At 36.2% G+C, this 72,089-nt stretch overlaps 3 protein-coding genes and 1 pseudogene across 3 annotated transcripts; 2 read left to right on the forward strand and 2 right to left on the reverse strand.

Annotated features, from left to right (window-relative positions):
• The first annotated feature begins 6,093 nt into the window (after nt 1-6,093).
• Nucleotides 6,094-6,666, forward strand: LOC145096168 (uncharacterized). The gene has a single exon (XM_079033933.1). It carries the CDS (start codon nt 6,094-6,096, stop codon nt 6,664-6,666), a length of 573 nt encoding a protein of 190 aa, XP_078890059.1.
• An 18,164-nt stretch (nt 6,667-24,830) lies between these two features.
• LOC145096169 (uncharacterized) lies at nt 24,831-27,131 on the reverse strand. The gene has a single exon (XM_079033935.1). It carries the CDS (start codon nt 27,129-27,131, stop codon nt 24,831-24,833), a length of 2,301 nt encoding a protein of 766 aa, XP_078890061.1.
• A 16,957-nt stretch (nt 27,132-44,088) lies between these two features.
• Nucleotides 44,089-45,739, forward strand: LOC145093868 (anthocyanidin 3-O-glucosyltransferase 2 pseudogene; annotated as a pseudogene).
• A 2,449-nt stretch (nt 45,740-48,188) lies between these two features.
• On the reverse strand, nt 48,189-49,605 carry LOC145096170 (uncharacterized). The gene is made up of 4 exons (XM_079033936.1): nt 49,466-49,605; nt 48,575-48,815; nt 48,371-48,502; nt 48,189-48,296 (listed from the first exon to the last, which is right to left on the reverse strand). The coding sequence occupies exons 1-4, from the start codon at nt 49,603-49,605 to the stop codon at nt 48,189-48,191; spliced, it is 621 nt and encodes a 206-aa protein (XP_078890062.1).
• Between the last annotated feature and the right edge of the window lie 22,484 nt (nt 49,606-72,089).

Consider the following 72,089-nt stretch of genomic DNA (forward strand, 5'->3'; position numbering starts at 1 on the left):
TATATCATGTATACATATATGGTCATAAATGTTCCATCAGTTAATTTAGTTCCGATACTCTTGGGTAGCAATGGTGTATAAACCTACTTGGACACTCATCAATTACATTCTAGTAAACTATTATAGGAATAGTTTAGAGTAAACAAAACATTTTCCCTACTACAAGAAATTACACCGGAGTCAGTTCATTCATGAGTCTAGACTACATGTTATATGAAAGAATACTCTTACATGAATACTTATACATGAATATTTTTACATAGACATTATATGGCAAATTACTATTACATGTTATATGTCTAGATACGGTTATATCGTTCGCCTTTCTATCTTTACCTTGTGATTCAATCACATCATCGACGAGATAGATTGGGACTTTATCTCCTAGTTCCACATGATACTTTGAGGGACTAACCATTCCGACAACCACTGTTAGCAACAGAGGTAAATGAACAATCTACGGATGTTTTAGGTTGATACCATTTCAGGTATACTTAAGGGACTACTACTAAGAGTTAAACAAGGAAAAACCGTCACATTTTCAAGAGATGCGTACTTTCAAAACAGTCAGGTCTAGGTAAAAGACTACTTTCAAAACATTCGAGTCTTGGTAGAAGACTACTTTTATACTAGTAGGAAATATGGGATTTTCTAGAGCTTTTCATACTTATACTAAATGTTTCATCGTTCATTCACCAGTCTTTCATATCAACTAATCAAAGCGATGACATTAAATACTTATGAACTCACCAGCTTAAATGCTGATCTACTCTTTCAAAATAACTTGTATTCTCAGGTTACAAATAGACAGGTGCCGATACAAGGTTTAGAGAAGACGAAGCAGTCAAGACTCGTCTTTTATTTTGATAAGTTATCATCATGTCTTGTACTATGAAAGAAAACACTTGTAACTAAAATTATACTATTAATGCAATGGATGATGTTGTTGCTTGTTTACTACTTTACATTTGTTGTGATGCATACATGACGTCCTCCGCCCCAGAACGTTTCCGCCGTTCTCGGTTTTGGGGTGTGACATCTAATAAGTGACTCGACGAGTCGGTGCTACAACTCATCGAGTAGGGACGTGATATGCCATGTGGATTAATGATCTACTTGATGATTTCGAGGAGCCGACTCGCCGAGTAGACGCTGTGAAGACAAACCCTAAATCCCCGTGTTTGGGGCCTATTTAGGTACACTTATAGCCTCATTTACGGCGCACCTTCACTGAGAGTAAAACCTAAACGTCCATTGAGCTTAGAGAGTATTTTGAGCTAACTTTGAATGTTTGGAGCATCTTGTGAAGAGAGGGGAAGAATTCCAAGCTAAGGGATGAGAAGGAGTTGCTATATCTGTGGTTATTTCACTTGAGAGCTTCTGCGAAAGGTATAAAGCTTGCACCTTTCTCATTTTTCTGAGTAGATCTCATGATTTTGGAATCAAGGGTGTAACATCCCGAAATATCAAGAGTAGAGTTGAAGGACTAAAAGTGTAAATTTTGAAGGGCAACTCGGCGAGTCCATGGATGGAATCAGCGAGTAGGGTCGCGACTTTGGCCGCGAGTCAAGTGGCCTACTCGGCGAGTCCAAAGATGGACTCGGCGAGTAGGTGCTGAGTGGAGAAAATCCTAAATCCGGGGAATGAGCCCTATTTAAAGAACATTATATCCTCTCCCCAGCCTCTTTGATTCCCCTTGAAGTCCAGAAACCCTAGAAAGCATGATTGAAGAAGATTAGAGTGTATTTGGAGCTTGGGGAGGTGTTTGTTGAAGAAATCTTGAAGGATAAGAGGCTTGGAGCAAGGGGCTTTGCTTGGATTCGAATTTCATTGCAGTTGGGGCGTCCATTGGAGGTAATATCTCGTTCTTGGTCTGATTGTGTGTGGTTTATTCATTTTGGGGTTTGTGGGAACTTGTCTATGGATGTAATTGGAAGTCTAGAGGTTAGATATGAGGTTGCTACCTCAGATCTGGAATGGAGAAGAATCAGAGAGCATGAAAGTCCCTGTGTTGGAGTGTTTAGTGAAGCTTGCATGTCCCAAACCCTAAACCAAAGTGAATAAGGCCTAGATCTCTTTGGATTCACGTAAAGTTTGCCACTTTACGTGATGGATGAGTTGTAGGAGGCTAGATCTATGTTTTGGATCAATTGCATGGTCTGGAATGCTTCTGTATGGATTCAGATCGGAGGTACTCGACGAGTCACATGGGTGAACTCGACGAGTTGTTTGAAGATGAGCTGGGACTCGGCGAGTTGGAAGAACAACTCGGCGAGTCGGATGAAGATGGCCTTGGACTCGGCGAGTTGTATGAACAACTCGACGAGTAGGTTGAAGATAGCCATAGACTCGGCGAGTCTGTTCTTGGACTCGGCGAGTCTTGTCGAAGAGTTCTGATATTCTCTGGTTGAGTCGAGAATCGGTGAGTCAAGGGATGACTCGGTGAGTTGTGTGCGAGAGGACTCAGAAGTTGTGGGACTCGGCGAGTCTCGGGGTGACTCGGCGAGTTAGGTCGCGGATTGAGTGAGCTCTGAGTATGGGAACTCGGCGAGTCATCGGGTTGACTCGGGGAGTAGGGTCAGTCAGGGGTTGACTTTGACCTTGTCTTTGACTAAGGGTTGACCAATGGTTTCCAGCGGTATTTTGGTAATTGTTTTTTATGGTTTTGAGTTCAGTGCATTGGTGGCTGTCCAGCGGTGGAGATCGTATCAGTGATCGGAGCAGCTTGAGTTACCTGTTCTGTCGGCAGTTTCGAGGTGAGTTATCCTCACTTTATCGATAGGGTTTATGGCACCAATGCCAACTATTTTATCAGATGGAAATCCGGGTAGTTGTCTATTGCTATGATATTACGGAATATGGGCCGGAAGGCGTTATATGTTGTGGGCCGGAAGGCATTACATGTTGTGGGCCGGAAGGCATTGCTATGTGGACCGGAAGGTCATGTCCTGGAAAGGCGTATGTGTGCATTTAGTATGTTGATTGATTCGTAGGGTGATGTTATGCTAGTGACCGGCTAGGCCGGTATCTTGATTAGAGTAATGCTATGTTATGTGATTTGTTGATCGATTGCTGATTGAGAACTGTTATATGATTATGTTTTATGTGCATGATTGCTAGGTCTGGGGTGTGACCCGGTATGCGGGGTCGTTCTATGTTCTGTTATGATATGTATGTTTTTTATGCTGTGGGCCGGAAGGCAATATGTTATGGGCCAGAAGGCATTGCCATTGGGCCGGAAGGCGATTTGTTTTAGACCGGAAGGTCGTGGCCTGGAAGGGCGTATATGTGGTTGGTATATTGGGGGTATCTCACTAAGCTTTCGGGCTTACAGTTGTGGTTTTATGTTTTTCAGGTTCTCATAAGTCTGTGGCAAGGCAAAGGCATGATCGTACCGTTCCTCGCGTTGGTGTTTTATGATATGAACCTGGGAAAATACTCTGTTAAATAATGTATTGAAAACCTTTTGTAAAGATTTTATGGAATCGAGATGTTTTTGAAAAATTTAAAATTGGTTGTATTTTTCGGGCGTTACAAAGGGCTTTTTCCATCTATTATGAGGACCTTAAGTGTTTTGAGTTCATATAGGTGTTTAGACTTTAGATCTGGACCATCTGAGGTCTCTAGAGTCCAAAAGTCCTTACTTTATTTAGCCATGACAATTCTCTTGAGTGAAAACCCTTATTAAAGTATGTTTTTGGCATTTCAAGCCCTAAGTTCCATGTATGGACGTAAAGCTTGTGACTTTACATGATAAACGAGCCTTAATAGTATAGATCTAGAGTTTAGGAAGGTTTTCTGCCTTGAAATCGTCTGAAAGAGAAGAGAGTCTGAATGGACTCGCCGAGATGAGGAGCCGACTCGACGAGTCGGTTAGGGTTTGTCCCAATAAGTTGGTTGTACTATAACTTGGCGAGTGGGGGTTAACTCGATGAGCTGAACCTTCACGAAGACTTCTAAGGGGCGACTGGACTCGACGAGTCACATGAGTGCACTCGGCGAGTCAGGTCAAACTCGGACTATTTACTTTAGTGTAATTGAGTACGAATAGAGTATTAATTAGAGATGGTTATGCTATGTTTTAGGCGAAGGCTAGTTCGATATTTCCAAGCAGGCGAGTCTTCTCACTATACTTACCATGAGTGGCAACTTTGTGTGACCGAGATGTGTTATGTGCTTACCTGTGTACCCTAATATTCTGCATTATGTATTTGTGATTTATGCCGAGTATTATTATTGTGAGCTTATTGAATTAGGATCGTAGGGTCCCACTAAGACATATTGATCGGAGGGTCTTATTGGGTTATAGCCTAAAGTGGCTAATGTGCTATGTATGGTATTTGGGGAACTAACTAAGCTTCGTGCTTACCGTGTTATGTGTTATGTGTTTCAGGTACTTCTCAGGATCGCGGGAAGGCGGCGGGCTTGATTGTACACACACTAGCGTTGGAGTCACGATTTGAGTGGATCCTGGATTTGATATATATATATATATATATATATATATATATATATATATATATATATATATATATATATATATATATATATATATATATATATATATATATATATATATAGTTTTGAATACATGTTTGATGATTTGATGTTTGTGCACTTTTGGAATTTTTGGAAATGAGATAAATGTGTTAAATTTGAAAAAAAAAAATTGGTTTTGAAGATTTACGTTGTTACGACACAAAGCCAAACTTGTCAAAAAGTCAACAGTCAAAGTTAATGTCAAAATTGATGACAACAGGTTTCCACGTTGTGGCCTTCCTTGGCAACATCCTAAATGCCAAAATGGTCGTTGATTCCCAGTTGCCACGTTGTGGCAACCTAAGGCCATGACCTGGGGACTAATCTGAACAGCTCAAATGTGATAACCCGAAATTTAGGTCTAAACTGTAGACAGTCAGTTCACCACGAACCTCTATGTAATCTAACCTATTGAGCTTTAATGCATATTTTTAATAATATATAATGTCATTACAAGTATTGTAAGATACCAAATGGTATCTTACTTCCAATTGTGGGAAATCTCAAACAAATCAAACAACTCAAATTCAAACCTTAGTTAATACGTTTGAAAACCTGAAAATTCGTATAAAGTAGTTGTGAACGAAACAAACATTATAGTCTCATAGTATATGTTCCCATGTTTCCAAAAATTTAAATAACGTCCAAAACAGAGTTCGTATGCAAAACACTATATACATGACCTTAATATTTTTTTTATTTCTTCTATATCTAAACGTGTAAATTAATGAAGATCCAAATTTTTATTACAAACTTTTAGGCAAGTTTGTTGACTTTTAATAGAATTGATTGTAATAAGAAATTTCTTTGTAGTGAGTTTAGGCTGTCTGGTATGGTCCAAGAAAGGATGTGTGGGGATGACGTGGACTCCCCTGGAGACGTATGAACACCAACCTAGGGGTGGGTGGTTTGCATGTGACGTGAGGCGGAAGACGGATGAAGACGGAGGCTTTGAGTGGTCAATTCAGTTTTGGACCGTTGCTTTGATTGTTTCGACCGTTTTTCAATTGAAAAAAATCTTTTTATTATTGATTCAAATTCTCTCTATATATACAGTCATTTTACACATAATTTCCACTAAAACACACCAATATTATTTCAAAACAAACACACACATTCAACCAAACAATGGATAATTTTCCACCTCTTATTTCTTCGTCATCCGATGATAACGATTCTCATGAGGATTTGATTTTCTATACGCTGTTGTCCGTGGCATGAGACATGGTACGTGTGAGGGGTGCAAGTTCAAACGTCGAGAAGAAGCATAGAAAATGGATCGACCGAAATCGAGAGGCGACACATGAACTTTTGGTACATGATTATTTTGTTGTTGATAGTTTATATGATCTATCTAAATTCGAAGAACGTTTTCATATTAGTAGAAATTTATTTTTATGTATAGTTAGAGATTGGACATGTAATTATGAATTTTTCCAATTACGACGGGATGCTAGAGGTAAACGCGGTTTTACTAGAATACAAAAATGTACGACCGCTCTTAGACAATTGGCATACGGCATCGCCGCAGACACATCAGATGAGTATCTAAAAATGTCTGAAAGGACAGGTCGAGAGTGTACATATCTATTTTGTGAGTATGTTATAGAGTTTTATCGTGAAATATACTTGCGACATCCGACTAAAAACAATGTTGAACAATTGTATGGCACGTATCAAGCTAAAGATTGTTTTCTGGTGATGCTTGGTATCATTCATTGTACACATTGGGAGTGGGCAAATTGTCCCAACGCATGGCGTGGTCAATTCACGCAAGGTGATCATGGGGTGCCGATTGTTCTATTGGTGGCGGTTATTTCAAATGACCTATCGTTTTTGCATGTATTCTTTAGTATGGTGGGGTCAAACAATGACCTGAATGTGCTCCAAATGTCTCCGATATTTAATGATATTTTACAGGGTAAAACACCAGATATGTCATACATTGTCAATGGAAATGAATATAAGTACTGGTATTACCTAGGTGATGGGATATATCCAAAATGCGCTACATTTGTCAAGTCATACATATTTCCGGTTGACGATAAACGAAAAATGTTCAAGTTAGCAGAAGAATCTGCACCGAATAATGTAGAACGAGCGTTTGGAGTCCTCAAACAAAAGTGACACATAATGAAACATCCGAGACGAACATGGGACAAGGGAAATTTGACGACGGTGTTGATTACTTGTGTTATTTTACATAACATGATAATGGAAGAAGAGGGTAGGGCTATTTGTTCATATACCGCAAACGATATACTTAATCCATATGCAGTAATACAAGTTGGCAGCCCGACATACTCCTCAAGGATTTTGGAAATAGAAAACCATGAAACACATCACAATCTACGACATGATTTGACCGGATACATATGGAAAAGACAATTCCAATGGCAAAATGACGATGAAGAAGAGGAGGATGAGGATGGTGACGACGAGGTGGATGATGTCAGTAACGATAACGATGACGATTAGAATTTTTCTATGTTTTTTTATGTTTTTTAATTTTTATTTTATTTAGACAATGTAATGTTTAATTTTAATAATCTAAGTTTTAAATATCTATGTTTTTAATTAATGAAATATGATTTTATTTTTTTTATGTTTTCAAAAAATTAATTTATGTTATAAATTATGTTTTTTATGTAATATAATGTTAAAAAAATTGTGGAGTGGTAAACATTTCCAATGTTTAGTCAGTTGGTGGTTGGTTGGTGGTGAAGCTGACATGACGCAGAGGTCACATAGCTTTTTTGATAGGTTGGATGTGACCATTCCCCAAACTCACTACAAGAAGTCTGGGTATTAGCGGTGACGCGTGTCGTCGCTAATGGTTGAGGTTGTCGCCGCTAATACCTTTAGTGGCGACACGTCGCTGCAGATGCGTCGCCTGTAACATCCAAAATTTCAAACAAATTTAAACTTTTAAAAACATATCAAGTTCATCAAAATATTACAACTTTGTTTTCAAAACATTTTTTATCAGAGTCTTGTCCCCAAACAATAAAGTAAAACTGATGTACGATTACGCCTTGGCCTTGCCGCGATCCCCTGATGTACCTGAAACAATAAACTAAAACTGTAAGCCCGAAAGCTTAGTGAGTTACCCCAAAATACCGATACACATACAGTTCACATATCAATATCAACATTAGCATATCATACCAATCAAAACAGAACAGCATGCACTGGGTCCACATCTTTACAAGCTGGACTACCCCTGGGCCCTTAGTACGAGTCCGGAATGCCTACCGGGCCCTCAGCTCGTATCTGGAATGCCATCGAGCCCTTAGTACGAGTCTGGAATGCCTACCGTGCCCTCAGCTCGTATCTGGAATGCTCTCGAGTCCTCAGTATGAGTCTGGAATGCCTACCGGGCCCTCAGCTCATATCTGGAATACTCTCGGGTTTGTTGGCTACCGCACGGAGCAGTACAACCTCAACCCACCCCACATAACATGTCGACATGTAACAGATAAATGCACATACAGGTAATCAATCAGTATCACAGGCAGTCCTACAAATCTACCCGACTAGCATATCAACTGGCATACATTACTAACTCAACTCAACATATCAATGACTACTAGGATATCAAATCCAATGGGCCGGCCTTGGTGCCTTAGACCCCTTAGTATAGTGAGGATAACTCACCTTGTAGATGTCAGCTCGGTAAGTAATCACAGCTCTCCGATCACTTGTCAAAGACTCCACCACTTATTACCATAAGACAATTATGCTCATAAGTCTTTGTCCTCATAGAGTACTCCATAACCCAACTAGTTAACCCTGATCAAGGTCAAAGTCCTTAGCCAAGGTCAAAAGTCCATGTTGACCTTAACTCGTCGAGTACCCCTGGCTGCTCGCCGAGTTCCTCGAAACTTTTACCTACTCATCGATTCACCGGTGTGACTCGCTGAGTTCCCACGATTCTCGATTGAGGCCCTAGAGCCACCCGTCGTGTTTCTCTTCTAGTAATACGTTGATACACACGCATTCCTAACTTGGAGGAAGCTCATCCGACTCGCTGAGTTGCTCATGCAACTTGTCGAGTCTAAGGCAACCTTCATCGGACTCGCCAAGTTGTTATACCAACTCGTCGAGTTCACGACTATATTCATCCGACTCACTGAGTCGTTCTTGCGACTCGCCGAGTTCCTTTAGTCCTTAAGCCATACAGATCCATTTTAAGCCATGCAACAATTCCAAACCTCAGATCCAAGCTTCCAGGGCATGCCTTTCACGTAAAGTTGCAAACTTTACGTGTATGCATGGCTAAAAAGGTCCTTAATGTCCAAAACTAAGCTCTTAATGGGTTTCATGCACAAGGAAAGCCTCATTCACGTCCAAGACAGGAACTTTATGGATCTAGAACTCGGGAATGGTCCAGAGCTGAAGTTACAACTTCAGATCTAGCTTATGTTTTGCGATATCACCTTACTTACACCTCAAAAACCCTAGATTCCCACTGTATGAGATCTAGAAGGGAAAACAGATAAAGGTGTCGACTTGGTACCTTCTATGAGTGCTAGCTGAGGTAGATTTCGGGTTCCACTCCTCCCTTGCTTCTAGTACTTTGCTTCTCCAAGTTCTTCCTTCCACAAGTTCTCTTTTCAAGCTTTCAAGGCACCAATGGCACAAATTCTCGATTAGGGTTTTCCTTTGAGTTCTATCTGACTGTAAGGAGGCCAAATGGGGCTCAAGCCTCCTTAAATAGAGTGCAGAACCCGGGACTTAGGGTTTCTTTTTCCAACTCCTACTCGCCGATTCCCACTCGTGGACTCGCCGAGCCAGTCACTTAAGTTGCAATTCAATCTTGCTGCTACTCGACGAGTAGGGCAACCAACTCGTCGAGTAGGGCCAAACCAAGAACCTACAATCGGACAATACCTGAGAATCGGGGCGTTACAACGTCGCCGGTAATGCTTTGTCGCTAATACACATCCAGACGCCGCTAAAGGTTACCTGTCGCCGCTATTGCTTTCAATGCCGCTAATAGCCATCCGTCGCCGCTAATAATGTGTCGCTGCTAATACCCAGTTGTTGCCACAAAAGGCGTAGCCGCAAAAACTATTTTGTTTTTTTTTGTTTTTGTTTTTTTTTTTTTTTGCTTATTTAACATTAAATTTATAAAAAAAAACAATATAACATTTATAAAATCTGATAACTTTTTATAGAAATATACACAAACAATCCAAAATATTAATCCATACACAATCCAAAATATTAATCCATACCACCTAATTAAAGTATTCTTCCAAATTACAAAACATTTTCATAAAATCCTAAAGTAACTACTCGTCCTCATCATTTCCTTCATCATTTGGTGGCGGTAATGAGCGAAACCACTTTTCCAATGCTGCAGAACAGGTCGGGTCCTGTAGTATTGTTTGCAGCATTTCCAACTACAATGAAAACAAAATATATTACCAACATATCATAATAACATTATAATTTCCAAAAATTATACCATTCTACAAAATATCAACACATCAAAATATTACCAAACTACAAAATATCAACATATCAAACCATAACCAACATATTATTATAGCATTCTACTTTCCAAAAATTACCAAACTACAAAATATCAACATATCAAACCATAATCAACATATCATTATAGCATTCTACTTTCCATTATAGCATTTATTTTTCAAAAATTACCAAACTACAAAATATCAACATATCAAATCATAACCAACATATCATTATAGCATTCTACTTTCCATTAGAGCATTGTATTTTCCATTATATCATTATACTTTTCAACTTAAACTAACAATTACCTGTGATTGCGGTTGTTCTTATGTCACTGGTTGTTCCTGATCGTACATGGACACAAAGGTTGGGGGTTTACGCCCAATGCCTCTGATATGTCCACGTCGAATACCCAATATTCTTTCAAAACAGTTTTTTATATCAGTGGGTGTTAGACCGTTTGCTTCAGAAGTAGCTTGGGTTCATTGGTTGATCTCCTGGAGTAAAGCATTCTGTATTTTAAAAAAAATAATAAAAAACATAAAAATTAGATTACTAAATACCCTTAACGATATAAACACTTATATGAAAATATAAATTAACCATTTACGTATTGTTGCTCGACTGCAGGGCTATAAAATACCCCTTGTCGATTGGAATTAGCCATACGAAAAGCTTCAATTCGACTTATATCCTATTGAACATTAAAAATTAGTTTACTTATGCTTTAAATAAATATTTAAATATATAATAACTTACTTCTTTGAAACATGCATTGATGTATGAGCTCGACCCCCATCTGTTTACAACTACTTGTTTTGCACGACACTCTGTGTTTGACGCCGAACGCCTTAAAAATTCTGGCGTTTGAAAATGTTCGACTGCCTTCGCCCAATTTTCACGTGACATACCATCGGGGGGGGGGGGGGGGGGGGGGGGGGTTAATGCGGCTGGGATATCTGCAGGCCCACCGATTTCCTTAAAATAAGAATGAGCTTTACTTTTCCGGCCTCTGTAAACTTTTGCAAGTGTCGAATCAATGCTCCGCAACAATTGAGCACACTCCTGATCCATGTTCACCTTATCCAAATCAAATTTCTTCTGCAAAATACAAAGAATTTAGTTAATTAAATAACAATCACAACTAAACTTAAAATTGTATTCAAGTTACCTTTAGATGCACAACTATTGCATTCCTTAAGGTGGGGGAAACATTGTCCCAACCAGATACGTTCAAAGGGACGTTGTTCCACAAATACCTCCCAATTTCATGTGTGAACCAATTACCACGCTTCCCAACAGGGGAATATGTGATCTCCCCGTCGAAATCCAAATCCACGGGCTTTCCCTTGTTTGCCCGTATCAACTTTCCCAGTTCGATATTTTTTGACATGCCTCTTTTTTTTGGAAGCTCGGCTGAAAAAATACAATTAAAAATATTAGTCATGATAACTTATTATAAAATAATAAAAATAGTTAATAAATATATCATAATAAAACTCACCGTCCTGTTCGTGCTGACCACGACCAAAGCCTACTGGAGGTGGTGGATCCCTGACTCCATCACCTACATGCCCAAGCCCCATAATATTGGTCATCATGGCCAAGAGTATCGCCCAAGTAAACTTCATCTGTAGCCTCTAAATTACAAGATGTACAATATAGAAATACAATATGAATAAAAGTTAGTTACCCTGCGAAATTGTAAGATATACAATATAGACAAACAACATAAATAAAAGTTAGACAAACAATATGAATTAAAGGTACATTTCAAATAAAGTTTCTATTACAAAAAAAACATTTGATTTTCTTAATCAAAATCTTCATCGTATACTTCAATGTCTTCTTCATCAGTATCATAATCTGAATCGTCATCATCATAATCAGTCTCTTCATCGGAAACATTATCGATTCTACCCATTAGGGGAGGTACTTCAGTCTCGTCCTCATTGTCATAATCAACATTATTTTGAGATATGTCACACCCCCGAACCAGACGGCGGAAACGTCCGAGGAATATTGTGACTCAATTGAATACCATCACAATGAATATACATGAAACATAACATTATACATCACCAAGCATTGAAATATTACAACTGGTAGCGTTTACATTCAGTACATTGATTCATAATATTACATGCCCAAAAGTAAATTGTTCGATACTAATTAAACAAGCAGCAAGACGTTACAGAGTACATTTTTCCTTTTCGATTTACCTGTTACCTGAGAATACAAGTATTTTGAAAAACGTCAACATATGAAATGTTGGTGAGTTCATAAGTAATGTTTGAAATATAATGGTTTGTATTGTTTTGAAAACCACCAGAAAATCCGATATTTTCTGAAAAGAGCATAGTATAAAAAGTGTGAAGATCCGTAAGTATGCTTGTTTGTTTCTATAAATGTAAAAATACAATTTGTTAAACTCGATATCCATCTCGTAGGTGTATTAATTGAAAACCCTAGGAAAACCCGATGTTTTCCTAATATTTTGAATCAAGCGTTTTATATTTTGTTATTTCGTTGCGACGTGTGTATTCGTTGAGTCCCGGTGACATTGGATTAATTATGGATTGTGAATTGTTATAAACACACATTAATGAAAATGACTAGTTTACAACCATACAAACGATCCTTAGGCATCGTTCGCACTATTCACTTAATCCAATCACCCTGACTTCTCATAGCCCCACAACCGAGGAGGAAAAGAGGGTGCGAAGCCCCCTATTTTTCCATAAGTCGTTCAAGGCTATCGTGAATGCGAAGGGCCCTTAGCCCGACTCGCATTGGTGAATTCTCGACTTCGCTAGCAGTACCAAAGGACCCTTGGGGCCCAATAGCACAAAGGCCATTGAAAGTCCTTTTACACGGAATTAGGTTATATAAGACCCAACTACATGTAAGCGAGTTTCCTTCGGGCCTAAAGATCATGTCATTGGGCTAGCTAGGCCCAACAAGCACGATTTGAAACTTTCGGGCCCAAAGATGGTGTATCGACGTCTGGTGTATTTCCCACGTGTGTATTGACTTCCCGAAATTTCCACGTGTGTATTGAAATAGCGTCGTGTTATTAAGTTCGGATTCGTTATTGATTCGAGACCGAATCAGTTCGTTTGATAACGATTTTTCGTGTTGTAGGTGTATTATATTTCGTCGATAGTCGTGGCACTAGTATTCCATCCTAACAGATTCATTGTTAGAATCACTAAAAATTTTCTTTTGTAGCCCCTTTCTTTTGGATAAATTTACAATTTTGGCCCTTTGTATAAAAGAATTTTCTGTTTTAGTCCTTAAACCATTTTTCTTGACACTTTAGTATCAAAACTTATTGAAAGGGTATTTTTCAGCTCAAGTCTATTTGAAAAATAGTTTTAGTCCCTCAAGATGAAGTTTTCTCGGCTGAAACCCCATTTTTCGCAATTTTTACATTTTTGGCCCAAAATAGAAAAATTTTGCATCTTTAGTCCCTTTTGAATATGAAAAGTATTTTTGACCCTGGAAATGGACTTGGAGCACTAGTAGTCCTCTGTTTTACAGAAAAATACAGATTCAGCCCCTCTAGTTTGAAAATCTCGCAATTTGGGCCTTGTTGGGCCGAAAAATGCATTTTTGGCCCATTAGGTTTTAAAAATTTCCATTTTAGTCCATCAAAAGAGTAATTTTAAAGAAAATACATTTCTAAAACTGTTTTAACTCACCTCAACCATCAGAATTTGTATTTTGTCATTTTGGGCCCTTTAACTTTATATTTTTAACATTTAAAGTCCAAAAATGGGATTTTAGTCCAAAGAGGTTCATATTAACCAACTTGGTTATGTTTCTAGAGTTGATTTGTATGAAATAAAATGATTTATACTTATTTCATTCAACCTAATGTAGAACTCGGTTTTGAGTTCTTTTTTACTAGATCCAACACAATAATCACATAAGAACATGTAAATAAACATAGAAATCACACAAAGCATACATATACTCATAGATCTACACATTTGCTTGTATTCTCCCCCCACAAAACTTATAAAACCAAAAAATAGGGGGTATGAAGCTCACCTTTTCTTGTTGTTTTTGGCTTAGAAGGAAGAAATGAAGAAAACTTGATCCTAACAAGCCTCCTTGGAAGATCTCGAACTTAAGGAGTTTTCTAGGAGTATGACCACCAAAATTTGTTTAGAATAAGTGATCTTACATGAGAGAGAAGTTTTGTAACTTAGACATGTGAAAACTTACCAAAGGATGATGATTATCTTGTGTAATCCTCTTGAAACACAAGCAAAATTCCGAGATTTTTGGATGAAGAAGAAGAGATAAGTCTTGAGTGATTTAGAGAGAGTTTTGTGGTGAAGTGTGTGTGTTTGGAAGTCTCTCGGCCAAAGGAAAAAGAGGGAGGGGGAAGAGAAGTGAGTGAGGTGATGTGTGCATGGAAACGTGAGTTAGTGCATGGAGATCCAAGAGGTAATAAAGAGGTGGAAATTGAAAGTCAACCCTCTTCCATGTTGGGTTGTTGGGCCGAGAAGTGGAGAAAGGAAAGGAAGAATATTGGGCTTCTTATGTTTAAGCCCATATTATGACTTAATTATGTAATTTTTCGGCCCAAATAAATCAAGGAATGATTTTTATGATCCATTAGGGCTATATAAATTTGTTGTGACCCAATAAGGTCCATTAGGGTATTTTATTTCATTCTAGGCCCAATATGGCCCAAAATATTGAATAAAATGGAAATGGGTCCAATTAGAGTTCATTTAAGAGTTCTAAACCCAAGATGGTCAAATTGGAAGCTTATTGGTCCATTGGGCCCAATAAGGAAGTCCTATTCCAAAAATGGACCTAAGCAAGAACTTTTAGGGTTTCCAATTGCTTATTGACCATTTTTAATACTTGTATGGTGTATTGGATTGAAATTTTGTTGTCATAGAGTAAGCATCATACATGCTCTTAAGTTTTTGATTCAACATTTTACTTGAGTGTTGTGATTACAAGACACAAAATTTCTAGTTGTGACATCATCCCCCCGTTAGAGGGAATTTCGTCCTGAAATTCTGTTTGAAAGCTAGATTTGAGAATGCTAGAATAGGTGAGGGTACTTTTGCTTCATTTGGTCTTCGCGTTCCCATGTGAATTCTGGTCCACGCTTTGCGTTCCACCGTACTTTCACGATCGGGATGCGACTTTGCTTAGTACGCTTCACCTCCCTGTCCATGATTTCAATCGACTCTTCCACGAACAGGAGATTCTCGTTGATTTCGATCTCTTCAAGGGGAATGACGAGTGTTTCATCTGATAGGCACTTCTTTAGATTAGAGACATGGAACACGGGGTGTACACTGTTTAGCTCTGCGGGTAGTTGCAGTTTGTATGCCACTGGACCTATTCGGGCGATGATTTCCAAAGGTCCAATGTATCGTGGGTTCAGTTTTCCTCATTTCCCAAAACGAATGACTCCTTTCCAGGGTGAGACTTTTAACAGTACTCGATCCCCGACCTGAAATTCTAAGGGCTTTCACAGTTTATCGGCGTAGCTCTTTTGTCGGTCGCGCGATGCTTGTAATCGAGCTCTGATTTGAATGATCTTTTCCGTGGTTTCACGAATGATCTCCAGTCCCGTTAGCGTCTTGTCCGACGTGATTGATCTTGCTAGTTGGGTGTCGCCTACTTCAGCCCAACATAACGGTGATCTACACTTACGACCGTATAGTGCTTCGAAAGGAGCGACCTTAATGCTCGAATGGTAACTGTTGTTATACGAGAATTCGACTAAAGGTAAATGGGTATCCCAAGACTTCCCAAAGTCTATCACACACGCGCTAAGGATGTCCTCGAGCGTTTGAATGGTTCATTCACTCTGACCATCCGTTTGTGGATGATAAGCGGTGCTCATGTCGAGATGAGTTCCCAGTGCTTTCTGGAGTGATTGCCAAAAACGTGAAGTGAACCTACTGTCTCTGTCCGAGATAATAGACATTGGCACTCCATGGAGTCTCACGATTTCGCGAATGTATAAACGTGTCAATCTCTCCATCTTGTAGGATTCTTTTATTGGCAAGAAATGGGCAGATTTCGTCAGTCGGTCGACTATTACCCATATGGTGTCTAGTCCATCCGACATTTTAGGTAGTTTGGTCATGAAATCCATAGAAATTCCTTCCCATTTCCACTCAGGGATTACCGGTTGCTGCAATAACCCTGAGGGCTTCTGGTACTCCACCTTTACCTTGGCACACGTAAGGCACTTACTAACATAGGTGGCGATTTCCGCCTTGATGTTAGGCCACCATTAGTGTTGTTTGATATCCGAATACATCTTGTATGAGCCGGGATGGATGGAGTATCGGGTCTTGTGAGCTTCCTTCATGACTACCTCCCTAAATCCTCCGAGTTTAGGGACCCAAATACGATTCATGAAATAGTATACTCCATTATCCTTTGCCTCTAGGTTCTTTTCCATTCCGCGCAATGCTTTGCTTGCTCTATTTTCTGTCTTCATGGCCTCTGACCGGGCTACTGCAATTTGAGTGGTTAGGTGAGATTGAATGGTTATTGAGACAGTTTTCGTACGACGATTAGAGTACTCTTTCCGGCTCAATGCATCAGCTACCACGTTGGCCTTGCCCGGGTGGTACTTGATTTCACACTCGTAATCATTTAATAATTCAACCCATCTTCGTTGCCTCATGCTCAAATCCTTCTGGTTCAAGATGTGCTGGAGACTCTTGTGGTCCGTGAAGATGGGGCACTTCGTACCATAAAGGTAATGCCTCCAAATCTTCAGGGCAAAGACCACGGCTCCCAATTCTAGGTCATGGGTCGTATAATTCACTTCGTGCATCTTTAGTTAGCAGGATGCGTAAGCTATCACCCTTCCACGCTGCATGAGAACGCAACCTAAGCCCTGATTTGATGCGTCACAGTAGACCACGAAATCTTCCGTTCCCTCCGGTAGTGATAGTATCGGGGCACTACAGAGAGCTTGTTTCAGGGTTCGGAATGCGACTTCTTTTTTGTCCGTCCATTTGAATGGTACGCCCTTTTGTGTAAGCGAGGTAAGTGGCTTGGCGATTTTAGAGAAGTTTTGAATGAATCTCCTATAGTATCCTGCTAGACCCCAGAATTGACGGATTTCCGTGGGTGTTGTCGGGACTGCCCATCCTTCAACAGCCTTGACCTTAGAGGGATCCACATGAATTCCATCTTGACAACATGACCTAGGAAGTTCACACTACGGAGCCAGAACTCACACTTGGAGAGTTTTGCGTATAACTTTTCCGATCGCAGAGTTTCTAGGATTTGTCGGAGATGTTGGCCATGCTCTTCTTCGCTTCGGGAATAGACGAGAATATCGTCGATGAAGACAATGACAAAGTTGTCGAGGAATGGTCGACAGATCCGGTTCATCAGATCCATGAATGCGGCAGGGGCATTTGTTAGACCGAAGGGCATTACGAAAAATTCATAATGTCCGTAACGAGTTTGGAAAGAGGTTTTAGGAATATCCTCTTCCCGGACTTTCAGTTGACGGTATCCGGACCGTAGATCTATCTTAGAAAAGTAACTAGCTCCTTGGAGCTGGTCAAATAGATCGTCGATTCGTGGGAGTGGATAGCGATTTTTAATAGTGAGTTTATTCAACTCTCTGTAATCGATACACCTTCTAAAGATCCGTCCTTGTTTTTGACAAAGAGGACTGGAGCTCCCCATGGCGAGTAACTAGTTCGGATGAATCCCTTGTCCAAGAGTTCCCTGAGTTGGCTGGACAATTCCTGCATTTCAGCAGGAGCTAGCCGATAGGGTGATTTAGCGAGAGGAGTTGCTCCTGGAAAGAGGTCAATTCGGAACTCCACTTGTGTCTCTGGGGGTACTCCAGGAAGATCTTCAGGAAACACGTCTGGGAACTCACATGCTATGGGAATGTCTTGAACGTTAACCTCTTCCTTGGTTTTATCCACTATGTGAGCCAGGAACGCCAAATTGTTCTTTCGTAGATGTTTCCGTGCCTGGATGCACGATATGAGGCGAAGGTTCATGCTAGGTTTGTCTCCGTAAATTACTAGGGTTTCGTGATTGGGGAGGTGAAGGCGAACGGCCTTCTCGTGGCACATAATTTCAGCATGGTGGGGGCTTAACCAGTCCATGCCGATAATCACGTCGAAACTCCTAATGGAAACTGGCATTAAGTCTATTCGAAAGACGTGCTGATCTAAGGTTAGGGTACATCCGGTGTAGATTTCCTCGGTGGATTCGGTTTTCCCATTGGTCATTTCCACCGTAAAGGTTTCATTGAGCTTCTGGGGTTATTGTTTTAATAAATGCTTAAATCTATTGCTCACGAAACTTCGCTCTGCTCCAGTGTCAAATACGATGCATGCATAAGTGTGGTTTAGGAGAAACGTACCGGTAACAACAGCGGGGTCCTGAATCGCCTCTCCCTGACCCATGGTCAACATCCTTCCTGTGCCTCCATTTTCGAGATTGTTGTTGTTAGGGCAATCTCGGCGGAAATGCCCAGTCCTCCCACACCCATAGCAGGTGTGGCTAGGCCCTGCATTGTTGCCGCCGGTGGTGATGTTGTTGTTGTTGCGATTGTTGTTGTTGTTGTTGCTGTTTCCTTGTTGTTGGTTCTGGGGAGGGTAAGTCCTGCAGTACCTCGCCGTGTGTCCCCTTCGATGGCAACTGGTGCACTGCAACTCCTTGCATTCTCCATTGTGATGGAAACCGCACTTGTTGCACTTGGGAAGATTACCAGAATAAGGTCTGGGAGCATTTGAAGCAGCTGAGGCTGGAGCATGTGGTGTGGCTGGAACTGGTGCGGTGGCAGCATTAACTGCCACTGTCTGCTGGTTCTTAGAGGTCTCGGGGCCCTAACGCCCCTTCCTCTTGTTGTTCTTCCCTTTCTTGCCATCACCTTCCTTCTTGCCTTCAGCCTCCACTGGCTTCTCACCCTTTTTGTTGTTATGGTCATACAGCTTCTTCGCTAATCTTTTTGCACTGTCAAATGTTTCGGGGTTTGCAGCTATCACATTTCCTTGGATTGGTGATGTTAGTCCCCAGATGAATCGCTCAATCTTCTTTCCTTCCGAGGTGATCATACCCGGGCATAACAGAGATAGTTCACTAAATCTCGATATGTAGGCATCGATATTCGCATTCTGCACAGTGAGGTTCCACAGCTCTTGCTCCATTTTCTGAATCTCACCTCGTGGGCAGTATTCAGCCATCATCATTTCTTTCATTTCTGACCACGGCATGGAGTTGGCTACAGGGAGTGTCATGGCTTCCACGTGTCCGTTCCACCAAGTGAGCGCTTGATCAACAAAAGTGCAGACTGCAAACTTCACCTTCATCTCCTCAGGACAATCGCATATCTCAAATACCGATTCCACCTTCTCGATCCATCGCTTCAGAGTGATCACCCCTCCAGTGCCGTTAAAAGTTTGTGGTTTGGCGTTTGTGAAGTCCTTGTAGGTACATGTTTTGGTGGGTCCTTGATTCATCCCGTTGTTCGAACTCCCGGTCCCTTGCCCATTGCCTCCTCCGTTGTTCCCTTGGTGAATTTGTGCCATAGCTGCAGTGACCGCAGCAGATACGGCCGCCTGCAATGCAGTGGAGTCAACTTCGGGTGGGGTTGGTCCAGGGTTTCCGCGAGTAGGTCGGCGAGGCATCTTTTCTGTCATGAAACGGAAATATGTTCAGTGTTTGGGGTTTCTGTGAGGCTGTGATCCTACTGACTAGGTGCATGGTACGAACTTAAACACTTCTACCATTTAGCATACAGTCATAGATTCTCAACACACAACAATTTGTAATGTCATAATAAAACACGCAAAAGTTCACTAATATTATCCGCATTTAATACATGAAAATTTTGCTCGTAGGAGCATACATGAGTGACACTAGTTCGACAGCATAACGGCTCTATGAGTAGTGTAGTCACTTAAACATAGAGTCGGGGTACATAGCATAGTTCCTAATGACCTAGTAAGATAAGTCTATCCCTAACCGCGATGAGCTGGGTCGTACGTAGTGGTGGGGTCATATGCCGAAATGTTGTGCCAGCAACTGAGCCATCTCCGTCATGTCTCCAATAACCTCATCCCTCTCATGCTCAGCTCGCACTTCCCGGTCCTCCATAGTGTACAACTGTTGTCGCGGTGCGGCAATCTCAGCTTCGGGAGAACGGTTCTCCCTTGGGGGGTTCATTGGTGGAGCGGGGTGATCTGGTTTCGCCTCGTCCACACACGGCGTGACGTGATCCTTGTCCCGGTCTTGCCCTTCCTCGATGTCATCGTCGGTCTCTCCAAACTCGTAGTCGGTGTCTATGTATTCGTCAGGTCCGACGTCGTGTGCTTCCTCTGAATTCCCTTCTGGTTCATCTTCAAGCATCCCGTGGGCCACTAGGACTTGATGAAACTGGATACCCGACTGATCTCCCTCCATGACGACTGGGGGAAAGTATAAACTATCGTCACTCTCATGACTATGATATATACTAAACAGACGTTCTCTTTTTGGTGCTAAAGGGGTATAGTTTTAGGTTCCCTAGCTATCACGATCTCATCAGAACGTTTGTTAGTTATACTTTGGAGAGAATGTAGTTGATCAGGCTACATCCACTCCTTGGTACCACTAAGAACAGTCCTGAATTAACCGAGATACTAGCATTATCTTGTTTGGTTCGGTGTTATGTTTCTTATTCCTATTCCAAGCAAGGGTGTTTTATTGTTGTGTTTTACTTGTTTTGTTCAAAGTTGTGTTAGTCCCTCTTTTGGTTTATAGTTGCATATCAATGTATGGTTAGATATGCTAGTTCACTATAAACAGAGCTCTGATACCAACCTGTCACACCCCCGAACCAGACGGCGGAAACGTCCGAGGGCTATTTTGACTCAATTGAATACCATCACAATGAATATACATGAAACATAACATTATACATCACCAAGCATTGAAATATTACAACTGGTAGCGTTTACATTCAGTACATTGATTCATAATATTACATGCCCAAAAGTAAATTGTTTGATACTAATTAAACAAGCAGCAAGACGTTAAAGAGTACATTTTTCCTTTTCGATTTACCTGTTACCTGAGAATACAAGTATTTTGAAAAACATCAACATATGAAATGTTGGTGAGTTCATAAGTAATGTTTGAAATATAATGGTTTGTATTGTTTTGAAAACCACCAGAAAATCCGATATTTTCTGAAAAGAGCATAGTGTAAAAAGTGTGAAGATCCGTAAGTATGCTTGTTTGTTTCTATAAATGTAAAAATACAATTTGTTAAACTCGGTATGCATCTTGTAGGTGTATTAATTGAAAACCCTAGGAAAACCCGATGTTTTCCTAATACTTTGAATCAAGCGTTTTATATTTTGTTATTTCGTTGCAACGTGTGTATTCGTTGAGTCCCGGTGACATTGGATTAATTATGGATTGTGAATTGTTATAAACACACATTAATGAAAATGACTAGTTTACAACAATACAAATGATCCCTTAGGCGTCGTTCGCACTATTCACTTAATCCAATCACCCTGACTTCTCATAGCCCCACAACCGAGGAGGAACAGAGGGTGCGAAGCCCCCTATTTTTTCCATAAGTCGTTCAAGGCTATCGTGAATGCGAAGGGCCCTTAGCCCGACTCGCATTGGTGAATTCTCGACTTTGCTAGCAGTACCAAAGGACCCTTGGGGCCCAATAGCACAAAAGCCATTGAAAGTCCTTTTACACGGAATTAGGTCATATAAGACCCAACTACATGTAAGCGAGTTTCCTTCGGGCCTAAAGATCATGTCATTGGGCTAGCTAGGCCCAACAAGCACGATTTGAAACTTTCGGGCCCAAAGATGGTGTATTGACGTCTGGTGTATTTCCCACGTGTGTATTGACTTCCCGAAATTTCCGCATGTGTATTGAAATAGCGTCGTGTTATTAAGTTCGGATTCGTTATTGATTCGAGACCGAATCAGTTCGTTTGATAACGATTTTTGGTGTTGTAGGTGTATTATTTTTCGTCGATAGTCATGGCACTAGTATTCCATCCTAACAGATTCATTGTTAGAATCACTAAAAATTTTCTTTTGCAGCCCCTTTCTTTTGGATAAATTTACAATTTTGGCCCTTTGTATAAAAGAATTTTCTGTTTTAGTCCTTAAACCATTTTTCTTGACACTTTAGTATCAAAACTTATTGAAAGGGTCTTTTTCAGCTCAAGTCTATTTGAAAAATAGTTTTAGTCCCTCAAGATGAAGTTTTCTCGGCTGAAACCCCATTTTTCGCAATTTTTACATTTTTGGCCCAAAATAGAAATTTTTTGCATCTTTAGTCCCTTTTGAATATGAAAAGTATTTTTGACCCTGGAAATGGACTTGGAGCACTAGTAGTCCTCTGTTTTACAGAAAAATACAGATTCAGCCCCTTTAGTTTGAAAATCTCGCAATTTGGGCCTTGTTGGGCTGAAAAGTGCATTTTTGGCCCATTAGGTTTTAAAAATTTCCATTTTAGTCCATCAAAAGAGTAATTTTCAAGAAAATACATTTTTGAAACTGTTTTAACTCACCTCAACCATCAGAATTTGTATTTTGTCATTTTGGGCCCTTTAACTTTATATTTTTAACATTTAAAGTCCAAAAATGGGATTTTAGTCCAAAGAGGTTCATATTAACCAACTTGGTTATGTTTCTAGAGTTGATTTGTATGAAATAACATGATTTATACTTATTTCATTCAACGTAATGTAGAACTCGGTTTTGAGTTCTTTTTGACTAGATCCAACATAATAATCACATAAGAACATGTAAATAAACATAGAAATCACACAAAGCATACAAATACTCATAGATCTACACCTTTGCTTGTATTCTCCCCCCACAAAACTTATAAAACCGAAAAATAGGGGGTATGAAGCTCACCTTTGCTTGTTGTTTTTGGCTTAGAAGGAAGAAATGAAGAAAACTTGATCCTAGCAAGCCTCCTTGGAAGATCTCGAACTTAAGGAGTTTTCTAGGAGTATGACCACCAAAATTTGTTTAGAATAAGTGATCTTACATGAGAGAGGAGTTTTGTAACTTAGACATGTGAAAACTTACCAAAGGATGATGATTATCTTGTGTAATCCTCTTGAAACACAAGCAAAATTCCGAGATTTTTGGATGAAGAAGAAGAGATAAGTCTTGAGTGATTTAGAGAGAGTTTTGTGGTGAATTGTGTGTGTTTGGGAGTCTCTCGGCCGAAGGAAAAAGAGGGAAGGGGAAGAGAAGTGAGTGAGGTGATGTGTGCATGGAAACATGAGTTAGTGCATGGAGATCCAAGAGGTAATAAAGAGGTGGCAATTGAAAGTCAACCCTCTTCCATGTTGGGTTGTTGGGTCGAGAAATGGAGAAAGGAAAGGAAGAATATTGGGCTTCTTATGTTTAAGCCCATATTATGACTTAATTATGTAATTTTTCGGCCCAAATAAATCAAGGAATGATTTTTATGATCCATTAGGGCTATATAAATTTGTTGTGACCCAATAAGGTCCATTAGGGTATTTTATTTCATTCTAGGCCCAATATGGCCCAAAATATTGAATTAAATGGAAATGGGTCCAATTAGAGTTCATTTAAGAGTTCTAAACCCAAGATGGTCAAATTGGAAGCTTATTGGTCCATTGGGCCCAATAAGGAAGTCCTATTCCAAAAATGGACCTAAGCAAGAACTTTTAGGGTTTCCAATTGCTTATTGACCATTTTTAATACTTGTATGGTGTATTGGATTGAAATTTTGTTGTCATAGAGTAAGCATCATACATGCTCTTAAGTTTTTGATTCAACATTTTACTTGAGTGATGTGATTACAAGACACAAAATTTCTAGTTGTGACAAGATGCATCAACATTGTTTTGAAAGTATTGTGAGAAGTCGATAAAAACTCTAGCTCCAGATGAAGAGTTGTTTTGAACTATGTCAACATTTTCGGCCTCCACATTGTCGGCATCTTGGACAGAGTCGTTGTAAGCATTTTGGACACGAGCATTCTCGGATGGTAGATCCCAAATATTTCGATGGTTAACATGCTTGATGACACAACGAGGATTGTTGTTTTGGTTTCTTCGATGGTTAACATGCTCGCAGATGTAGAACACTTGTTTGGCTTGCGAAGCATATATGAGTTGATCATCTTGGTACGCTTTTTTTCTGTGTCGATGCTTATGCAATTATCATCAGGAATATCTCCCGTATCGATCCACTTGCACCGAAATATTACAGTCGAATAATCATATGGATATTGCACCTCCATAATCTCTTCTAACTGACCATAATGTTTCTCTCGATTCCCACCAACCGCTAGAACCCCAGAGTTTTGCGTTTTGCGTTGTGCATCACAACTAATTACCATAAACCTAGCACCGTTGACTATGCATGCGGTATAAGTATAAACATCAATTTGTGAACCCATTGAAAGGGCTGACAACTCTTTGTGGAATTCTGGAGAGTTTTCTTTTTCCATCTGATAAACCTATTAAACATATGTTGATGTGTTATGTATTCTTGATTTGTTTTATTTATCAAAGGATATTTGTTTGTTAATTATTATTACCTTTACAAGAAACCAGTTGGGAAATTCGGTCTTTTCGTTATTTTCAGGATGTTCATATTTGAATTATCTATATTGATGAATACATATATATATATATATATATATATATATATATATATATATATATATATATAATTGATGAATGGAAAAAAGTAACAATAAATAATGAAAGATAATTAAAAGTAAGAACACTTACTCGATGTATTGTCTGACTTCTTGACAACTATTCAATATACCATTCTATATTACGTTTCTCCCTTATATCAAGATGTTTGATTTGCGTTGCGCTCGTCGGTCGACACTTGGACTCAAACATCCAAAACTTTGTTTTTTCAATGACGATGTCTTCATTTCTTTCAAGGCGATTGACTCGAAGGTACATCGAACAAAATGTCAAAGGTTCTTCAGCAATATAACCTTCAGCTATACAACCTTCCGGCCTTGCCTTATTTCTGACATAGTTTTTTAGTTTTTTCATATACCTTTCGAATGGATACATCCATCTCATACATATCGGGCCTCCGACAATCGCTTCATCAGGTAAATGCAAAACTAAATGAATCATAATGTCGAAAAACGCTGGAGGATAAATCAAATCTAACTTGCACAAGATTCTAATAATGTCTTCTTTTGCTTTCCTCATATCCTCCACCTTTAGTGTTCTGGAGAAAATTTGCTTGAAAAACGTACAAAGATCTACAATTGGTGTAGAAGTTTCTTTGTCCAATAACGCTCTAACTCCGATTGGTATCAAAAGTTGCATAAGAATGTGATAGTCATGAGATTTCAACCCAATAATGTTAGTATCATTATTTACCACTTTCTTACTGATTTTAGATCCAAACCCATCAGGAAATTTAACGTCTCTTATAAATTGACAAAAGATTTTTCGGTCAGGTTTCTTGAATGAGTAGCTTGCATGTGGTCTAGTGAGCTTGTTACCCTTTTTTTGCAACCATTGATTATGTCGGATATTCAGATTTTTCAAGTCCTCATGTGCATTTGATGTGTCTTTACTCTTATTATTCATCATAGAAGTACCCAAAAGACTCTCACCCACATTTTTCTCAACATGCATCAAATCTATGTTGTGCTTCAGCTGCAAAGAAGACCAATACTCAAGCTCGAAAAATATGCTACGTTTCGACCAGTTCAACTCGAATCCTTGCCGATCCATGTTTTCCTTGAGAGTGTTAGGATGTTTACACGGTTTACGAAGTATTAGACAACCTAGCTGCTCTTGTATGTCTTTGTTAGTAAAGTGTCTCAGAGCGGGTCTTGTCTCGGGTTGCTCGTTAAATTTCAAACTCATCCTTAATGGATCATCAGCATCTAAGAAACGACGATGACTGATATAAATGACTTTATTTACTGCACGGTACGAGGGAGTGTATTCATTGCAAGTCGGGCATGCTCTATACCCTTGTCCACTCCAGCCCGATAAACTACTACGAGCTACAAAGTCATTTATTGTCCATAAAAACATAGCTTTCAATGTGAAGAATGTGTTTGTCGCCGCGTCTTTAATGCGTACGCCTGATTGCCACAAAAACTTAAGCTCTTCCACTAACGGCCTAAGGAAAAAATCTATGTCCTTTCCAGGCACTTTAGGGCCTGGAATCAACAAGGCCAACATGAATGATGACTCTTTCATACAAAGCCATGGTGGCAGATTGTATGTGGTGAGTACAACCGGCCACGTACTATGCGGATTACACATGTTACCAAATGGATTAAAGCCATCAGCTGCCAGCCCTAGACGTACGTTGCGAGGTTCACTCGACAAGTCAGGGTAATCTACATCAAATTTTTGCCAAGACTCTCCATCAACGGGATGACGCATCACACTATCTTCTGATCTCCCAGTACTATTCCATATCATATTTTTGGAAGTGTACCGTGAACAATACAAACGGCGTAGTCTAGGGGCCACTAGAAAGTACCGTAACACCTTATGAGCCACTTTCTTACCCTTCGTGTTTTTATCAATCCACCGACTCTCTTTACAAACGGGACAAACTTGCAATGACTTGTGTTCCTTCCAGAAGAGAAAACAATCATTTTTGCACACATGTATTGACTCGTACCCCAAACCTAACTTCTTCAGTTTCTTTTTTGCTAAATAATATGAACGGGGAACCTTGTTGTTTGGTGGAAATGTCGAATGCAACAACTCAAGGAGTTGATCAAATGAACTATCAGTCCATTGGTTGTTGACCTTGATATGCATCAGTTTTGCTAAAAATTCAAGGAAAGAAAACGTACAACCAGGATATAACTTGGTTTCGACTGCCTCTAACAACTCTTCAAAATCATCATCGACACTGCTACCCCTTGTATTCGAGTCTCCTTCATCGAGGTTTGTATCATTTTCTCTTGACTCCCACATAACATCATCAATAACATCAGCCATCTCATTACTTGGCGATACGACATTTACAACTGGAGGGATTAAAGGTTTACCGTGATATATCCACATTTTGTATGATTTACTGAAACCATATATACGAACATGACGTCTCATTTTTTTCGGATTCATGAAGTAACAATTATCACATTTCTCACACGGACATTTGGTTTCACCTTTACAATCTAGGTGTAACATGGATCTTTTGACAAAAGTGTCGAGTCCTAGCTGGAACTCGGGAGATTGACGATGTGGATTGGTAGTCCAACTTTTATCAATAGACATGATGCAAGTGAAACGTAATTTAGTGTTTAAGGTTTACTTTACGGGAAACAAAAATCAAGTAGAGTATTCATAAAGTTGATGATTCAAAAAGTATTCCAATACGGGATACTTTAGTTGTAATGACCTAATTAAATTAAAATTACTAGAAGTACATTGCTATTAATAACCTAATTAAAGCTAAAGGTGTAATGACCAACATTAAGTCACTAGAAGTACGTTGCTATTAAGTTGGTTTTATAATTGATTTTATAAAGGTAACTTAATTTGATTCTAAAGGTAAATTAATTTGATTTTATAATTAATTTAATATTTTGTTTTTTGTTATTAGTTTAATTTTTTAAACTAATTTTATTTTATTTTAATATTAACATTAACTTGATTTTAAAACTAATTTAATTTAATTTTACAATTAATTTATTATTTTTTATTCATTTTTTTAAAATTAATTTAATTTTATTATATAATTAAATTAAAATTTCTAGAAGTACGTTGCTATTAATAACTTAATTAAAGCTAAAGTTGTAATGACCAACAATAAGTCACTAAAAGTATGTTGCTATTAAGTTGGTTTTATAATTGGTTTAATTTGATTTTATAAACGTAACTTAATTTGATTCTAAAGGTAAGTTAATTTGATTTTCTAATTAATTTAATATTTTCTTTTTTGTTATTAGTTTAATTTTTTAAACTAATTTTATTTTATTTTAATATTAACATTAACTTGATTTGAAAACTAATTTAATTTAATTTTACAATTAATTTATTATTTTTTTATTCATTTTTTTAAACTTAATTTAATTTTACTATATAATTAAATTACAATTTCTAGAAGTACATTGCTATTAATAATCCAATTAAAGCTAAAGTTGTAATGACCAACAGTAAGTCACTAACAAAATTAAGCACTTTAAAACCATATACTTTACATTACTAGAAGTAAGTTGCTATTAATAACCTAATTAAGCCAAATGTATACATCCAATTTGCATATTCCAATTTCATCCAATTTTCATACAATTAAGCCAAATGTATACATAAATTACAATTAAGCCAATTTCATCCAATTAAAGCTAAAGTTTTGATGACCAACATTAAGTCACTAACAAAATTAAACACTTTGAAACCATATACAATACATTACTAGAAGTAAGTTGCTATTAATAACCTAATTAAGCCAAATGTATACATCCAATTTGCATATTCCAATTTCATACAAATTTATACATATAAATTTCATTTTAAGCCAATGTGGTATAAACATAAATTACAATCCAACAAATGTATATATTCATGCCAAATTTTATTTTTAAGCCAATGTAATATAAACATAAATTACAAATCATACACAAAATGCATAACAACTTCCCACAAATCTGAAAAAAAAACATACAATCCAACAAAATGCATAACCACTTCATATCTCAAAATACAAACATCATCACTCAACAAAATTGAAAATTGCTAACATTTTATCATCTAAATTAACACCAAAATAGAAAAATCATAAAAAGGAGGAGGAATTTGTCCTTGAATGTGGGCAATTTCGGAATGTAGCTCAAGGTCGCCGGTTTTGGGCTATGGCGGTCTTGTGGCGGTCTTGGGGGGAAGGAGGGGCTAACACCGGTCCCAAGAGCCACTTCCTAGCCCACCAAGTCGGAAGAAATAACTGAGAATGAAGAAAGAAAGGAGAGAAAAACGAGAGAAGAAAGGAGATTGCAGAAAAGAAATACGCAGAAAGGTTAACTGGAAATGGGATATATGCACGAGCATTAGCGGCGACGGGTGGGTATTAGCGGCGACATTAGGGCAATAGCGGCGACACATGGAGGGAAAAGTCAGCGCGTCTTTCCGCTTTCCTCTACAGCCGTTGGATTGAAAAGAAATCGGATGGATGATGATTGTTTGACGCGGATCACTGTAACTGAGCATTAGCGGCGACACCAGGCAATAGCGGGGAACCTATAACGTGTCAATTACATATCGCTGCTATTGCCTGGTGTCGTCGTTAAAGGTGTCGTCGGTAATGCTAACATTTCTTGGAGTGAGCCTTAAGAATTCGGAATTTGAAGCGAATGATCTGCGTTGAGTAAGGAAGTGGTCCGCTTGATGTCTTATAGGAGTATTGTTTGGATTTATAGCCAGATTTTTAAGGTTATGATTTAAAGTTGCATTATAAGATGAAAACTTGCAAAAATAATAATAATAATAATAATAATAATAATAATAATAATAATAATAATAATAACTTGCATAACGTCTTAAATTTTTTGTTTTTGGTATGGTATATTGTTGATGTACTATTAGAGGTCCTTTGTTGGGGTATGTCCAAAAACGACCTTGTCTATTTTTTTTTTCTTTGTATTGTTTTGTTGATATAACAAAATTTTCGGACTTCCTTTAAAAAATGCATATAAATTAATGGATGCATATAGATTAGTTTAGTAACCTACGGCTTTTCACGTGGTGATTTCTTGGTGATCAAGTTCATGTTTTATGCACATAATATAATCTTGGAATAAAACTATACTACTCCCGTATCTTCCAATAAAATATTAATACCACTTTTTATACGTTATAAATGAATTATTTATAAATATTATAAGACTCTGTTTTCAAATAAAAGCATCCACAATGCATTGAATTCTATAAAGTTCAATGGATTTTGACATCATTTTCTATATTCTATACAACTTTATTAATTTTTTTTTCTAAAATACATTAAACTCTAGAGAGTTCAATAGAAAGTTATGAAAGCTAATTTATAGTATGTATTTAAGATGAAGTTTTTTTTTTTTTTTTTTTTTTTTTTTTTTTTTTTTTATTCATTGAAGAGTTCAATGGCTATTCACCTCCAAACCCATTGAATGCTTAGATTAAATCCGAATGAAATTAGACTTGTCACCACATTTAACAATCTTATTGAATTCATTATTCATTATCATGGATGCTCTTATTATAATAAGAGAAAATGACAAAAATAGCCATTTACACTAATTACATTACAAAAATAGCCAAAAAAATAGTAATTGCAAAAATAGCCCTCAATTTCGCAGATGGAAATGCTCCATCTGCGAAATCACCATCCCATCTGCGAATGTACAAGCAGCTAAAGCACAGCTGTGCTTTAGCTGCTTGTACATTCGTAGATGGTTTTATTTATTTTATTTTTTTATTTTTTTCTCTATATATAGGGTAAAATCGCAGATGGAAATGCCCCATCTGCGATTTACTCTCATCCCATCTGCGAAATTGTTAATTTTTTAGTTTGACTATGAAATCAATTGGTTTGACTACGAAATCATGTTGCTATATAAAAATTTTTGTAGAAAATTATCATTTTGGTTGTTATTTGTTTAGGAACTTTCTCTAAAATTTGCTCTAAAAAATGATTGAATATTTGGTTTGTCTTGTAACTGGTGGGAGATGGTAAGTTAATGGAACTAATCTGGAATGCGCATGTCCACAGGGAGGTATTTCTGAATTTGCTTTGATATTTTATGAGTATATTAGTTATAGTGATTTTGTATCTTTGGTAAGAAGCAAAATTGGTTTGTTAGACAAATATAGAATTGGTCTTCGTTTCCACCATCCTGAATTAAATTATTATATAGCTATAGTTGAAGACATGGATGTTAGAATGTTGATAAACGTAATCAAATGTAGTGGAAGAAGGGCTGTGAAAGTGTTTGTGGTGGTTGATGAAGTTGAGGAGGTTAATGGGGGTGGTGAAATTGGAAACCAGCTTGTTGGTAATTTATCCAGTTATAAAGGGAGCAACGATCCGATAGGTACTTTCAATACTCCTAGTGTACCTCAGTTTCACAGTGTTGCTGAAAATGTTAATGTTAGTTATTCACCTATTCACTATGTGGATCCTGAGAATTACAAGCATGTTGGTGATGATGATGTTGGTACTTATCTTGATGATGTGGGTGGTCGTTGTGAGGATGTTGCCGAACAAGAAGTTAAATTTATGAATAGGCGTGTGGTAGATAAAACTAAAAAGAAAAAAAATTCAAGTCAAAAAAATGAAAAAAATCATGTTTACGGGCATTATGTTGATGTTGGTGATGTACGTTTAGATATAACCGAGCTACAAAGCAATTCCGATAGAGATGAGTTGGGTGATGAAGTTAAAGCTAAGTTTCCCGATAACCTTTTTCACAGTATGCCCCCTGTACCAGAATGCCCACTTGATCTTAATGAAGATATCCCAACAAAGATGGTAAACATGAATCTTCAAAAGATTCAATGTGAGAGTATATTTAAGAACAAAGAACTTTTAAAGCGGTGTATTGGTAAAAAATGTCTTCGAGAAGGTTTCCAGACGAGGACAAGTAGATCCACCAAATCAAGGTATGAAACTGTGTGCGTTTCGAAAAATTGTTCTTGGTTACTAAGAGCAAAAGCAATTAAAAATTCAGATGGACTTTTCCAAGTGAATAAATTTGTTGATGTACACACATGTTCTTCAACATTTTTGCAACCTAATCATCAACAAGCAAACAAATATGTTTTTGGTGAATATGTTGCTGATGTTTTGGCTGAAGACTATAGTAGAGTTTATCGGGGAAAAGATATTGTTAATGATATGAATGCTCAATTGAATATTAATATCTCATACCATCAGGCATGGCGTGCGAAGCAATATGCATTGTTGTCGTTAAGGGGTACGAAAGAGGATTCTTTTACCAAACTTCCGGCGTATTGTCACAACTTGGCCAAACATAATCCGGGTACTGTCACACATATTAAAACAGATGCTGATGATCGCTTTGAGTTTTTGTACGTCGCACTCGGTTGCTCGGTTAGTATTATAATATTATATTAATTTTTTAATATTTATTTTGGTGTATTTGAATAGATATACAATGTATTGTAGGTACGCGCTTTTGTCAATTTTTGTAAACCGACCCTAGTAGTAAACCGACCCTAGTAGTAGATGGAGCTCACCTAAAGGGAGAGTTCAAAGGTACCATGTTACTTGCAGTTACTAAGGACGGACAGAACCAAATATTACTGGTTGCATATGGTATATTGAAAAATGAGTGTACCGATTCTTGGACATGGTTTTTTCAAAAACTACGTGATTGCATAGGAAATATGCAGGAGCTTACAATTATATTTGATAGGTCTCCATCTATAGCAACATATGTTGCCAATATTTTTCCTCACGCTCATCATGGAATATGTGGTGTCCATTTGTATTTCAACATAGTATCTAGATTCGACAAGAGTAAAACGGTTAAAGGAATTTTTTGTGAGGCGTGTAGGGTGTACACAGTTGATGCTTTTGATGCTGCCATGGATGTTATGAAAAAGACAAAAGAACCAGTATGGGAGTACTTAAAAATTATAAATCCAGAAACTTGGTCAAGGGCACATTTTAAAGGGAACCGATACAATCTTATGTCGTCCAACAGTGCGGAGTCTATAAATGCATTATCTAGACACGCACGTAAGGTGCCAATACTTATGTTGATCGATTTTTTTCGTGCTACAATGCAATAATGGTGGTTTCAAAGACGTAACTTTGCAGGTATTAAGTAAATTTTTAATATTAATGTTTTATTAATTTTGATGTTATTGATCTTAACTTCTTCATTTTGGCTCTTTTTTTAGCGGAAGCAACAACAATACTTACCCCTTGGGCGGATGAAGTTGTAAAAGAAAACAAGAAAACTTTTACCAAATGGGATGTTCGCATGATCTCAAATACGAAATGCGAGGTCAAAAAGGGGGCACAAAATGTGATTGTTGATTTCCAACATATGACATGTACATGTAGGCATTGGCAACTTGATGGGATACCTTGTGGTCATGTCATAAGATGTTTAACAGTGAACAATTACCAAGATTGCTCGAGGTATGCATTAAATGCTTACTTTACCGAAACACTGAGGAAAACATATGAGGAATCAATAAACCCTCTGCCAAAGCCATCCAAATAGGAGATCCCCGATGATTTGATGATTGTTAAGCCACCAATAATGGATAAACGTCAGCCAGGCAGGCCAAGAAACACAGACCGCATTCCATCCCAAGGCGAGAGTCCAATTATAAAGAGTGTTCTACATGTGGTCAAATAGGACACACGAGAAATAATTGTACTGGAAGGGCGTCCGGTAGCGGAGCACGTCACATAATTTCTACTGCAGAAATGACATTTAATATTGGTGGTTCAGCGAGTTGCTCACAAACCTATAACACTGATTTTGATATAAAACAATCTTGAAATGAGGACTAATGACGAGTTGTTAACTTATTATGTATTGTAATATTTTTATTAAATCTTACAAGACATTGCTATGCTTTCATATTTTTGTTTAGTTTGTTGATTATAACAATTAATGAAGCCTTTATTTTATAAAATATAGTTTGCAGAATTTTTTTAACAATTACAACTTGTTATTTAAAAAAAATAACAAACGATCTTTTTGCAACCTAATCTGTATCATGATAATATTACAACAATTTTGTAACTAATTTTTAAACTCAGGGAACTGCAATGGGTACTTCTCTTTCTCCATTGTTATATAGTCATCCCTAATTCTCATTTTGTCTTCCAAACGATCCTTTTTTACCATAATGTGTATCAACTGCTCATCCTTCTCAGCAAGCCATTTTTCAGTCGTTTTGATTGCCTTCTTACTCTTTTTTATCCAATCTTTATGCTATTTGATTTTGTTTTTATTGAGGTTTATCCATTCTTGAGCTTGTTTGCATTCCGATGCAATATCATTAGCAAGTTGAGTTAGAAGTCGGGATGACTCTTTGTCCTCTTCTTGTTGTTCTTCAGCATTCTTCAATTTTTCAAAATTTTCATGTGACATATATGGCCCGGCCGAAGAGGGTGTAAAAAAAGGGTCTACCGAATCACAGTAGTAACAATCTACTTCGTTGCATGAGCAAACTTCGAATTTGTGTGAGGAACTCATAATAAAGTCGACATTGTAATAAACTTCATCTATAAGTGGTATTAATACATACTAGACAGTAATGACAAGTCCAACTTTGAAATGACTAGACAGTAATGACAAGTCACTATAGTAACCTGCAAATCGTAGTGGAACCCTTAAGTGACAAGACATAAATGACAGTTTGACATGATAAATCACTACATAAAGCTGAAAATCGTAGTCCAAATGTAACCATTTCATAGTCAAAGTTTTAATTCATAGTCTATTTATTTATATAAATAGATGTTTAAGATCTAAAAACCAAACACCCAAATCACCTAAACGAAACGAACTCCCATTATTAGAAATGTCGTCGAATGCAGCAAGTTCTTCGAATGAAGTACCTGGTTCCAATTCTGAAAGGCCATGGACGACAAACGAGGTGTTAGTTCTAACACGTTGCTGGCTAAGTGTTAAGGATGGTGTATAATTACTTGCTCCCCTGCATTGCCAAATTGGTGATGAATGGACTCGCATAACATCTTTGTTTAACCATGAGATGGGAGAAGGACAAAAAAGAGAAAAATCAGATGTTGTTACTAAGTGGATGGATGTAAAGGAAGAAGTGACATGGTTCAATCAGGCATGTAATTATGCGAAATGTAACAATGTTCGTTATCGGGACAAAGAAGAGTTCTTGGAAGTTGTTACAGATTTTTACATCTGTGAGCATGACGGCAGAGACTTCGAATATGAGAAAGTTTGGAAGGTTGTTAAAAATAAACAGTATTTCATGTAGACCGCTCTAATTTCTGTTAAGAATAACCCATGGACTTGTGTTTTACGTTAATGCTTTGTTCGTATTATTTCGTTGTTTTTCATGTAATTGTTGTAATGTTTGTAATGGTTCATGGAATCCTTGTTAGAAATGTATTCTAATGTATTGTGAAAACTAATGCAATGGGCATTTATTAATTCAAATTAATCATACGAGTTGCTCACATAATAAACTAAAATAAATTTTAAACAAACGAAATACATACGAAATACATGAAAATAACCTAGTACATGAAAATAACCTAGTACTCAAATAATAAACTAAAATAGATTTTAAACAAACGGGATATATTTCAAAATATTCCAAGGGGCTTCAAACTGGAATTCCAACCCGTTACTTAATGACTTGTATTCCTCCTTAGCAGCTTCCAAGATGACCTCCTCAGTAGCATTTAAACGGGTGTCGTCAATTTTGGTATAAAGATCATTGAATAATAGAACTTCGGTTTTCATTTCATACCATCTTGCTAAGATGTCTAGTTCGTCACGATCGTTTCTTGTAGCCATTTGGCTTTCAGCATTGAATATATTGGTTAAACGGCTTCAAAACATTGGATCGTTCAACTTGCTTGTCTCGTACACATGAATATAAGCATGTGTAAGAACCAAGAACTCTTCATTGCTCCATGATATAGAACTCATTTTGATTGAAACAAAGAGAGTAGAATCTAAAAAACAATATTTGAACAACTGTATTGGTTTATTTAATAAACTATTTATGTAACTTAAGGTCAATTTATAGTAGTTTCAACACAAAATCGCAGTCCAACCTTCTAATATGTCTGCAATTCATAGTCAAAATTAACTGACGAATGCAGTGTACTATACTTATAACACAACAGATCACTGTTCGAGTTGACAAGTCATCCCCGGTCGAATGACAACACAATACATTGCTGCTTGAATTGACAAGCCATTGCACCAGGAAAGTAAGGAGTCGTTATAAATAGATTTTAATATCTATTGTAATTGTATCGTATTACTTCCCTCCTTGCAATTATGGACTCACCACATATATGGAGGAACGCAGAGGAGGTCGCTTTGGTTCAAGCTTGGATTATAATTGTAGAGGAGGATTTTCCACCGGGTTCCCCACAAGTTCGTGGTGGATCATTTTGGTCTCGTGTCTGTCATTTGTTTCACCATTTAATGAGGCGTACTCAATATCGAAGAAGAAGAGATGTCAAAGCGAAGTTTCTGGATTTGAAAATAAAGGTGAAACAATTTCAACGTATTTATAACGAGTTGGATAACGAACATGCAAATACGTATGGATGAATACATTCTACGGCAGGTGGCTTTGGAACTATACCATTTTGAATATGATGGTAGCGAGTTTACCCACTTAGATGCATGGAATCTTTTAAAGAATTTCCCTTATTTTTAATATGCATGTTGGTTAAGTTAATTATTTTTCGTTATTTAAGTTGCTTGTTGTTGTATGTGTGTAGTCGTTACTATTTAATAAACGTCCATTTCTTTTAATGTATGTTGTTTCCTCAATAGCCAATACATAATACGACATAAAATAAATAACTAATACATAATACGCCATAAAATATAAATGGGGTACATAAATAACTAATACATAATACGACATAAAATATAAACATGGTACATGGCTAACTAATACGTAACACGACACTAAAATAAAAACGGGGTACATAAAAAACTAATACATAATACTACATAAAATATAAAGGTGCTACATGAATAACTACTGCATTGAGGGAGGTAACATGACCACCGTTTCATTTGGTATTTCCCAATGCACATGTGATGGTATAGTATTCACCAACTTAGATCCATATACAAGTCGATACACATAATTAGTGAACTTGTAATCAACCATTCTGTGAATGGATTCAGATGTACGGGTTCTTGGACACTACATGGTATACCGCTTTTTTGCCATTTACCACAACTACATGCCCTTTGTTCAAGTTGTACGTTGGTGGTGGCAAAATTGTCATCGACTTCAAATGTATCCCCATACAAACGTCTTGCATTCCAATTATAAGACTTGTTGAGACATTTTTGAACCTTACTCTCAACGTAAGGGGTCAACCCACCAGACAACCTCCCAGTAAAATTTGATATTTTAATAAAAATAGTAGCACAATAAAAAAACTAAATATAAAAATCTCCCTTACCCGCCACTTCGGCCCGTTCACCATACTTTGATTGTATCGACGTGGTGATTAACTCAATTATCGTTGTTAAACTCACGTGTGGATATAATTTGCAAAATTTCAGGGACGTCAATCTATTTAACATTGTAACGTATTTTTGGGAAAAATGCTCGTGTCCATTTTGAAATCGGTATATCGTCAAGCCAGTAAATTGGACTCCTAAGCAAGGTGCGGAAAGGTGGTTTCCTACATGTACTTTGCAACCTTTCCAAACACAAGTAAAAATCATCAACGCTATATGCATTGCATGACTTCCAAGACAATGATTCGACTTCCGTATTGTTATGTCTGACAGACTCACGTATCTTTCGAGCTATATCTTTAGGACAATATCCATGATAGGAATCCGGGTAGGCACTCTGAACACCAAAGTCTATTTTATCACACAGGTTGCTTATAAAACCAACCTCTATGTCCTCACCTAAACAATCTTTTAACCTCATCATGAACCATCTCCATGATTCTTCACACTCTAAGGTTCCCAAACCAATTGCTAAGAGTAGTGGTTCATGATTTCCATCTAAAGCCACTGCGAAGTACATTGTTGTCAGATAGCTCCCAAGAAGGGGTAAATAACCCACATATATCAGTGGTATCATCCACCTAAGGAAGGTACGAATCTACATAAAAACGAACACATATTAGTGATAAGTAAAAACTAATCGAGATACATTACCATGAAATATTATATAACTCAATAAAAGAAGTATGTTATACCACGCAACCTAAAGCCACAAAACAGAATTGAAAGCGGTTGGTATCGGTTTTCTTAATGGCTGTGAAGGTATTAGGATTTGTTCTTTGAAGGTTATGCAAGAAAATTGGTAGTTGAGAAAAGCTTCTTTCACTGTAAGTACTCATTTTCAAAACCGATGAAAGTGCTCTACAATCATCACACAAATGCAATATCAAACAAGTGCAATTATAAATAGAAAATATTGTATCTCTACTGTTCAAAATTCATAGTTTAACCTTTTAAATTCATAGTCAAACCAGTTCATTTCATAGTCAAATTTCACTGACCGACATGACAATACTACATAATGTACTTGTCTGGATTTCGTAGTTCAACTTTTTGAATTCATAGTCAAACCAGTTCATTTCATAGTCAAATTTCACTGACCGACATGACAATACTAAAGAATGTACTTGTCTGGATTTCGTAGTTCAACATTTTGAATTCATAGTCAAACCAGTTTATTTCATATTCAAAAAGAATTGTCTGTAATATGATTTCTTCTATAAATGGGTGTCACTCACTATGAAAAATTTAACTGAGAAAGTAACTCCGATTTAAAAGAAAAAGAAGGCTAATGACATACTGCAATTGCGGAGGAGAACGTATCGTTAGGATTTCGAGTACAGATAAAAACCTAGGAAGATTGTTTTACGCTTGCCTATATTTGGTATCATGTTGTTAACGTCATTCAAATTTAAACCCTCGTGTTTACATGACAAAAATTTATTTTCTTACTGTCAATGTTAAATTTAACAGGGACCAAAATGCAGGTTTATCAGTTGGGTTGATGAAGAGAAGGGCCAATCATCTATGGTAATAGCTAAAGTAGCTAACTCTAATAAGCTCTTTCAATCAGAAAATAAAAAGTTAGAGATAGCGTTGGTTTGTAGTTGGGTGTTGTTCTTGGCAGTTCTTGTTTACAAGTTGTAAGCTTTTTAATATTGTTTTTATGGTTTTGAAGTTGTTAGGTCAATAAATTGTTGTATTTGTACTTATGTTTAGAACAGTGTACTTGTAACGTTAAAACAAATGTTGTAGTCGTTCTTATGTTGTATGTATTGATAAGTTATTAGTAGGTCATTAATTTGTTGTAATTGTCGTAACGTTAAATTTTTTTGCCATCCGTTGACGAAACTGTAAAAATAAACTAATAATCAAATCCAACATTAATTTAGATATACAATTATATAATCCAACTACATAGGACCAAGACTAGACCCCCAATAAATGTTTGCCATCCGTTGACGGAACTCTAAAGCTGCGTTCTTTGGGTCAATAAGAACACGTATTGGTTGACCTGAAACGAATTGCTCCATAAACATACAAACAAAAACACTGCAATCTCCCAAATGACTACTTTGTTGGGGAACATTTTCTTCATAAATGAATTGCATATTCAATGGAATCCTTGGGATGTTCCTCCGGGCCCAATACTTAATCTTGTCCAAATAATTTGCCACCCGACGTTCAAATTTGGAAAAGATTCCTTCATATTTGAATTTTTCATAAGCCCCTCTACCAAGACTGTCATAAATATGCACTTCCATTGACGCTAATCATAGTTCCCCAAATATCCAATGATTAGGGGATGAATGAATCGGCAATAAGACCTGTATAAGGATCAGAAAATAAAATTATGTTTCTTTACATCACAATACAAAAACATAACAAAAAGAACGATATTATTTTCAATATAAACAATTAAGTTTACCGTATCAACATCCCACCAAGCAATCATGAAGTTGGGGTACGTAGCAATACCAGCCATAAACGCCCTCCAGTCCTGCCCTTCTTCGAAAGCATGAGAAACAAAAAAATTTGGAGGCATTATTGTATGTCGGTCACCCTCAAACCGTCTCTCCATCAATAGTCGGTACCAAATGGTTATATGCTGCACACATGATACTTTTGTTATTGACTAAAAAACAATTAACTTTTAAAATAATAAATTAACAATTAATTTACCGATGACTCCAACCATCCGTCGTGTGTATGCCCAAACAATGAGCTCCAAAAATCTCTATCTAACACGAAATTAAACAAACGATACTGGACATCATATGAATGAAATAAATAATTTTGGATGACAACATCACCGCCTGCTACGTAAGGTTGCAGGCGCAACATGGAGAAGTCGTGAGCAACACCAAAAACTGGAGGAGGAACGGGGCTTGTTAATTTGATATCAACCTTCTTTTTTGCTCTTCTTTTTTGCTTTGGTGTCGTGTGCAACTAAAAACAATATTCAAATGTTTAAATCTCTATCTTTCAGATAATTCACATAAACATAAAATCATGAGTTTATAAATAAAACGAATACCTCGGTGTAAGGAGGGCACAAATATTGTGATGATTTTCGAGTCCTCGGTTTATCGGGTGTAACTTCTTTGCCATCATACTTATCAAAATAATCTACAATTCCCGTAATTATTATTTCATCTTCGTCCGGCACCTAATTTAATAAGCAATAATCTCTAATTAAAAAAATGTTTCAATATACTAAAAACAAAATATAAATTAATGTAAGTATAAGAACCTCTTTAGCTTCATTATAATCATTTACGTCAAACACATCATCATCAAATTTGTTCCCTGCATTGTCATTCCTCTCCTCGGACTCCTACATTAAAAATAAAACTTTATACTTAATAACGAAATACACATAATTTAACAAGCAATAATATCTAATTAAATAAATGATTCAATCTACTAAAAACAAAATATAAATTAATATAAGTATAAGAACCTCTTTAACTTCACTATAATCATTTACATCAAACACATCATTATCAAATTTGTTCCCCGCATAGTCATTCCTCTCTTCCAACACCTACATTAAAAATAAAACTTTTTACTTAATAACGAAAGACACATTAAAAAGTAATTATTAAAATCGTAAAGGTAATATCTATAACAACCTTGTTGTCTTGAATATCACCAAAAACATTTTTAGTTGTATTGTTTTTATTCATCACTTCATCTTGCACAACCTATATTTTCAAATATAAAATATGAACACAGGTATTCATATATGTTAATAAAATTTAAAAAATAATGTAGCGTGTAACTAACCTGTTCATCATATTTTCTTTGTGACACTATCGGATCATCAAAAGTAATGTCGTTCCAAAATTGTTCAGTATTTACTTCTTCAACAAAAACCTCTGTAGGTTGTCGGTTCATAAACACATGCTGCTCTAGTGCATGTAACCGTTTCAACACCTCGTCTGGGTTGTGTTTCCCACTGCCCCTACCTCTACCATGAGAGCGACCACTGGACGACATACTAGTCTAAGATTCGTCTTGTCTCCTAAAATGGTCCCGTACTGGGGATGGAACTGCTTTCCCTTCACCATATACATACTCTTGAAATGACATATAATAACAAGATGTCATCTCACCATCACTCGGTAACATGTTTTGTCTTGGTGGTTGCCCCCCCTAAAAAATCAAACATATTAAAAATGCACATAAAAGTATAATAATCAAGTTTATTAATAATAAACGAAAAATTTATAAACATGTAGCTTTGAAAAAAATCTTGTTCACGTCAACCCATTTCAATTTTTTTGTTCCACTTCATCGTTTCATCCGAGGCATGTCTTTATTTTTTCTCAATACTAATCCACATGCACGAACAGCCGGAATCATCTCATATATCCATATCTACAATTTTTTACAATTACAGTAATAAAGTTAAAATTAAAATAAAAAAACATAACAATAAAACAATTTAAATATAAGAAAATTTTTATACCCTTATTGGAGCCGTATATCCTGAGACGGAGTACTTTAAAGTTTGACGACGCTCAGAAAGTGATAAATAATTATCTATTTTGTTCCATGTATCCTCAAGGTCAACATAAGTAAAATCCCAAAGATAGCTACCCCAAGCGAAACTAACAAAACAAAAAACAAAATTGGTTTTTATATAAATTATAACTTTAATAAAATAAAACTTTTAACGTAAACAAAATATACCTGTTCCAAAGATCTAAATTCTTAGCAAAAAAAAACCAATCTTGTGGCACCCGATCATTAATTTCTTTTCCCAAAAAACCTTCACACAAAGTGTATATCAAACATACTCTAACTGCATCAACGTCGTCAAGTTCTAGGAATGTTCGATTTAAAATTAAACGTTTCAGGTCGCCGATTTTCACCGAACTATTGGTATGATCCGGAAATAGCCGCTCACACAATAAACATCTTTTTTTACTAGTTAATAATTTTTCCGACCATTTTTTCCCAATGTTTTTTTGGATACTCCCCAAAATTGAAGCCGGTTATCAAACAAAACTCTTCTGGCCCATAAATCATTTTCGTATTGCCTACTCGAAAATATAATCATTTTATTCCATCTGGAGATAAAACAGGGTCCGGCTGGATCTGATGAAGGAACATTTTATGGAACAACAATGCGTCCCCTTGTAAACGAGGGACATCAATAAAATAACCAAATACGGTATCTTTGAAAATGACACGCCTGACATCATCTAAAACTTCAAATACTTCTCATATGTTACCGCCCGAGCCTTTTAAGTTCACAATTGCTTTCATATTGATAAAACTAAAATCATGCTGCAAAAAAAAAAAAAAAAAAAAAAAACAAATTAGAGAACTAAAAAATATTTTGTTTTTAAAATATATGATTACGAACTGCAATAAGTACATAAACAATTAGTAATGCAAATACAAATTCTTAATTAATAATTTATATATTTACGATAAAAAACAATAACATACACATATATAAACAATTTTTCAAGTTATACAACAAATATATTTACGATAAAAAACAATATCATACATAATTATATAAACATTTTATTAAACAAATTTTCAACTTAAACGACAAATATATAAACAATTTTTATCTTTCTAATTATATAAACTAACATTTTATAACCATATAAACAAACAATTTTTCAAATAAAACGACAACCAAATTAACAATTTTGCAAGTTATAATACAATTGTATAAAAAATTTCAACTTATACGACAAACACAAAGAATTTCTAACAATATATATACGACAAATTTTCAACTTATACAAATGTTATACTTATACGACAAATATATATACAAACAACTATTTTGCACATACTATAATTTAACTATTTTTCACTTTATATAAACAATTATACGATAAGAATATACAAGTTTTCAGGTTATACAACAACTAAACAAACAACAAAAATAACAAATTGTAAACATTATCTGCGCAGTCTCTACTTGTACATTCAAACAACCACTAACAAAATAGCATTTAAACTTCAAGTATACTAAAGAAATATTAAAACTATCAAACACAATAAAATTACTCTTTTTAACACTAAATAATACAATAAATGATAAAATAAAAAAAGTTTAAACATTAAAAAAGTTAAAATCTAACCATATTTGCGGGATTGTTGACATAATCCTCCATTTTCTTTAAAAAAACTAGCCAAAATCCCGAGAGAAACCCAAAGATAGAGAGTTTTTGTGTAGAGAAATGTGAAAAATGGAGAAAAAAAACATTTATATAGTGAAAGTTAAGGGATTTCGCAGATGGCAGCTTGATTTTGCAGATGGAAGGGTGATTTCGCAGATGAGACATTTCTATCTGCGAAATTGTGAGCTATGTTTGTAATTTCGATTTTTTTTGGCTATTTTGGTAATGTAATTAGTGTAAATGGCTATTTTTATTATTTTCTCTTAATGATTCAACATAGATGATTCAACTGTGAATGAATAAGCGGGTAAATTAGTATAACTTTTAGACACGCCAAAACGTTTTGTGCAAGGTTTACTTGGCCATCAACATATATTTTATTCTATTTATTTTGTACTAAAAATAATTATATTTAACTAGGAAGTGTCTTTACATAATACGATGAAAAAGATTATAAATACATTATTGTTGAATTTTAAATCTAACTGCTTTTGTCATTTGGCAAAGTTTACGCATGTCACTATTTTATTAAATATTAGAAGGCTGGTTATAGCAATAATTTTACAAATACAAGTCAAATTTGGCAACATACTTGGTCCCCAAGCCATAAGATTCCAAGTAGGGCCAGAGCCAGCGCAACGCAATGACATCAAATCAACTGAGATTATCTATCGACTATAAATCTTATCCCTACGAATACTGAAACAGAGCAAAAGCTTCAAACCCATCATTCATGGCGAATACAGTAGCACAACTCGTCTTCATCCCTGTTCCAGGGGTTGGTCACATAATGTCCACCATTGAGATGGCAAAAGTATTCGTGAATCATGATGAAAGGCTCTCCATAACCGTTCTTCTAATAAACCCTCCTTATTCTGCTTTTGCTCTCACAACCTACATCAAATCGTTACATCAGAAGGCTATAGAACGAATAGTCTTCATTGAACTCCCACAAGATGAAACCTTACCAAAGCTTGACCCCAAAGCTCCCATGACTTCTTTCTATGAGTTTATCAATAGTCATTCAAAACATGTCAGAAATGTTGTTGCTGACTTGATAAGTCGACCAGATTCCAATCCGGTGGTCGGGTTTGTGCTCGATATATTCTGCACTGGCATGATCGATGTGGCGAATGAGTTTAATGTCCCAAGCTACGTATTCTTCACATCAAACGCAGCTTTTCTTGGCTTTAAGTTGTACATCGAGACCCTAGTGGTTCAAAACCAAGATGTTTTCGAGTTGAGCAACTCAGATGGCGAGATGCTCATTCCAACCTTCGTGAAACCAGTTCCGACGAACGTTTTTCCGGTGGTGTACCAAACTCAAGAAGGTCTAGACTTTCTGATGCATTCTGTTCGGAAATTGAGAGAGGCTAAAGCTCTCATTGTTAACACTTTCTTGGAGTTAGAAACACATGCAATCAAGTCTTTGACTTCCGAGAGTAGCTTCCCACCTGTGTATCCGGTTGGGCCTGTACTCAATCTACATGGTGTTGCCGGAAAAGAACACGACAGTGATGACGTCTTCGGTTGGTTGGATGATCAGCCACCTTCCTCGGTGGTGTTCTTGTGTTTCGGGAGTATGGGATGTTTTAAGGAGGTTCAAGTGAAGGAGATAGCATACGCTTTGGAGCAAAGTGGCCATCGTTTTGTTTGGTCTTTGCGTCGACCTCCTCAAATGGGTAAATCATTTGAAGTACTCCCCGGTGATTATGAAGATCCGGGAGTGGTGTTGCCGGATGGTTTCTTGGAGCGTACTAAGGGAAAAGGGAAAGTGATTGGTTGGGCACCGCAGGTGTCATTGTTGGCTCATGAAGCAGTTGGAGGATTCGTCTCTCACTGTGGGTGGAACTCGATGCTAGAAAGTTTGTGGTTTGGTGTACCAACAGCGACATGGCCAATGTATGCCGAACAACAGATGAATGCGTTTGAAATGACGATAGAGTTGGGATTAGCTGTAGAGATTAAGTTAGACTATAAGAACAATGTGTTTAATCCTCAAGATGATATGGCCATTCTTATGGCGAATGATGTTGAGAGAGGGATAAGGCGGGTTATGGAGGATAACGAGTTGAGAGAAAAAGTGAAAGAGATGAGCAAAATGAGCAGGGCTGCGGTTACTGAGGGTGGTTCGTCGTTTTCTTCGGTTGGTTGTCTGGTTCATGATTTTATAAATAATAGAATATGAATTTCACGTTAGTAAATTGAGTACGATATGAACTTGACGTTGCTATTTGACGAATTTCATGCAGATGTGCAATATTGTAATTGAGTAAAACCTGTTCTACCTCTTGTGGTAATCTAATTAATAAATAGAAGTTCTTTCTTCAAATAACATTACTACAAAACATATATTTAATAGTCAACGGATTTTTGGTTGATGCGATTGGATCTTGAAACTGTATTATTAAATCACGTCACGAAAATCTAATTTGACATCAATAAATAAAAAAACCATACCATTTAAAGTTGTAGTTGGCATGGTTTCATATTAAACTGTTAATGCGGCTTCATCAGCTAAACGACACCTTCAAAACAAAGATTTTTTGATGCAAAAAAATTTATAGGTCGCACCATTAAATTATGATTTTTTGGTTCTATTTTTATAAACAGCATCATTAAAGCCGTTCGGGGTTTTAACATGTTTTCAAAATCACTTCCCTTTTTTCATCAAAATCCTGTGTGCATTAAATTATTCTATTCATTAAATGTAATCATATTGTTATTATTTTTCTATTTTATTTAACATGTTTATAAGTTAAATAATTGTTTTCTTGTTATTAACACTTTAAAATGGATACATACGAGATTCCATGCTACTTTATTTTATAAACTTTATTATTTAATTATTATATTATTATTATTACTTTTATTACTTTTGTTATTTAATAATTATATTTTTATTACCAATTAATTATTTATATTTACTTTTTGTTATTTAAATATTTTATTTCAAATTCTTTTAAAATAAGTTAAAAAGAACAAATATATAAAATTATTATATTTTACAAACTATATATAACCACATTAAATCATCATATAATAAACTACAACATGCACTGCAATGCATTTTTATATTTACTGAAAATTACTCAAAAAATTTATGGGTTTAATTATGATTTTGTAATTTATATATAATTACAAACCAATTAAAAAATTAATAAAAAAGAAAATTATTAAAAAGTTGATTAAATCACTACTAGAAAAATGGGTGGTTTCCTACGAGGAATATTGTTGGTATTTTGTAGGAAATAAAGTTTAGCTACAAAATTCCTACGAAAAGTGGTTGTTGGAAAAAGGGCCGTGGGAAATAAGATTCCTACAAACTTCCAACAAAAACGCTGACACATTTCCTACAAAATATTTCGTAGGAAGCTCCAACAAATTTCCAACAAAATGCCAACAAAGTTTCCCTAGCCCCCTGACAGCTTTTTTCCGTCAGAATTCCTACAAATCTTGTTTCCAACAGAATTGCTACAAACTTTCCCACAAATTTCCATCCTTTTTAGAAAAAATAAATTCGATGTTTTTTTTTCTGTAGGTATTATGTTGCAATTTTTTTTTGTTTTTGTTTTTTATTTTAAATACTATAAATTAACAATATTAATGAAATTATAAATAATGTAATTTCTACATAAATTATATAATAAACTATAAATTAAATACAAATTCTTCAAATGTGCACTTTAAACCACAATAATAACAAACAAGATAATTCAATATAAATCCAAAATGGTAACTACTATTCAATACTTCAAACATGATAGTAATTACTAAATATCCACAAAACCATTACTTCATCCGGATGATAGTTACCATCTACTACTTCACCAAAACAATTACATTTTTGTACTTCACCAACATGCTTAATAAAATATTCCAAACAAAACTAACATCGTTCTTCAGGAGGGTTACCAAATCGTCTCATTAGTTGAGCCAATTGTTGTTCTATCACTTCTTGTTTTTGTTGCATCAAAACTCTTTCCCTCTCCACATTTTCAAGTTGGTTTCGTAGCTCCTTAACCTAAAAACAAACATATAATTAGCAAACAAACAATATATCAACATTCTTTATCCATTATAGAAACATACCAAAAATGTATTCCATAATAGCAATGTACTTTAATTTGCTACCAATATAGGTCTTTTACTTATTTTTTATCCATAATAGCAACACACTTTATTTTAACAAAATTCTAACAACAAATTATTTATTTATGGGCTGTTTTCATTCATAATAGTAACGTACTTTATGATAACAACATACTTCATAATAACAAGATACTTTATTTTTCATTCATAATTGCAACATAATACTCTGTTTAAGTTTCTTGGCTGTTTTGAAATAAATATATTAGGGACTGTTTTCATGTCTCACAAAGTGTTTAATTATAGTAATGTACTTTCTTTATCTATAATATAAACAATATATTTATTAAGGAAATATACCTCCTGTTGAGACCCGCAATAGGACGAAGAACACCCCGCACCAACAGATGATTTCCCATTGAACAAAGAGTTTATATCCGAAGATCCAGCTCCATAGATATAACTACTCCTCGAAGCACCACTTATCTCCCTTTGGGTTTTAGCCCACAATTCAGCATCATCAATCGGGTGATCAACCAAATCATCCCCATACTTCTCAAGCAAGGCTCGAGAGTACGCTTCTTACAAGGAAATAAAACACAACTATTATTGTAATAAAAGCTGGGACAAAAAATCAAAAAAAAAAAAAGATAAAGATATCTTACATAAGCTTCCCTTGCTCTCTCAGTGCAAATCTATTTTCCCTTAACATCTCCATCAAAATATTTCTTCTTTGATGTTTTATCTAGATGAGTGATCAAGAACAACTCCAAAAATGTGGGTGGTCGTCCCTTTTTTGCTATCTACAAGTGTAAACGATGTAATTTATGTTAAACGAAAAATATATTACTAAAATTTATTTGATATGAATACTTACGAATCTAATGCGGTGCTCATCATAACTAATACTACCCCCAGTATGTCTTGCTATTTTCCCACCACTATCAGCGGTATTGCAGTTACTCTTCCCGCTTGCAGATCTTTTCAGCCACGCATCCGTGTTCCATTCCTTTAAAGAGTAGTATATGTATAATAATATGAAAAGAAATAAACAATTAAAAAAAATTATTATCATGCTTACCCTACACAAATCCTTCCACCTCTGAGATTGCATCCCATTGGGTACAAAATTCTGCATGATATCATAGTCTTTATTATCCGGTGAGATATCATGTCCAGCAGCTGTAGCCATATATGCTGATCTATTCCTAAATGTAGCCATGAGGTCTCTGTATCGTTCTTGGACGATAAACTCAAAGTTTTCCCTAACTTTTTCATCCTCTCTCAAATCCCAATCATAAAGTGTCTGTAAAAATGAAAAACTATAAGTTAAAAGTGTAAATTTAAAACAAATGATGGTAAGATATACAAATAATTAATCCATGTTAAAATTGAAAACACTCGACTTAATATAACACCTTGAATTTAATCCAAATAATTAATCCATTAATAAATTAAAGCTTTTAATTACTTCCAGTTTGAATGCTTTCTATATAAAGCTTTAAATTACTTCCAGTTTGAATGTTTTCTATATAAAGCTTTAAATTACTAGTATTGGATGTTGTTCCAACTCTAGTTTTCTTTTACAGAAATGGATAGAAAAATAGTTGAGTTTACAGAAATAGATTCATAAACACAGGATTCATATATAATTGTGAAAATAAAAGATTTTTAAATTGTAGATACAAGATTCATATATAATTGTGAAAGTTATAGATTATTAAAGGAAAAAGGTCTAGATATGTTCATATACATACATTATGAAACATATAAGCACAAACAAGCACAAATAAGCACAAACAAGCACAAATATGTACAAATTGATACATATAGATGAAACAATTTGTACAAATAAGATTGTGAAGATGGTGATACATAATAGACACAAGACGAACTTAGATTCAGACATACATTCTGATTTATAAATTAGTTGGGTGAAGGGCGGAGGTGGTAGCAAGCAACTGACCTGAACTAACCGACGACGGAAACAAGTGGTGGTCTAGAAGTTATTGGTTGCGGCAACGGAGACAGCGTCGGCGTGAAGTGGCTGTGATGGTCGTTTGATGCAGCAACGGTGGGAAGAAATGCCTGCAACTGAGACACCGCCGACATAAAGCGTCTGTGATGGTGGTTTATCGGAACAACGGTTGTGTTGTGGGGAAAATCGGCGGTGGCTACAGGTGATTTGGGGAGACGCCGACCATGGTTCGGGGAGAATGGCCGATCCTTTGTTTTCTATAAGATTGAAGTAAGAAAGACTAGGGTAAAAGAGGAAGAAGTAAGTATTTGGAGTTTGTGGGAATTTCGTCGGAACTTTCCGACAAATTTCCAACGAAAGCAAAAGAAAAAAATATAAATATTATATATTAATTTTGGAGTGTGATTCTGTGTGGATGATGTATTGCATCTTCCCGTTTAAGATTAAAAAGACTTTTCAAATATTATATATATATATATATATATATATATATATATATATATATATATATATATATATATATAATATTATACTATATTAGGGGTGAGCATTTGGATCGACCCGGACCGGATCGGCTCTTGGACCGGACCGGTTATGGAGAATTTTGTGGACCATGGACCGGACCGGATGAGTCGTGTCCGTGTCCGGGTCCAGGTCCGGGTTTTCCGGTTTTTGAACCCGTTTGGACCGGTACAACTTTAATTGCATAGAGTATAATAAGTAATCTACATTGATGTATAATATTATAACTTGCAAAAGTAATATGTTTCCGTTTCATGCCTAACTAATCTACATTGATGTATAATATTATAACTTGCAATTTGCAAAAATTAATTTTCCAAATAAAAACAACTAACATATAAATCAAGTTCACCAAAAAAAAGTTAAACAATTTTAAGACAAACATACAAAAGTATTACCGTAACAACAAAAATCATAGTTTAAACTTTAAAATCAATCAAACTAACACATTTCATAAACTCATAATCTAATCTTCCATTGGCCTCTTCCCCATATCATTGTCATCCATATGTAACATATTTAAAGCCTGTGCAATCTCTACATAAACACAAATGAAAATGTTGTTAGTATTTAATAAAAAGTAATAATTGTATAAAAAAAAGAATAAAGATTGTAATTTTTTTTTACCTAAAGCTATTGTTGGAATAGTGTCTAAGGCTGCAACTATATTAGGCAAGTATTTGACCCGGTTGTGCATGGTCATTTTGGGTTGCCTTCACCATAGCAACTTGATAGGATGATTTATTAAGAGAGAAAAAAATATTATTAATATATTATGAGAATAATATAAAGAATAATAATATTGTTATTTGATTAATATAAGTCATAAATTAATTATAATTAATTTGGTGACTTAAAGAGATTAATTAAATAAGAGGGTATAAACTGTCAATTGTTTGATAGTTAAACTTTAGATTCTAAATCCTTAAGAGATAAGGATTGGACGAATTCTAGAGCTAAGGATAGCTCAAAATCGTCCAAGGCTATCTATAGTAAGGATATGGATTGCTTTAAGAGAAGATTATCCAACTAGGGTTTAAGATGAAACCCTTAAGGAGTCTACAAGTATAAATAGACCCTATGGCTAAGGGAAATCAGCATCTCATCTCAAATAGAGAACCCCTGGCCGAATTTCCTCCCCTCTCCTCTCTCTCAAATCATCCTCCTTGCTATTTGGTGTTTGTAAGCCATTAGAGGAGTGACAATTGTGACTCTAGAGCTCCAAGACAACAAGATCAAACAAGAGATCCAAAGGTATGCTTCTAGATCTGATTTTGTATTGTTCTTATACCTAATTAGTCATTAGAAGTATTGGATTCAAAACATGTTTAATTAGAAAGCCTAGATCCGAGCATTAGGGTTTTGCATGTGCACATATGAAAGTTCTTATGGCTAAAACCCATCAGTGGTATTAGAGACTAGCTTGGTTTCTATTAAATTGATGTTTGTTTATATGATTCTTAACTGCAAAATTCGATTTTTATTTTTCTGAGTCATGGACTCGGCGAGTCCCATTGTGGACTTGGCGAGTTGGCTTGACTCGGCGAGTCCCTTTGTGCACTCGGCGAGTCCAAGCGTCAGGAAAGGCCAGATTCGGGATTTTTTGATGATTATCTTATGGAAACTTACCTTAATCATATTAGATCAACCCTAATCCAATTTTTTGATATATATGGCTATAATCTTGATCTAATTAAAGATATTTATCAACTAATAAAATATTTAATTTCCTTATAAGATAATTAATTAATTATTTTGATTAATTTGGTAATTATCTTGCATGAAATCTTGAATAAATCAAATATAGATAATTAGGAAACTAATTGTTAATTAAAATTATTTGTTATTTGATCTTCCATGTTTTAAATGTTTAAAACTTGTCCTAAAGTTTTGAAATTTATGTTTTGTGATTAAAAGTTTTAATTTAGACAATTTAAATTTCAAACCCTAGATTTTTAAAAGTTTAAAAATACAACCCTATACTAATATAATATTACAAGGTTAAGGTTGCGGCCTATAAGCCGATCTATAAGGTGGGTATAAGGTTGCGGCCTATAAAATGGCGCTTAATGGGTGTACACTCACACCCACCGCTTGCTTGATCGGTGGAGGGTCGTTAGCCGAACGGATAGGATAGGGCAACCTCATCCTCTCATTAAAAAGTATAATATGAAATACAAAGTAACTACGCATTTTTTTAAAATTTCCCAATCTTAGTTACTTTAGGAAAAGTGAATTGATGCAATCCCATGAAATTACACTTTGCACCCTTGCTAAGAAGTTAGTGGAGCGTGTGTGGTTTACCGGCACACTAATTGGTTCTAAGCAAAGGTGGCAAAGGGTGATTAATTGTTTATCATAGTTCGATGGAGCGTGTGTGGTTTACCGGCACATCGAATAGGTGATCGTTACAATGAAGGCACCGTGTGAATTTGCATGGTAATTCACACCCGCTTTGTGATCCTCGGTATCCCAGTCACAAACAAGAGGGGCATATCGAGATTTAAACATGCCATTGAATAGTTTAAATGAATCTCATCCGAACCTAGGAATTCTCAATACATTTAGGACTTATAGTTAGGTTTTTATGGTGGAGAATTAGTGAATCGTCATTCACTTACCTTTATATTATTTACATGTTGGATTACGGCATCCCTTTTCTAATATGTAAATATTGTTGTTGGATCCTAGCCCTAATTTTTCTTATTGGGTGATAATTAGGGATTCATATTCTAATCTATCTTTGTCCTTTCTATTTGTAGATGTCGAACGCAAACAACACTGCTGCTAGTTCTTTCACATTGATGAGCCTTTGTCAAAAGGTCACTTTCGATGGGACGAACTTTAGCGAGTGGATAAGATACATTCGCACCATTGCTCACTATGAGGATAAAGAGTATGTCCTCGATGAGAAGCTCGAGAAAATCAACCCTGAAATCGCTACTCCGGCTGAAATGACCGCTTTTTAAACTCATGAGCGCGATGCAACGAAGGTACATTGCATCATGATAGCCACCATGAACTCCGAATTCCAAAAGTCCTATGAGGACATGTACCCGTACGAAATGCATCAAGATTTATTGGAGAGATACCACCAGAACGCTAGACAAGAGCGTTATGAGATTTTCACTAACATGATTTCCACTAAGATGGGTCATGGAGAGTCTCTTACCGTGCACCTGCAAAAGATGCAAAGGTATGTCGACCGCCTTCGCAAGTTGAATGTTGACTTTGGGGAAGACTTGGCGATCGACATGGTGCTTCACTCTTTGCCTCCAAGCTACAATCAATTTAGGATGACCTACCACATGAACAAAGAGGAGGTCACCCTAAGCAAACTCCAAGGTCTCTTGAGGGTCACTGAGAGCAACTTCAAACACAAGTCTGTTGCACCAACTCCCAATCCACCCGCTGCTCCTGTCTTGGCTATTGGTCAAGGAAAGGGAAAGAAGAGGAAGGCTTCATCTAAGAACTATCGCAAGGTTAAAGCCCGAGATGGTGCCTCTTCTAGTGAGACCAAAGTTGATCCTGCTAAGCCCTGCCCTAACCCAAAGGAGGCAGAGTGCCACCACTGCCATAAGATAGGACATTGGAAGAGAAGCTGCCCAGAATACCTGCAAGCCATCAAGGAAGGAAAGATCAAGCCGTCTTTCGCAGGTATATACACAATTAAATCTAACAATTCTAATCATGTTATTTCTTGGGTTCTTGATACCGGTTGTGGTTATCACATTTGTTCTAATGTGCAGGGACTAAGAAGAAGTAGGGATGTGGAGCAAGGAAGGATCAATCTAATCATGGGGAACAGAAGATCGTCGCCTGTGACCAATATTGGAGTGCATTCTTTAGTGCTTAGGAATAATTTATGTTTAGATTTGAACAATTGTTGCTATTCGCCAGAAATGGCTAGAAACATCATTTCATTTCATGGTTTATTTAGACAAGGTTTTAGATTTTCTGTTAATAATGAGAATGGTTCTATTTTGGCTTATCTAAATGGTGTCTTTTATTTTGAAGCTATACCATGTAATGGAATTTATGAAACTGTTATGATTGTTGATAACTTAGGAAATGATGTTTTAAACATAGATTCTTCCAATAGTATGGATAGAGCATCCTTATGGCATTTTCGTCTTGGACATGTCAACAAGAAACGCATAGCCCAACTCCAAAAGGATGGAGTGTTGGAGTCATTCGACCTTAGGGAAGATGACACGTGCGAGTCTTGTTTGCTTGGAAAGATGACTAAATCACCCTTCACGAGTACGTGTGAAAGGGGTGATGATCTATTAGACCTAATACATACCGATGTATGTGGACCGTTTAGATCAACCACGAAGGATGGGAACCGCTTCTACATGACTTTTACCGATGATTATAGTAGATATGGGTATATCTATTTAATCAAGCAAAAGTCAGAAACCTTTGAAAAGTTCAAAGAGTTCAAGAATGAAGTGGAGAATCAATTGGGCAGGAAAATCAAGATGCTTCGATCCGATCGAGGAGGAGAGTACCTAAGTCTTGAATTCCACGATTATCTCAAGGAGTGTGGAATAGTTTCACAATTGATGCCTCCTAGGACACCGCAGTTGAATGGTGTGGCAGAAAGGCGTAATCGGACCTTATTGGATATGGTTCGCTCTATGATGAGCCGTGCTTCACTACCTATCTCTTTTTGGAGGTATGCCTTAGAGACTACCGCTCATATCCTTAATCGAGTCCCTACTAAGAAGGTTACCAAAACACCTCACGAGATGTGGACAGGGAAATCTCCCTCGTTGGCACATATCAAGGTTTGGGGTTGCGAGGCTTTCGTAAGACGAGATACTCACGACAAGCTCGAACCTCGAAGTGAGCGATGTATTTTCATCGGCTACCCGTAGAAATCCTTTGGATATCTCTTCTATAGACCGAAGGACAATGTTGTCTTTGTTGCGAGGAGAGGAGTTTTCCGAGAGCGAGAACTCATAGGCCAAGGAAACAGTGGGAGGCAAATCGAGCTTGAAGAGATTCAAGAGTTGATAGATGAAGGAACCTCTACCGCTGGCACTCAACCCGAGGAGGAAGCTCCGGTTGAACCGATTGACGAGTCCTTACCTCTTAGACGTTCCGATAGAGTTAGAGTTAAACCCTAGTTTTATGGTTTTCATATCACTACTGAAGGGGACACGTATATTAGTGATGGCACACTAATAAATCTTGATGAACCTAACAGCTATAAGGAAGCCATGGCAGGCCCGAAGTCTGCAAAATGGAAAGAGGCAATGGATAGCGAGATCCAATCCATGTATGATAACCAAGTTTGGAATTTGGTTGATAATGTGCCCGGACGTAAGACCGTTGGGTGCAAATGGATCTTCAAGAAGAAGACCGACGTAGATGGAAACGTACACACATATAAAGCGCGATTGGTCGCGAAGGGCTTCACTCAAACTCCCGGAGTTGACTATGACGAGACCTTCTCACTAGTTGCGAAGATAAAATCTATTAGAGTGATGCTAGCGATTGCCGCATTTCATGATTATGAAATTTGGAAAATGGATGTCAAGACCGCTTTCCTTAACGAAAAGTTGGCTGAGGATGTTTACATGGCTCAGCCAGAGGGGTTTGTGGATCCGAAGCATCCGAATAGAGTGTGTAAGCTTGAGAAGTCCATTTATGGACTTAAGCAAGCATCTCGCAGATGGAATCTTTGCTTCGATGAGAAAGTCAAAGAGTTTGGATTTGTACGAAGCGAAGATGAATCATGTGTAAATGTCAAAGCCAGTGGGAGTATAGTTAGCTTCCTCGTTCTATATGTCGATGACATATTACTCATAGGAAACGACATCCCGACTCTGCAGGAAGTTAAGTCCTGGCTCGGGAAGTGCTTCGCTATGAAGGACCTCGGAGAGGCTTCTTACATTTTGGGAATAAGGATAGTAAGAGAGAGAAGTAAGAGACTAATAGGACTTAGTCATAACACTTATTTAGAGAAGGTACTAAAACGTTTTAGTATGGAAAACTCAAAGAAGGGAGAATTACCGATACAAAGTAGTGCCAAATTGAGTAAGATTCAAAGTCCGAGTACCGAAGCTGAAATAGCAGAAATGAGCAGAGTACCATACGCTTCCGCAGTTGGCTCAATCATGTACGCTATGACTTGTACTCGCCCTGATGTAGCCTTTGCTTTGAGCATGGTTAGCAGATATCAAGGGAATCCTGGCAGAGCCCATTGGATTGCGGTGAAGAATATCCTTAAGTACCTTCGGAGGACGAAGGAATAGTTCTTAGTCCTTGGAGGGAGTGATGACTTGAAGGTATGAGGGTATAGTGACGCCAGCTTTCAGACCGATAGGGACAACTACCGTTCGCAGTCGGGCTGGGTCTTTACCCTGAATGGAGGAGCAGTGACATGGAAAAGTTCCAAGAAGGAAATCGTAGCTGATTCAACGTGCGAATCAGAGTAGATTGCAGCGAGCGAAGCGTCGAAGGAGGAAATATGGCTGAAGAACTTCATCGGTGATCTTGGAGTTGTACCTGCCATAAAGGAGCCCATGGAGATTTTCTGTGATAATGAAGGAGCGGTTGCCTTGACCAAGGAACCGAGAGATCATGGTAGATCACGACATATTGACAGAAAATATCATTTTATCAGACATCGTGTAGAAGAAGGACAACTCGTAGTGAAGAGGATATCATCAGAAGATAACCCAGCAGATCCGCTTACGAAGGGACTGAGTAGGGTTAAGCACTTGCAGCATGCTAGGAGTATTGGGCTGAAGGATGATATTAGCATAAATTAGATAGATAGTATTAGAAACATGTAATAGATAAATGTAATTAACATTTGATGATTAAATAAAGGAGTTTTATTTATGAGTAATGTTACTATCTTATGTTAATTGTTTAACTATTGTTTCACTTTGCATGTTTTGACTTCCAGAATAATTGAATTTATTAAGAATAATCGAATTATTCAAATTGTCCACAATCGTTCAAACGGTTGCTGCAACGTTCATGAATGCTTATGAACTAGTTTTGAGCATTGGAACAGACCCGTGCTTGCTGGAATCACCTTATGGAATATGATATAAAAGGGTGATCGCAAGACGATAATATCATATAGTTTTAAAACCTAGATATATGGTTTGTTATTTATTAATTGATTGTACATTGATAATGTGAAAACGCATCAGTAACTCGGTGTTATAAAACGCATTGTTGTGTATGGTTGGTTAATGAATAAGTAAATGCATATAAGTCGAAGTTTATCTGTAACTTTTATTCCAAGAGGGTAAAAGCGATATCTCGGCCGCTCGATGATTTGATTTGACTTATGTGTCGAGCCCGGTCAGAACTGAATTGATGTGTTCGATTAAGTTCTATGTCAAATAAATCAGAGATCGAGTAACCTAAATGCTTGACTAATCATTCCATAGAATTGTCAGCATGATATCTAACAGAGGACTGTACGATCCCTTATCTAAAGGACAAGATTGATTAGATCAGAGTTTGACAGCGTCTTTGAGAGCTACGATTGCAAATCGAATTGTACTTGTGCATATAGTTACTAGACTTATCCAAGTAGGAGACTGTTGGAATAGTGTCTAAGGCTGCAACTATATTAGGCAAGTATTTGACCCGGTTGTGCATGGTCCTTTTGGGTTGCCTTCACCATAGCAACTTGATACGATGATTTATTAAGAGAGAATAAATATTATTAATATATTATGAGAATAATATAAAGAATAATAATATTGTTATTTGATTAATATAAGTCATAAATTAATTAGAATTAATTTGGTGACTTAAAGAGATTAATTAAATAAGAGGGTATAAACTGTCAATTGTTTGATAGTTAAAATTTAGACTGTAAATCCTTAAGAGATAAGGATTGGACGAATTCTAGAGCTAAGGATAGCTCAAAATCGTCCAAGGCTATCTATGGTAAGGATATGGATTGCTTTAAGAGAAGATTATCCAACTAGGGTTTAAGATGAAACCCTTAAGGAGTCTACAAGTATAAAAAGACCCTATGGCTAAGGGAAATCGGCATCTCATCTCAAGTAGAGAACCCCTGGCTGAATTTCCTCCCCTCTCCTCTCTCTCAAATCATCCTCCTTGCTATTTGGTGTTTGTAAGCCATTAGATGAGTGATAATTGTGACTCTAGAGCTCCAAGACAACAAGATCAAACAAGAGATCCAAAGGTATGCTTCTAGATCTGATTTTGTATTGTTCTTATACCTAATTAGTCATTAGAAGTCTTGGATTCAAAGCATGTTTAATTAGCAAGCCTAGATCCGAGCATTAGGGTTTTGCATGCGCACATAGGAAAGTTCTTATGGCTAAAACCCATCAGCTATATCATCATCGTTCAAGATGTCATCAACGTTGTCAATTATCGGATTTGTAAACTTTATCACCCAATCTTGGGTGCATAACAAATCTTCAACTATCAATGTCGATAAACTAGTTTGATACTCACTTACAACTCTACCACATGTGCTAAACGCGGACTCGGAATTATAGTATAAAATAATACTAAAAAGTTGAAATATTTCAGCTTTGATAGCTCTACTTTGGAGGATTGTAACTCAATGAATATAATACCAAAATAAACAAAATTATAGTCTAAATTCATCTACAAATTGTAAACTAAATATTGGAAAAAACCGTAGGTCAATCCGACTTAAAACGAATGAGTTATGGGTGTTTAAAAAACGTCATATATTACAAAATCTTGCTAAAAAACTGAATATTTTCAACTTTGATAGCTCTACTTTGAAGGATTGTAACTCAGTGAATATAATACCAAAATAAACAAAATTATAGTCTAAACTCATCTACAAACTGTAAACTAAATGTTGGAAAAAACCGCAGGTCAATCCGACTTAAAACGAATGAGTTATGTGTGTTTAAAAAACGTCACAAAAATCTTAATCATGTCCAACCGGTTCTAAACCCGGTAAAAATCGGACCGAACCGGGAAAAAAACCGGACCGGACCGGAGAGAAATCTTAGAACCGAGAACCGGCCCGGAGGTCCAAAAAAACGGTCCGGTCCTGTCCGGTTCATCGGTCCGGTCCGATCCACCGGTGCAAATGCTCACCCCTATACTATATGGTGACATAAATATGATTATTAGATTTATTATTAATAGTTTTATTATTATAATTATTACTATATAAACTTATAACTATTAATAATTTGATTATTTTTTATATTTTTTATTATTAGCATGTGTACATATGTCGTATGTCTAGTTAATTAGTTATACATATGGTAAACCTAATATTAATAACAATGATAATAATAATATAATTATAGTAAGCCTAATTTTAATAAAACAATATAGTTATATATTAAAAATATTAATAAAAATAAATTTGATAAGAAAATAATAACAATAACAATAAAAAATAATAATAATATTTGTTATATTTACATTAATAACAAAATAAAATAATAATAATTATATTTATATTAATAATAATATGAATTTTTAATTATTATATTTATTAAAATGATAATATTAAAAAAGGAGGGAAGGCAAAACAAAGAGGGAAAATCAAAAAGAAAAGATGGGAAAAAACTTTCATTCCCGCTGTTATATTTCCTACCAAGTTCCAACAAGGTTTTTAATTTTAAATATTAATTAATTGTTCGTTGGTATTTTGTAGGAAACTTCCAACAGGCTTCCAACGGACTCTGTATAGTATCTAATTCCGTAGGGGTTTTGTTGGATTTTTGTTAAATTCTACTTTTGTTGTAAGGATGTAGGAGATTAGACGGAAATTTCCAACAAAACAAAATCGTTGGAAATTTTTGGTAGCTAAATCCAAATATTCTAGTAGTGAATATATTTCGCTGACAATAACGATGAAATAGGAGACATTTGGTACATCACATAATTATACATATAAAAACTAAATATTATAAGTTATATTTCATCGTCGCTTTGTCGGACCATTGAACCGCCAAGTTGCCGCCGTTGGACCACCGAATCCTCGGACCATCATGTGTTACGCCGATACAACCGTCATATTGTTTATAATTTTTTCAACTTTTCTTTAAACTTTTTACAATGTTTCAACATTTATTTTTTACACTTTTTTCACAAAGAAATAAGACATTTGATACAAATAATTCATGAGCTGTCAAAAAAAGTTTCAAATTCAAATGATTTGATTTTGTTAAGAGCGAGTTTCGAATAAACAGAAAAAACATCAAAAAGTTAAAATCAAATAATATAAACGAACAAGAATATCAAAAAGTTAAAAAAAAAAAAGCTAAACAAACAAAACAGAATAAATAAAAAAACATTATATCTACATATTCGAATAAAACGGCAAGAAAATTTGAAAAATAATTAAAAAGATATAAATAAAATAATCAAAAAAATATAAATAAAATAATAAGTTGATCCTTTATTTTTTGCAAATTAAAAAATTTAATATTATTAAATAAGTTGATTTTTTGTATTTTGCTAATTAAAAGGATATTTAACAAATAAGATATATATTAAAAAAAATATGGAAAGGACAAAGAATCAAATAACGGTGATATCAAAAAATATTAATTAAAACTTAGTTGATATCACTAAATATTTTATTTCTATTTTGCTTAATATAATATAAATTAAATAGTAGTAATTGGAAAATACTTTATTATTAAGATTATAGTAAATAAATGTAATTTACGTCAAGGTTTAATAATATATATCATAAAATTGAAAGCTTTAAATTAGAAGTTTATAAACATGAGGGTTAGTTAAGGAAAAAAAAGGTTTATATGTTGCTAGGCTTCTATTTCGGTAAACACATCTTTTTTATAACATAATTTTTTTAACTAATTTTATTTTTTGTTAAACGTAAGCCACACTCGTTTTTTTAGACTTTTTATTTCATTCATGTAAATATGTTACTATATATAAAAGAAATATAAATCCACAGTTTTTTTCTATGCCGGTTGATAAAAAAAATATTACGTTAAAAGTGTATTTATATGTATTGATTCAAAAAAATATGTATATGTATAATCACAATATATTATAAAGTATATTATAATATATTAAATTGAAATATTTTTAAAAGATAATATAAATATCTGAAAAAAAACACGATATGTTTATGCTAAGAAATCAAAAAAAAAAAAAACTCATAAAAAAAAAAAGTAAATAAATAGAAGTACGCCCTGGTTTACAAATACCAAAAAAAAAATAAATAAAAAGGCACGTAGAAGTTTACATAAGAAATGACAGGTGGAGGCTTTTACACAATTTCCGATTTAATTATTTTAAAAACTAGACGAATGTCTGCGCGTTGCGCAGAAACACCTATATAGTTGAAGTCTTTATAAATATATGATTTTTTAAATATAACAATAACGTTGTTGTTAAATTTGATATAATAATTTGTATATACTAAATTGATATAATATAACAGGGTTCTAAAAAGCTCGTCATGGCTCCGCCATGGCACACCATGACTCCAAGGCTTGCATGTGTCGCCAAGCTTTGTCAAAACGCCGTCGTGACCCATATATCTGTATAAAAATGAATAATAGTAGAAAATACATATAAAAATATGAATTATATACAAAATTGCCGCCTTAAGTCACGCCTTACAAACGACGTGACTCGCCAAGGCTCGAAAAAGCTTGAGCCTTGACATTGCCGCCAAGTCACGCCTTACTTTATTTAGAACCTTGTAATATATTGATTATTTTGAATTATATGATAATCTATACATTTATTATAACTTCTTAATCTTAATCGTTTGAATGACTTCTACCTGCGAGTTACACATGAATAAAATTAAATATAATATATGATTTGATGTTATTTATAGTTGTTTTTATTGTTAATTAATTTTTTAAAATTTATTTGTTTAATGTTTTAATTTCTATCATTATAATTATTTAAAACATCAAACATTGTTATTTTATTTTAAAGCTAACAACATAATCATTTATATAGAGTTGTTTTTAACTATTGTTATTGTAAGTTATTTTAAGTTACTTATTTGATATAATATATTGACTATTTTGAATTATATGATAATATATAAATCTATTATAACATCATAATCTCAATCGTTTGAATGACTTCTACTCGCGAGTTACACATCAATAAAATTAAATATTATATATGGTTTAATATTATTTATAGTTGTTATTTTTAACTAATTTTTTAAAATATATTTGCTTAATGTTTTAATTTCTATCATTAAAATTATTTAAAACATCAAACATTATTTTTTGATTTCAAATGTAACAATATAATCATTTATATAGAGTTATTTTTAACTATTGTTATTATAAGTTATTTTAAGCTACTTATTTGAAAATTTTTAACCATTATATAAATATATTTAGGAAATATTTTAGTTAAACTGATATTACAATTTAGTTTTTGCATTTATCACTATAATTTATCACTTTTAACTATTTACAAAATATTATTTGGTTTTTTTTAGTGGAACTGAAATTTATATTTAAGTTGACACTATAATATTATATTTAAATTAACAATTTAAGTATTTTGTCCAAACTGTTCAAAAATTGTAGCTTTAAATTGATAATGGTTTACATGCAACAACATTTAAAATCTAATAAATTAAGTATAATATGTTAAAATTTAAAGACATAACTTTATAAATAGAAATAAAGATATTATTTTAAAATTGAAATTTAGTCTATTTATGATTACACTTTAGGTTTGATATTTATTTAACCTTATTAACCAACTTACAATCATTATTAGAGAGACACTACAATTTATCACTTTTAATTATTTATAAAATAATCTTTGGATTGTTTAAGTTAAATAAAAATTATATTTAAGTTGAGCCTATAATGTTATATTTTAATTAATAATTTAAGTATTTTATACAAATTGTTCAAAAATTATACCTTTAAAATGATAATGTTTACATTCAACAATATATTAAAACTACTAAATTAAATATAATATATTAAAAGTTAAAAAACATAATTTTATAAGTAGAATTAAAAATATTATTTAATATTGAAATTTAGTTTATATGTGAATACACTCTAAATTTGATATTTATTTAACCTAATTACCAAATTATAACTATTATTATAAAGAAATTGAAAACTCGTGGGAGTTTCAAATGAATGTGGTGAAAGGAAAAAAGAATGGGGGTTTCAAATGCATGAAATTCAAGAGAAAATACTAGCTTTCTAAGTATGTATGACTAGATTTGTATGCTACACGTGTTTAGACTAGTGTGTAAAAAGAAATCCAAATTATATATATATATATATATATATATATATATATATATATATACACACACACTAAGCGAATGCCCGCGCGTTGCGCAGAAACACTTATATAGTTGAAGTCTTTACAAATATATGATTTTTTAAATATAACAATAACGTCGTTGTTAAATTTGATATAATAATTTGTATATACTAAATTGATATAATATATTGATTATTTTGAATTATATGATAATATATACATTTATTATACCTTCATAATCTCAATCGTTTGAATAACTTCTACCCTCGAGTTACAAATGAATAAAATTAAATATAATATATGATTTGATGTTATTTATAGTTGTTTTTATTGTTAAATAATTTTATAAAATTTATTTGCTTAATGATTTAATTTCTATCATTATAATTATTTAAAACATCAAATATTGCTTTTTTATTTTAAAACTAACAATATAATCATTTATATATAGTTGTTTTTAACTATTGTTATTGTAAGTTATTTTAAGCTACTTATTTGGAAACTTTTAACAATTATAAAAATATATTTAAGAAATATTTTAGTTAAATTGAGATTACAGTTTAGTTTTTGCTTTTATCACTACAATTTATCACTTTTAACTATTTACAAAATATTCTTTAGTTTTTTTAAATAGAATTGAAATTTATATATGAGTTGACATTATAATGCGCAGAAACACCTATATAATTAAAGTCTTTAGAAATATATATTTTTTAAAATATAACACTAACGTTGTTGTTAAATTTGATATAATAGTTCATATATTAATTTGATATATTATATTAATTATTTTGATATGATAATATATAAATTTATTATAACGTCATAATCTCAATCGTTTGAATGACTTCTACTCGCGAGTTATACATCAACAAAATTAAATATTATATATGGTTTAATATTATTTAAAGTTGTTATTTTTAACTAATTTTTTTAAAATTTATTTGCTTAATGTTTTATGTAACACCCCCCTCTGGCACGTATCACAATATTGTCCGCTTTGGGCCACTCGGCACGAGGACTTCCCAGGGGGTCACCCATCCTGGTACTACTCCCGCCCGAGCACGCTTAACTGCAGAGTTCTTATGGGATCTGCTGCCCTCACGGCTTTAAAACGCGTTGTGATAGGGAAGGTATCCACACCCCTTATAAGGAATGCTTAGTTCTCTTTCCTAGCCGATGTGGGATCAGATCTAACCCACTTTCACCCCCCATTATAGGGTTCGACGTCCCCGTCGAACGCATCGACCCGTGCCCTGGCTCTGATACCATTTGTAACATCCTCCTCTGGCACGTATCACAATATTGTCCGCTTTGGGCCACTCGACACAAGGACTTCCCAGGGGGTCACCCATCCTGGTACTACTCCCGCCTGAGCACGCTTAACTGCAGAGTTCTTATGGGATCTGCTGCCCTCACGGCTTTAAAACGCGTTGTGATAGGGAAGGTATCCACACCCCTTATAAGGAATGCTTAGTTCTCCTTCCTAGCCGATGTGGGATCAGATCTAACCCACTTTAATGGTATCAGAGCTAGGGCACGGGTCGATGTGTTCGACGGGGACGTCGAACCCTATCATGGGGGGTGAAAGTGGGTTAGATCTGATCCCACATCGGCTGGGAAGGAGAATTAAGCATTCCTTATAAGGGGTGTGGATACCTTCCCTATCACAACGCGTTTTAAAGCCGTGAGGGCAGCAGATCCCATAAGAACTCTGCAGTTAAGCGTGCTCGGGTGGGAGTAGTACCAGGATGGGTGACCCCCTGGGAAGTCCTCGTGCCGAGTGGCCCAAAGCGGACAATATTGTGATACGTGCCAGAGGGGGATGTTACATTTTAATTTCTATCATTATAATTATTTAAAACATCAAACATTAGTTTTTTTATTTTAAAGGTAATAATATAATCATTTATATAGAGTTATTTTTAACTATTGTTATTATAAGTTATTTTAAGCTACTTATTTAAAAAAAATTTAACAATTATATAAATATATTTAGGAAATATTTTAGTTAAACTGATATTACAGTTTATTTTTTGGATTTATCACTATAATGTAACACCGTAAATTTCAAGACAAAATTTTCATTTAAAATAATCATTTTAATCTTAGAACACTTGTTTAAAATCTCATTCATAAGTGAATTACAAAACATAGCTTCATTTTCACTTGCATAGTAAACCAGGATCCTCCAAAATATGACTCTTTCTCTGGTGTGTACAATCAAGCCGGTGTCGTCCCGTGATACTGAAAGAAACCTGAAAACAACATAACACAGACACTGTAAGCACGAAGCTTAGTGAGTTCCCCAAAATACCACACATATAACACATATAAGCCACTCGAGGCTATAACTCTATGGGTCCGTGCACCCAACTCTGTGAACCCTCAGGTTCTAACTCTAGGAACCCTTCGGTTCCAACTCTGCAAACAGGCACAGCATAAATCACATAGAAATAATGCAGTACAACACATATCATACATAGCATACAAATACTCTGTCACATAACTCTGGTTACATACTCAAGGTAAAGTATAGTGAGAAGACTCACCTCGCGTGTCTCGATATCTCACAATCCTGGGAATCCCTCGTGCCCGATTCTCCGAGCTCTAATCCTCCTATAACATCATATGTACCTAGTTAACACTTTATATCTCTAATGTTGACTATCCCTAAGAAGTCAACACAGGTCCACTCTGGTCAACGGTCAACAGTCAACGGTCAACTTTGACCGGACTCGGTGAGTGCTAGGGCGACTCGGCGAGTCTAGACGTCCTCACCAATTCTCTAAGATTCCCTTTCTACTCGCCGAGTATCTCCCCTGACTCGACGAGTTCCTCCTGGAAGAATCGCGGGGCCACCCCGACTCAACTCGCCGAGTCTGAAGAACAACTCGGCGAGTCCCAGTTAATCTTCAAGCTACTCGCCGAGTCTGTTCATCGGACTCGGCGAGTCCATGCCATGCAACCGCTCAAACTGCTTCCTAAGGTCCGATCTGCTCCGACAATTCACAGGTCTGGCCTTCTTAAACTGGTTCATCACGTAAAGCCCTCATTTTGGTGTTCATAATACACCCCAAGACTCATAATTCACATTTTGACCTAAGGCATAAGGTTTCCAATCCAAAACCTCCATTGATTCCCGAAATGCTCAGGCATGGGACATTCTGGACTTCTAAGGGTCCCAATACAGGGTTCCAATCGCTTGGGGGACTAAGGTAACACTCAATCTAGCCACAAAAGGGTTCAATAAACCCTAAATCCATATACACATCAACATAGAAGAGTGCAACTCGAAATCTTACCTGAATAACGTGCTCTGTGTCCCCAAATCCTTAGAGTGTGGCTTCTCCTGTTGTTCCCTTAACCAATCCTCCTTCTCCTTGCAAAGTAACACTTAGAAGATCAATAATGGTCTTCTACCTTGCTCCAGATGTTCACAATCGAATTAGGGTTTCTCTCCAGGGACTAGGATGAACAATGACGGCCATAAGGCCCCTTATATGTGTCCCAAACCTGAACGGTTAGGGTTTCACTAAACAGCGCGGACTCGCCGAGTCCATATCCGGACTCGCCGAGTCCAGTCGCGAACCCGCGACCTGATCCGCGATCCTACTCTGCGAGTCTGAGCTCCAACTCGCCGAGTCCCCTCTTAAAACACCCAAAATCATTAATATAACAATACCTGTAATTCCGGGCTATTACAACTCTCCCCCACTAGGACTAGACTTCGCCCTCGAAGTCTCACTCTGAAAATAGCTCCAAATGCTGCTCCCGTATCTCACGCTCCGGCTCCCAGGTCATTTCCGATCCCTTCCGGTGCTGCCACTAAACTAACACTAGAGGTATCTCCTTATTCCTCAGAACCTTGATCTTCCGATCTATGATGGCCACTGGTTTCTCGGCATAATTCAGGCTCGCATCCACCTGAATGTCCTCTAATGGAACTACTGCCGACTCATCGGCTATACACTTTCTCAATTGCGACACATGAAAAGTGTCGTGGATCTGTCTCAATTCCGTTGGCAACTCCAAACGGTAGGCCACCCGTCCTACCCTCGCAATCACACGAAAAGGCCCAATATACCGGGGCCCCAACTTGCCCCTCTTCCTGAATCGAATCACTCCTTTCCAAGGAGAGACCTTCAGGAGTACGAAGTCGCCGACCTGAAACTCAAGCTCGGACCGGCGTCTGTCTGCATTGATGGGTTTTGAGCATTCTAACACTTCCTAAGTGTACATGCAACCCTAATAACCTTGGATCTATGTTTGTTTAATTATCATGCAAAGTTGAATTCCAAGGTTATATTCCTATCTAGCATACATGGGGAACAATTTTAACTTGAATCATAGATAGAATAACTTACCTTGTTGTTGCTTGTGTTCCTTGAAACCTTGTGAGCCTAGCACCCCAAGTGTGATGCCTCAAATGCTTCACACAACACCAAATGCTCTTGGAAAGACTCTTGAGATAACACACACTTGTCAAAATCGGCCAAGCCCTCTAGTTTCTTTTGTCTAGCCGATTTTGGTGGAGAATATGATCCTTATATAGTGTTGACACATCTAGGGTTACACCATGTAAACCCTAATGTGTCATGACTCTTCATTTCCATGACCCATGGGTTTGTAACTCCCATGGAGCATCCATGGAGCATCCTATGGGTAGAACCCAACTTGATAATCCATGGAGCCTCTTAGCCCACTATACAAGATATGGATGATTTACATAATCAAACCATATATTTAATTAGTTATCCTTTGATCACTTAATTAATTCCAAATTATTTCTTGATCAAACTAATCAAATAATATTATTAATATATTAGAACTTATAATATATTAATAATCTCCAAGTGTTATTTCTCTCATTTAGTCTAACCAATTGCATGGTGCCATGCAACCCAAATGGACCATGCCGGGTCGGGTCAAGTACAAGCCCGAAATAGTTATGGACTTAGACACCTTATCCAACAGTCTCCCACTTGGATAAGTCTAATAACTATATCTCTAGTACTTCAGGAACCGACCGGCAATCGTAGCTCTTTCAAGGTCTCTCGGAACTGAGAAGATGATGATACGCCATTTAAGATAAGTGATCATATAATCCTCTGTTCTAGATATCAGCCGGACAAATACATGGAACATTGTCTTGCTTATTGTCCAGCATTTGTTTCCCGATTTCCGATTTGTTTGACATAGAACTTAATTGAACACATCAACTTAGTTCTGACCGGGCCCGGTACATGGGTCAAAACAAAATCATCGAGGGGCCCAGATACCAGCTTCTAATCCAAGAAGGAACAGATAAACTTCGACTCATATGTTTGTTCTACCACTTATTGAATTACACACAAAAGTACGTTTTATAACATCGAGTTACCAATGCGGTTTCGTACAGTCAATGCATAACCAACTTGTAAGTAACAAATCATATCTCTAGGTTTGAAGACTTATATGATATTACCGTCTCACGATCACTCGAGATAAAATTCCATGAAGTGATTCCAGTGAGCGTGGGTTGTGTCCAATGCTCAGAACTTATGAGCACTCATGATTGTTGTAGCCTTGTCCAAGACCTCTACAACCAAACATGACAGTCTTGATTCATATCTACTTCCAACATATGACCGACTGTGGAGATTTGAATAATATGTTATACCAAACAAAATTATTCTGGAAGTCAAAACATGCAAAAGAAATATAGTAAACGATTGACAAGAGATAGCAACACTTTACTCATAAATAAAACACCTTTTATTCATCATCAAATGTCAATTACACTTTACAAATTTCCGGGTTATCTAACTACTAAAACTTATATCATCCTTCAGCCCTATGCTCCGAGCATGCTGGAGATGCTTAACCCTACTCAGTCCCTTCGTGAGGGGATCTGTTGGGTTCTCATCCGATGATACCCTCTTTGCCACGAGGAGTCCTTCTTCGATCCGATGTCTGATGAAATGGTATTTTCTGTCGATGTGTCTGGATCTCCCGTGATCCCTTGGTTCCTTGGCTAAGGCAACAGCACTTTCACTATCACAGAAAATTTCCATTGGCTCTTTAATAGCTGGTACAACTCCAAGGTCTCCAATGAAGTTCTTCAGCCATATCGCCTCCTTTGCTGCTTCACTAGCTGCAATATACTCTGATTCACAAGTAGAATCTGCCACTGTCTCTTGCTTGGAACTCTTCCAAGAAATTGCTCCTCCGTTTAGGGTAAAGACCCAGCCCGACTGAGAGCGGAAATTATCCCTATCAGTCTGGAAGCTAGCATCACTATACCCAACAACTCTCAAGTCATCACTCCCACCGAGGGTAAGAACCCAGTCCTTAGTCCTCCGCAGGTACTTGAGGATATTCTTTACCGCAGTCCAGTGTGCCTTGCCAGGGTTTGCCTGATACCTGCTAACCATGCTCAAGGCAAAAGCTACATCGGGTCGAGTACACGTCATAGCATACATGATCGATCCTACAGCCGAAGCGTAAGGTGTTCGACTCATTTCTGCTATCTCAGCCTCAGTGCTAGGGCTTTGTGTCTTACTCAATCTGGTGTAACTCTGGATGGGTAACTCTCCTTTCTTGGAATCCTGCATGCTGAATCTCTTCAGCACCTTATCCAAGTAGGTACTCTGACTAAGTCCAATTAGTCTTTTACTCCGATCTCTCAAGATTCTTATCCCTAGAATATAGGCAGCTTCACCAAGGTCCTTCATAGCGAAACATTTCCCAAGCCAGGACTTAACTTCCTGCAGGGTTGGAATGTCGTTTCCTATGAGTAGTATGTCATCCACATACAGTACCAAAAAGCTAACTATACTCCCACTAGCCTTGACATACAGACAAGATTCATCTTCACTCCTAGAAAAGCCAAATTCCTTGACCTTTTCATCAAAGCAAAGATTCCATCTGCGAGGTGCTTGCTTCAATCCATAAATGGATTTCTCAAGCTTACACACTCTATTAGGGTACTCGTTACTGACAAAACCCTCTGGCTGACTCATGTAAACATCTTCAGCCAACTTTCCATTAAGGAAAGCGGTTTTGACATCCATCTGCCATATTTCATAGTCATGAAATGCAGCTATGGCTAACAGAACCCGAATAGACTTAATCTTGGCTACCGGAGAAAAGGTCTCATCATAATCCACTCCAGGAATTTGAGAGAAGCCCTTTGCAACCAGTCTAGCCTTATAAGTGTGTACTTTACCATCCATGTCGGTCTTCTTCTTGAAGACCCATTTGCACCCTACTGTCTTACGACCTGGTACATTTTCAACCAAGTTCCAAACTTGATTGTCATACATGGATTGTATCTCGCTATCCATAGCCTCTTTCCATTTAGCAGACTCGGGGCCTGCCATGGCTTCCTCGTAGCTGTTAGGGTCATCTTGACTTACTAGTGTTTCATCACTAATAAGTGTCTCACCTTCTGCAGTAATATGGAATCCATAGTAATGCTCAGGTGCACTCCTAACTCTCGTGGAACGTCTCAGAGGTACAGATTTGTCAATTGGCTCAACAGGAGTTTCCTCCTCAAGTTGAGGGCTAGAGTTTGAAGTTCCTTCACCGCTTGATTCTTGAATTTCTTCAAGATCAATTTGCCTCCCACTGTCTCCTTGGCTTATAAATTCTCTCTCTCGAAAGACACCTCTTCTTGCTACAAAGACCACATTGTCACTAGGTCTGTAGAAGAGGTAACCAAAGGATCGCTGTGGGTAACCGATGAAAATACACCTCTCGCTTCGAGGTTCGAGCTTATCATGAGTCTCGCGTCTCACGAAAGCCTCGCAACCCCAAATCTTGATGTGGTCTAGTTTAGGTACTTTACCAGTCCACATCTCGTGAGGAGTTTTGGCAACTTTCTTTATAGGGACTAGATTAAGAATATGGGCGGCAGTCTCTAAGGCATACCCCCAGAATGAGATTGGTAGCGTAGCTCGACTCATCATGGAACGAACCATATCTAACAAGGTTCGATTACGCCTCTCAGCCACACCATTCAACTGTGGTGTCCTGGGAGGTGTCAATTGTGAGACTATCCCACATTCCCTTAGATAGTCGAGGAACTCTGAACTAAGATACTCACCACCACGATCGGATCGAAGCATCTTAATGTTCCTGCCCAATTGATTCTCGACTTCCTGTTTAAATTCCTTAAACCTCTCGAAAGTCTCTGACTTATGCTTGATCAAGTAGACATATCCATATCTACTATAATCATCAGTAAAAGTCAAATAATAACGATTAGCATCCCTTGTGGCATGTTTGAATGGTCCACACACATCCGTGTGTATAAGGTCCAACAAACCTTCACCCCTCTCACACGAACCTGTGAAGGGTGACTTTGTCATTTTTCCAAGTAAGCATGATTCGCAACTATCATCTGACTTTAGGTCAAACGACTCCAAGACTCCATCTTTTTGGAGTTGGCCTATGCGCTTCTTGCTTATATGTCCAAGACGACAATGCCATAATGATGCTTTATCCAAGTTATTATTAGTAGAATCAATACACAAAACATTATTTCCTAAGTTATCAACAACAGATACAGCTTCATACACACCATCACAAGGTAATGCTTTAAAATAAAGAATATTATTAAAGAAAGCATCAATAGAACCAACTTCATTATTAAATGAAAAGGTAAACCCTTGTTTGTACAAAGCATGGAAGGAAATAATATTTCTTGCCATTCCTGGCGAATAACAACACTTATTCAGATCTAAACTAAACCCACTACTTAGAGATAAAGTATAAACTCCAATCTTGGTAACAGGTATAGCTTTCCTATTCCCCATGATCAAGTTTATCCTTCCTTGCTCCACATCCTCACTTC

This window comes from Lactuca serriola, chromosome 3 (assembly GCF_051521515.1).
Source record: "Lactuca serriola cultivar US96UC23 chromosome 3, Lser_US96UC23_V15, whole genome shotgun sequence".
Lineage (NCBI taxonomy): Eukaryota > Viridiplantae > Streptophyta > Magnoliopsida > Asterales > Asteraceae > Lactuca > Lactuca serriola.

Excerpts from the sequence above, each read along its gene's own strand:
- LOC145096168 (XM_079033933.1), top strand. The coding sequence starts at position 6,094 with ATGTCTGAAAGGACAGGTCGAGAGTGTACATATCTATTTTGTGAGTAT.
- LOC145096169 (XM_079033935.1), bottom strand. The coding sequence starts at position 27,131 with ATGAGACGTCATGTTCGTATATATGGTTTCAGTAAATCATACAAAATG.
- LOC145096170 (XM_079033936.1), bottom strand. The coding sequence starts at position 49,605 with ATGTCGGCGGTGTCTCAGTTGCAGGCATTTCTTCCCACCGTTGCTGCA. Across the intron at positions 48,503-48,574 it reads GGTGGAAGGATTTGTGTAGG|GAATGGAACACGGATGCGTG; the intron begins GTAAGCATGATA and ends TACTCTTTAAAG. Across the intron at positions 48,297-48,370 it reads ATGAGCACCGCATTAGATTC|ATAGCAAAAAAGGGACGACC; the intron begins GTAAGTATTCAT and ends TTACACTTGTAG.